The sequence below is a fragment of the Salmo salar genome, chromosome 19 (genome assembly GCF_965601325.2).
Source record: "Salmo salar chromosome 19, fSalSal1, whole genome shotgun sequence".
Lineage (NCBI taxonomy): Eukaryota > Metazoa > Chordata > Actinopteri > Salmoniformes > Salmonidae > Salmo > Salmo salar.
In genome coordinates this window covers 84,423,396-84,484,343 of record NC_138309.1, presented here as the reverse complement: position 1 = coordinate 84,484,343, position 60,948 = coordinate 84,423,396, and the positions used below count along the sequence as shown (strand labels likewise).

Sequence of the window (60,948 nt, the reverse complement as noted above, 5' to 3'; positions counted from 1 at the left end):
TGCTCCTTGGTGTCCTTGTCTTTTGTAGTGTCAGCTGTGTTCTTTGTGTCAGTTGCTCTGACTAGTTGTGTTAACAACAAAAAAAATGCACTTTGAGATTATTCTGTATAATGAAAAGCGCTTTATAAATGAAATCAATTATTATTATGTATTATTATAAATACTGTAGTAAAAGAAAACAGTAGTATATTCTATGGTGATTAATATAGTGTTTTTGCGGATTGTAATATACTGTAGAATTTACTGTAGTGTTATTGCAGATTGTAATATACTGTAGAATTTACTATAGTGTTTTTGCAGACATTACTGTATTATTTGCTGTAGTGTTTTTGCAGACATTACTGTATTATTTACTATTGAGTTTTTTGTTTTATAATCTTTGAAATAGTGTCTTTCTCCTTCAGGAAACCTACTGGAGAAATACAAAAAGAGCACATTTTCCATAACCTGTAGGTAGATAGGACTGTGGTCTGAACGGATAGGTCAGAGCTTCTGCTCTTTTCTATAACCTGTAGGGAACACAACATACTGCATACCCAATATATGCTCTATACTTGGCATGTAGATTTTTACTATAGTTAATAAATGTAGTGTTTTTGCTAACTGTAGTGTTTCTGTGGACATTACTGCAGTATTTACTACAGTGTAATTTCTGATAATTCTTTAGTGTTTACTATAGCATTCTACAGTATACTACAACATTCTATAGTAAGCACTGACCTTACTATTCTATAGTAAGCACTACACATGATCGAGGGAGTAGTATACAGTGTGTAGTATAGTATACTACAGTAGTAGTATACTATAGTTGGGCTTCCGAGTGGCACAGCGGTCTAAGGCAGTTCTAGAGGCATCACTACAGACCCTGGTTCGATTCCAGGCTGTATCACAACTGGCCGTGATTGGGAGTCACATAGGGCGGCGCACAATTGGCCCAGCGTCGTCCGGGTTAGGGTTTGGCCGGCATAGACCGTCATTGTAAATAAGAATTTAAAAGTAATCCTTGAAGTAATCATCTAGTTTTTCAAAAGTATCGATAATCTGACTACAATATTTTAGCTGGTAACATAACGGATTACAGTAACCGTTTTTTGTAATCTGTTACTCCTCAACCCTGGTTGTAAGGTATCCTTTGATGGTATTTATTTGTTCCACATTATTCATTGTTGTATCTTAGGACCTACAATAGATACATATATAAACAACCACAAGGGTGTACTAATGAGCAATGCAAGACAGTAAAAAATGTATCATATTAGAGGACTATTGAAATAATATTATTTCAGTGTAAATAAGGGAAGGGCAGGTTAAAATAAACACATGACAGCCGGACAACCCAGTGTATGAATCAGATGGATTTGCATATGAACGGAGTGGAAAGTAGCTGACTTCGTGATCTGTAAGGTAAGTAACTTTAATCTGTCAAGTTGATTACACTTTTTTTTTTGCCATTTCCAAAAACGTAGCAACGTTTAAGACATGGATTTCATGTTGTAATGTTAACAAGGTACCCAAAAGTAGTTTGAATTAATGTTATTAGCTAAACAAAACTTGTTTAAACAGCAAAATTGTTGCAAAAATCAGCCTTGTTTGCATAGCGATGATGAAAATAACGGAATTTGGGCTGTAATGATCTCCGAACTTCTAATCATTAGGGAGAGGAGGCCAAGATGGCGGCTTGAACAGATGCTTTTTACAGAGCAGCGCACCAAACTTCAGATAAATTGTGGGAAAAAAACAAGTTTCCAGTCATTCCTATTATTGTTTTTATTTGCTCAAGATATAAGAACTTTCCTGTGACTGAAACGATAAGTGGATCATTTATTTTGGCATGTCCATACGAAATGGTAACAAAAAAAAGAAAGGAAGAAGCTAGCAGTTCTATTGCTAATCAACAAGAGAGGAATGTGCTTATAGACAACTGAAATAACTACGCTTGCCCTGTGGATAATCTCACGCTTTCGACAGCTGTTGAAGATGACGAGTTGCCCTCTTTACCGGTTACTCCATGCAAACCTCCACCGTCCAAAAAACCCAATATGGACTTTGACATCGAGGCTACCTTCTCCTTACTCATCAACTCCAGGTCTGACGCCATTGAGAAAATGGTAAGCGCAAACACCATGGTTATCAAAGGCTTAAAATAGACTGTGGAGTTTGCATGTGGTCAAATCAAGGATGTGGAAATGAGAGTGGCTAAAGTTGAAAAGAGTGTGGAAAAGGTAGAACAGAATAACAATGTCTAGCATAGACGTCTCACTGATCTGGAGCAATACACAAGAAGATGAAACCTGAGACTCTACAGTGTGCCCGAGGTGTTGAATGAGGATGTTGTTCGTAACTTGTTTTGTACATAATGTTGCTGCTACCGTCTCTTATGACTGAAAAAGAGCTTCTGGACATCAGAACTGCCATTACTCATCTCAGATTAGACAAAGAGTTTTTCTTCAATGAGCGGGAGGGATATACTACAGATACCTGACCAGGCCCAGATCCCTGTCATTCGCTGGAGAAGGAAGCAGAGATTTCGCAGAAAAAGATTGGGGTGCCTTGTGAGGATCAGGCGACGAGTGGCTAATCTGCTTTTGCCTTCTGTCCTGCTTGCTAATGTTAAATCGCTGGAAAATAAATGGGACAAACTGAAAGCAAGGGGACATTAAAAATTGTAATATCATATGTTTCACTGAGTCATGTCTGAACAACGAAATTAAGAACATACAGCTGGAGGGTTATACACTATTGGCAGGATAGAACAGCAGCCTCTGGTAAGACACGGGGTGGGGGCCTATGCATATATGTAAACAACAGCTGGTGCACGATATCTAAGGAAGTCTCGAGGTTTTGCTCGCCTGAGGTAGAGTATCTCATGATAAGCTGTAGACCACACTATCTACCTAGAGAGTTTTCATCTGTATTTTTCGTAGCTGTCTACATACCACCACAGACCAATGTTGGCACTAAAACCGCACTCAATGAGCTGTATACCGCCATTAGCAAACAGGAAAACGCTCATCCAGAGGCACTGCTCCTAGTGGGCGGGGACTTTACTGCAGGGAAACTTAAATGTGCAATCAGAGGGAAACAAATTCTAGACCACCATTACTTCACACACAGAGATTGGAACAGAACTCTCCATTTGGTAAATCTGACCATAATTCTATCCTCCTGATTCCTGCTTACAAGCAAAAACTAAAGCAGGAAGCACCAGTGACTCGGTTTATAAAAAAGTGGAAAGATGACGCAGATGCTAAACTACAGGACTATTTTGCTAGCACAGACTGGAATATGTTCTGGGATTCTTCCGATGGCATTGAGGAGTACACCACATCAGTCACTGGCTTTACAGTGAGGGAAAAAAGTATTTGATCCCCTGCTGATTTTGTATGTTTGCCCACTGACGAAGAATTGATCAGTCTATAATTTTAATGGTAGGTTTATTTGAACAGTGAGAGACAGAATAACAACAAAAAAATCCAGAAAACAGATGTCAAAAATGTTACAAAATGATTTGCATTTTAATGAGGGAAATAAGTATTTGACCCCTCTGCAAAAAATGACTTAGTACTTGGTGGCAAAACCCTTGTTGGCAATCACAGAGGTCAGACGTTTCTTGTAGTTGGCCACCAGGTTTGCACACATCTCAGGAGGGATTTTGTCCCACTCCTCTTTGCAGATCTTCTCCAAGTCATTAAGGTTTCGAGGCTGACGTTTGGCAACTCGAACCTTCAGCTCCCTCCACAGATGTTCTATGGGATTAAGGTCTGGAGACTGGCTAGGCCACTCCAGGACCTTAATGTGCTTCTTCTTGAGCCACTCCTTTGTTGCCTTGGCCGTGTGTTTTGGGTCATTGTCATGCTGGAATACCCATCCACGACCCATTTTCAATGCCCTGGCTGAGGGAAGGAGGTTCTCACCTAAGATTTGATGGTACATGGCCCCGTCCATCGTCCCTTTGATTCGGTGAAGTTGTTCTGTCCCCTTAGCAGAAAAACACCCCCAAGCATAATGTTTCCACCTCCATGTTTGACAGTGGGGATGGTGTTCTTGGGGTCATAGGCAGCATTCCTCCTCCTCCAAACATGGCGAGTTGAGTTGATGCCAAAGAGCTCCATTTTGGTCTCATCTGACCACAACACTTTCACCCAGTTGTCCTCTGAATCATTCAGATGTTCATTGGCAAACTTCAGACGGGCATGTATATGTGCTTTCTTGAGCAGGGGGACCTTGCGGGCGCTGCAGGATTTCAGTCCTTCACGGCATAGTGTGTTACCAATTGTTTTCTTGGTGACTATGGTCCCAGCTGCCTTGAGATCATTGACAAGATCCTCCCGTGCAGTTCTGGGCTGATTCCTCACCGTTCTCATGATCATTGCAACTCCACGAGGTGAGATCTTGCATGGAGCCCCAGGCCGAGGGAGATTGACAGTTGTGTTTGTTTCTCCATTTACGAATAATCGCACCAACTGTTGTCACCTTCTCACCAAGCTGCTTGGCGATGGTCTTGTAGCCCATTCCAGCCTTGTGTAGGTCTACAATCTTGTCCCTGACATCCTTGGAGAACTCTTTGGTCTTGACCATGGTGGATAGTTTGGAATCTGATTGATTGATTGCTTCTGTGGACAGGTGTCTTTTATACAGTTAACAAACTGAGAACTAATCTCAGCTCGTTACCTGTATAAAAGATACCTGGGAGCCAGAAATCTTTCTGATTGAGAGGGGGTCAAATACTTATTTTCCTCATTAAAATGCAAATCAATTTATAACATTTTTGACATGTGTTTTTCTGGATTTTGTTGTTGTTATTCTGTCTCTCACTGTTCAAATACACTTACCATTAAAATGATAGACTGATCATTTCTTTGTCAGTGGGAAAACATACAAAATCAGCAGGGAATCAAATAGCTTTTTCCCTCACTGTATTAATAAGTGCATCGAGAACGTCGTCCCTACAGTGACTGTACGTACATACCCCAACCAGAAGCCATGGATTACAGGCAACATTCGCACTGAGCTAAAGGGTAGAGCTGCCGCTTTCAAGGAGTGGGACTCTAACACAGAAGCTTATAAGAAATCCCACTATGCCCTCGGATGAACCATCAAACAGGCAAAGCGTCAATACAGGACGAAGATCGAATCGTACTTCACCGGCTCCGACACTCGTCGGATGTGGCAGGGCTTGCAAACTATTACAGACTACAAAGGGAAGCACAGCTGAGAGCTGCCCAGTGACACAAGCCTACCAGACGAGCTAAATAACTTCTATGCTTGCTTCGAGGCAAGTTACACTGAAACATGCATGAGAGCATCAGTTGTTCTGGACGCTTTCCGCAGCCGATGTGAGTAAGACCTTTAACAAGTTAACATTCACAAGACCGCAGGGCCAGGCAGATTACCAGGACGTGTACTCCGAGCATGTGCTGACCAACTGAAGACACTTCACTGACATTTTAAACCTCTCCCTGTCTGAGTCTGTAATACTAACATGTTTCAAGGAGACCACCATAGTCCCTGTGCACAAGAACATAGTGCCCTCAAAGCACCATAGTGCCCTCAAAGCTCATCACTAAGCTAAGGAAACTGGAACTAAACACCTCCCTCTGCAACTGAATCCTGGACTTCTTGACGGGCTGCCCCCAGGTGGTAAGGGTAGGTAACAACACATCCGCCACGCTGATCCTCAACACGGGGGCCCTCAGGGGTGCGTGCTCAGTACTCTCCTGTACTCCCTGTTCACTCATGACTGCACGGCCAGACATGACTCCAACACCATCACTAAGTTTGCCGATGACACAACAGTGGTAGGCCTGATCACCGACAATGAGATCACTGACAACGAGGAGGTCAGAGACCTGACCGTGTGGTGCAAGGACAACAACCTCTCCCTCAACATGATCAAGACAAAGGAGATGATTGTGGACTACAGGAAAAGGAGGACCGAGCACGCCCCCATTCTCATCGACGGGGCTGTAGTGGAGCAGGTTGAGAGCTTCAAGTTCCTTGGTGTCCACATCACCAAACTAACATGGTCCAAGCACACCAAGACAGTCGTGAAGAGGGAACAACAAAACCTATTCCCCCTCGGGAGACTGAAAAGATTTGGCATGGGTCCTCAGATCCTCAAAAGTTTTACAGCTGCACCATGACTGGTTGCATCACTACCTGGTATGGCAACTGCTCAGCCTCCGACCGCAAGGCACTAAAGACAGAAGTGCGTACGGCCAAGTACATCACCGGGGCTAAGCTTCCTGCCATCCAGGACCTCTATATCAGGTGGTGTCAGAGGAAGGCCCTACAAATTGTCAAAGACTCCAGCCACCCTGGTCATAGACTGTTGTCTCTGCTACTGCACGGCAAGCGGTACTGGAGTGCCAAGTCTGGGTCCAAGAAGCTCCTAAGTAGCTTCTACCCCCAAGCCATAAGACACCTGAACAGCTAATCAAATGGCTACCCAGACTATTTGCATTCTCCCCCCATCCCCTCTTGAACGCTGCTGCTACTCTCTGTTATTATCTATGCATTGTCACCTTAATAACTCTACCTACATGTACATATTACCTCGACACAGGTGCCCCCTGTATAAAAAGCCCCGCTATTATTATTTACTGCTGCTCTTTAATTATTTGTTATTCTTATATCTACTTGTATTTTTTATTTGTTTAGGTATTTTCTTAAAACTGCATTGTTCATTAAGGGCTTGTAAGTAAGACTTTTACTGTAAGATTTACACCTGTACTATTCGGCGCATGTGACAAATACAATTAGATTGGCTTAGATTTTTTGCACTTAGGGAAGCCAAACAGTAAAACACCTGATCTCAGAATTGTTACGAGGAGTGGAACAGGGGAACCCAAGAGCAGACTTAGACGAGGAGACTGGGATGAAGTAACCAAGGTATTTATTGAAACACAGGGGGAAGATGGAGTGCAGGTCAGGGGAAGCTCGGGCGGGTTGCAGGAAACCAGGTGCGGAGGTTGAGGTTGAGGCTGGAGCGAGAGGGGTTGGGACAGGGTAAGCAGGTCTGGAGGGGAATCCAAGGGAGTAGTAGAGTGGGGAATCCAGGACAGAGTAGCAGGATGATGAGACGTGGGACTGGAGACAGGGACCAGAGTCAGAGTGGGCAGAACTGTAGCGGAGAGGAGAACAGCATCAGGCAAGGAAAACAGGCACAACAGGATAACATAATCTAAACAGTAACAAACGGCTGGAAACGTAGACTGACTGAGCAGAGATTACAATCTGATAGCATGGAAGAGGCAGGACTGAGTATATGTAGAGGCCTTGATTATGGAACAGGTTGCAGCTGGTGGGGATCTGCTCTGACTCCAGCACACCTGTCTCCACCCACACAATCACACACACACACAGAGAGAGAAGGAGAGGGAGAGAGCACTGGGGGAGTGGTGGCAGGTCAAGGAGACACAGGATGAGCACTAGAGGGCGTGGCATGAGCAGATGTAACAAGAATCACCTTTATTTGCCAAATACATTTGGATGTACAGGAATTTGACAATATGAAATGGTGCTGCTGTACCACATGGGGATGTGTTAAACTTAGTCCCCAGCCTGAAGTGTAGCCGAATTGCAAGATGCTTCGGGAGTTCGGTCACGTGTGCCCCATCTCCTAATCAACTGATCATACTTTTCAATTTGTAGAATGAGTTGTGTTACAGCTGGGCTTTAATGTTCTCATCAATTTGCTAAAGCTACTATGTAGCCTAATGATAATACAACACACAAACAGTGGTAGTATATCAACAGGTAGCCTAGTGGTTAGTGCGTTGGGCCAGTAACCAAAAGGTTGCTGGATCGAATCCCCGAGCTGACAAGGTAAACATCTGTTGTTCTTCCCCTGAGCAAGGCAGTTAACCCACTATTCCCTTCGTGCTGATGGCACGGATGTCAATTTTAAGGTAGCCCACCACACCACTCTGATTCAGAGGGGTTTGGTTCAATGCGGAAGACACATTTCAGTTGAGTGCATTCAGTTGTACAGCTGTGTTCAAATACCCATACTAACATACTACATACATAATGAGTACATACTATTAGCTAATTTTAGTATACTGTAAACAAACGGTATCGTTTCAGTTTAGTGTACTAGAGCCTCCTCTGTCTACCCGAAGTTGGTGCTGTTGCTATGCAACCTCTTGCTAGCTTGTTAGCATAACAAATGACTAGCTAAAGATTTTACGATTTCGGGTGTGTTCGTAAATTCAGTGCCAGAGGGGTCTGGTAGTTCGTAAATACAGAGCGTTGTCAAATTGTCCGTTGGTAAATTCAGAGCGTTTCGCTATCGGAGGGTTCAGAGCACACACTGGATGCTCTGGCCGAGGAGTAGATCCAGCATTCAACGGTTGTCAAGCACCCAAGCTAACTGGCTAACGTTGGCTAGTTAATGAGTAATGTATATGAAACATACTAACTAGGTATCCCCCTTTATCCTACTTAGCAGGTGATGCAAGACATTCACTGGTTGATGTTTGTGACTATCCAGCAGGGGTAGCTGCTGGTAAATGTTTTACCCACATAACGTGAAACTGCTGGTAAATGTTTTACCCACATAACGTGAAATCATTCAATATCATAATTAAAAACATTAAATTAAATACTGTATGTAGCTATGAAGGCTCTGTCCAATATCCTCCTGGAAAGCCTGTATGATTGACATCCTGAGTTGGATTTGGATTGGGCTGGAATGATTTGCTTCCACAATTTTTTCCCCAAAATGTCTTTATATCTAGGGGCTAGAATCCTCATGGCCTGCAGATACATGGAGAAAGCTGAGGGAGCCCTGAAATAAGTCATAGAAGGCTCTGGCAGGCAAAATCCTTCAGAGAGTTTGCTTATTAAGGCATACCTCAGATGGTCTTTAGGCAAACCTCAGATGGAAATTGTTACCAATTTTCAGTGTTCTGAGACTTATGTTGTACCTTGTCCCTGTCCAAAAAAAACGTAATTAAATTAGACTTGACTGTATCACGAGTCACGACTTCATTGGGACAATGGATTGATTCATTTGAAGTCCTGTCAACATTAAGACATTGTACATTTTTGAATACAATTTTTTTTGTTTTGTAGAAGAGAAGAAGAAACTCAACATCCTCATCAACAATGCTGGCTTCATGCTGTGTCCGTACGGAAAACAGGTGATGGATTTGAAATGCAGATTGGTGTCAACCACATGGGTAAGTGAACCTACATAGCACAAGGAAGAGAAACAAAGTTCCTCTTTGGCCAGGCCTCACATGATGCTAAAATCTAAAAGGGCACAGACATACCACATATTACTGAAAGTTGACAAATGTTTAACTTCCAATTGGCTCTACTAGTAACCATTCCTATAAGGAAGTGGTTATTTAGCTGCTTACATCCTCATGGACAGCTGGACATGAAGCTCAATGCTTCCCTTAGAGATTTGGTTATGTTATGACAGAAATACACTAAATTAATTGAAGACTCTGGCCTTACCCACTACTGACTAACCACATGGATGATTGCATGTGGCGCACATCCAAGGCAGAGGAGGAACGTTCCAGATCACACAAAACATTTAATTCAAGCAAGTCCTGACTTGTACGTAGCGTTCTTAATTGTTAATAATTTACTGGAGTTGTAATCTTTATGCAAATATCTATCCAGGAAGCGAAGCTACTGCAAGTTAAGGTACACTATATGGCCAAAAGTATATAAATACCTGCTTGTCGAACATTTCATTCCAAAATCATGGGCATTTGCTGCTATAAAAGCCTTCACTCTTCTGGGAAGGCTTTCCACTAGATGTTGGAACATTGCTGCTATAACAGCCTCCACTCTTCTGGGAAGGCTTTCCACTAGATGTTGGAACATTGCTGCTATAAAAGCCTTCACTCTTATGGGAAGGCTTTCCACTAGATGTTGGAACATTGCTGCTATAAAAGCCTTCACTCTTCTGGGAAGGCTTTCCACTAGATGTTGGAACATTGCTGCTATAACAGCCTCCACTCTTCTGGGAAGGCTTTCCACTAGATGTTGGAACATTGCTGCTATAAAAGCCTTCACTCTTCTGGGAAGGCTTTCCACTAGATGTTGGAACATTGCTGTTATAACAGCCTCCACTCTTCTGGGAAGGCTTTCCACTAGATGTTGGAACATTGCTGCTATAAAAGCCTTCACTCTTCTGGGAAGGCTTTCCACTAGATGTTGGAACATTGAGGCAGGGACTTCCATTCATCAACAAGAGCATTAGTGAGGTCGGGCATGAATTCATCCCAAAGGTGCTCGATGGGGTTGAGGTCAGGGCACTATGCAGGCCAGTCAAGTTCTTCCACATCGATCTCAACCAACCATTTCCAGTTGAAGTCACTTACTGATTGATTCCTTCAAATGAGTGGATTCAGCTATTTCAGCCACATCCGTTACTGACAGGTATATAAAATCGAGCACAGCCATGCAATCTCCATAGACAAACATTGACAGTAGAATGGCCCATACTGAAGAGCTCAGTGACTTTCAATGTGTCACCGTTATAGGATGCCACCTTTCCAACAAGCCAGTTTGTCAAATGTCTGCCCTGCTAGAGCTGCAACGGTCAACTGTAAGTGCTGTTATTGTGAAATGGAAATGTCTAGGAACAACAATGGCTCATCCACGAAGTGGTAAGCCACACAATCTCACAGAACGGGAATTGTCTGTCCTCGGTTGCAACACTCAATATAGAGTTCCAAACTTCCTCTGGAAGTAACGTCAGCAAGAAGTACTGTTCGTCGGGAGCTTCATGAAATGGGTTTCCATGGCCGAGCAGCCGCTCACAAGACTAAGATCACCATGCGCAATGCCAAGCGTGGGCTGGAGTGGTGTAAAGCTCATCACCATTGGACTCTGGATCTGTGGAAACACGTTCTCTGGAGTGATGAGTCACGCTTCACCATCTGGCAGTCAGACGGACTAATCAGGGTTTGGCGGATGCCAGGAGAACGCTACCTGCCTCAACGCATAGTGCCAACTGTTAAGTTTGGTGGAGGAGGAATAATTGTCTGGGGCTGTTTTTCATGGTTCGGGCTAGGCCTCTTAGTTCCGGTGAAGGGAAATCTTAACACTACAGCATACAATGACATTCTAGATGATGGTTGTAAAGAGAGGTCTGTCCGTAATAAAGAGATGCTCTGCTTTTTTGACACCACACACCACTAAGCAAGTCCTGCAGGCTCCAGTTTTATCTTATCTTGATTATTGTCCAGTCTTCTGGTCAAGTGTTGCAAAGAAAGCTGCAGCTGGTCCAAAACAGAGCGGCACGTCTTCTTCTTCGTTGTAATCACAGGGATAATATTAATACTATGCATGCCAGTATCTCTTGGCTAAGAGTTGAGGAAGACTGACTGTGTCACTTCTTGTTTTTATAAGAAACAATGTGTTGTAAATTCCAAATTGTTTGCATAGTCAACTTACACACAGCACTAACATACACACTTAACTCAACAGACATGCCACCAGGGGTCTTTTCACAGTTCCCAGAGGTCCAGAACAAATTCAAGGAAATGTACGGTATTATACAAAGCCATGAGTGCACGACACAACGCCTCTTCCCCATCTGACCTACTTGGTGTGTGTATGTACTGACATGTATGTGGAACTGATAGATGCACACTTACATTACATGTTCATGTTTTAAAATGTATATGAATTGTAAAGTATTTTGGCAGTAATGTATTTTTTGTTATACGTCTGACACCAATAAGACTAGTTGTTGCCGTTGTCGTCGACTAATGTGGATCCTAATAAATAAATAAAAATTAAGCTGACTGCAATGAATAAGCTTTAACAATTACATGTTGATTGAATAAGTCTCTACAATACAGCCAACATGTCATTTACTTCCTCATTATTATTCATCAGATCCAAAACATGTTCATCACCATGCTCAGATTCCTGGTTTGCACCCTCTTTCAGCATTGCTACCAAAATGTGCTGTCGGGGTCCAGTAATTTAATCAGGGGAGCATTCACACCCATGTCTTGAAAGAGAAGATTTCGGAAAGTCATAGCTAGTCAATGCCTAATGCAATGAGAGAAGAATCGTCATTCAGCTCATTATTCTCAACACTGCAAGCTTACATCTATGGCACCATACTGACTCTTAATGTTGCTTGTCTCCTGCTGTACGTCTGGCAAGGGACTTCTTCTGGAAAAGATGACGACATACCCCCTCCTCGCTGTGCAATACACTTTACTGTTTCAAACCCTAGTCCAGTTAGACCACCTGTAACAATGTACACAGTTATTTGGTTTAGGCAGCAACTGAATGTCGGACAGTGCCTTTGGAATCATCTTTACCCAGTGCCATAACAGACAGGGTCTTTGGAATCATCTTTACCCAGTGCCATAACAGACAGGGTCTTTGGAATCATCTTTACCCAGTGCCATAACAGACAGGGTCTTTGGAATCATCTTTACCCAGTGCCATAACAGACAGGGTCTTTGGAATCATCTTTACCCAGTGCCATAACAGACAGGGTCTTTGGAATCATCTTTACCCAGTGCCATAACAGACAGGGTCTTTGGAATCATCTTTACCCAGTGCCATAACAGACAGGGTCTTTGGAATCATCTTTACTCAGTGCCATAACAGACAGGGTCTTTGGAATCATCTTTACCCAGTGCCATAACAGACAGGGTCTTTGGAATCATCTTTACCCAGTGCCATAACAGACAGGGTCTTTGGAATCATCTTTACCCAGTGCCATAACAGACAGGGTCTTTGGAATCATCTTTACTCAGTGCCATAACAGACAGGGTCTTTGGAATCATCTTTACCCAGTGCCATAACAGACAGGGTCTTTGGAATCATCTTTACTCAGTGCCATAACAGACAGGGTCTTTGGAATCATCTTTACTCAGTGCCATAACAGACAGGGTCTTTGGAATCATCTTTACCCAGTGCCATAACAGACAGGGTCTTTGGAATCATCTTTACTCAGTGCCATAACAGACAGGGTCTTTGGAATCATCTTTACCCAGTGCCATAACAGACAGGGTCTTTGGAATCATCTTTACTCAGTGCCATAACAGACAGGGTCTTTGGAATCATCTTTACCCAGTGCCATAACAGACAGGGTCTTTGGAATCATCTTTACTCAGTGCCATAACAGACAGGGTCTTTGGAATCATCTTTACCCAGTGCCATAACAGACAGGGTCTTTGGAATCATCTTTACCCAGTGCCATAACAGACAGGGTCTTTGGAATCATCTTTACCCAGTGCCATAACAGACAGGGTCTTTGGAATCATCTTTACCCAGTGCCATAACAGACAGGGTCTTTGGAATCATCTTTACTCAGTGCCATAACAGACAGGGTCTTTGGAATCATCTTTACTCAGTGCCATAACAGACAGGGTCTTTGGAATCATCTTTACCCAGTGCCATAACAGACAGGGTCTTTGGAATCATCTTTACCCAGTGCCATAACAGACAGGGTCTTTGGAATCATCTTTACTCAGTGCCATAACAGACAGGGTCTTTGGAATCATCTTTACTCAGTGCCATAACAGACAGGGTCTTTGGAATCATCTTTACTCAGTGTCACAACAGACAGGGTCTTTGAGCTGAAGTATGACTCAGATTCCTCAACAGACAGGAAGTCAATGCTACCGGATGACATTGTCTGAAAGGTGTTGGTTTCAAAATCTAAAGACTTCTTGTCCAAATGCATTGATTTGAGCCAACGGTAAATGTGAGGCTTTTCTGCTCTGATAGATCCCTTTTCCAATATGCTAGACATCTGAACAGTCTGAATGCGAACATCATCATTGCCACAACTGAAGACATTTTGTGAAAAGGAGGATTGCCACTCATTTTCGCATACAGCAACAATGTGTCTCACACCGGAAACATTGCAAGCTCTTTCAAACTGAGATTTGTCAAATAACAAAGACAAATGCATCAAGCTTGTTCACATTGTGAAGCTGATCACTAAACTGAGGCAAGACGATGTTATACCATCCTGATTTGTTTGCAGTTTGGGCTAAGATCTTTGTCAAACCTGAGTCAGGAACAGATGAGATGATGCCCAACCTCCGCTGTTTGACTTTGGGTAATGCATGATGCAAGACTTCCCATGCAAGAACAAAGTAGGACACACAAGGAGCCTCCTTCAGAAATGTGAGCCTCTTTGTCTTGTAACATGCTGCTTCAGGAATTACAATCTTAGAAGATGCAGCAATGGGATAACATGATACTATATGGTCTCCCACTTTCAGTGTGTTCACATCTTTCCCTACAGCTGTGACAGTACCACTGAAGTCAAGAGCCAGAAGCTGGTGCTTCTGAGATGTATGATTGTTCCAGTATATTGTCTGACCATAGTTCAGATCAGAGACACTGACAGGATAGTAGTCTGAGGAATGAACACATATCTTACTGAGCTGAATCTCAACTGATTTCACTGGGATGTTTATATCATCAACATCACAGGGAACGGCAGACAAGCTAGTCATTCTGTACTGATCAGCAGTCTGAAGGATGAACTGCCCAGACAAGCTAGTCATTCTGTACGGATCAGCAGTCTGAAGGATGAACTGCCCAGACAAGCTAGTCATTCTGTACGGATCAGCAGTATGAAGGATGAACTGCCCAGACAAGCTAGTCATTCTGTACGGATCAGCAGTCTGAAGGATGAACTGCCCAGACAAGCTAGTCATTCTGTACGGATCAGTAGTCTGAAGGATGAACTGCCCAGACAAGCTAGTCATTCTGTACGGATCAGCAGTCTGAAGGATGAACTGCCCAGGCAAGCTAGTCATTCTGTATGGATCAGTAGTCTGAAGGATGAACTATATATTATTAGTTGGCTTGTAGTCATCAGAGACAACACTGAAGTCATTGTGGAAAAAGTACTCTTCAACTACACAAGATTGACTTCCAAGATACTTGAATATAACATGCTTCAGTTCAACCAACACCCGGCCTGCTTTGTCTGTGAAACAGCCAGATACTTCAAAATGGTCCACTGCAACATTTGCAGCTCTCAAATACAGAACCATTTCAGGCTGCAAGGGTTCGTGAACAGTCAAACTGCCAATTTCTGCAGGAAAGCCAGGCCTTGCCATGAATGCATTCGCTGTTGAGACTTGAGTCAGTTGGAGCATGTAGTCTAGCACTACAGGATGAATGCAGAAGTCATGCAACTGTGGCAGGAGCTCTTCAGGGACAGCCACAACAGAGATGGCTTCCATCAAGTCTTCACCATAATGCACATCTCCTCTGTTTATGAAAACAGAACCATACTGAAACCCTCCCTTACTTAGGTAATTGTAGAAATCGTCAGTACTCATAGTTGATGTGCATTGCTTGTAAACCGAGTCTATAGAGATGCACTGTTCTTCGGCCAACCTCCCTTGCTTGCATGATAGGCTGCTTGATGCATACGTTACTGTAGGAGATTGTATCTTAAACGTTGTCTCGTTTTCAATGTGATCCAGTTTGACACTCAACTCAGGAGAATTTGGTGAAATGACAAATGGACTCTGAAAACTGACACTGAGTTGCAGTGTGTTGAGTGGCACCCTTGGTTTGGCACTGGCCATGAAGGCAGCCAAACCCAACTCAACATAGAGGGCACCAGGGACAATTGCAACATCATTGTTTCTATGGTCCTGCAGTTAAGACCCTGAGGCTGAAGCCAGATCATTTTCCATCATTGCCTCTCTGAGTTAACACAGGATGACAGCCTAATGTACCTTGCTGTGCTGCCTCAAAGATGACACCGACGCTTACCCTAACCTTAACCCTTAATTACCCTTACCTAACCCTAACCTTAAACCTTACCTTAACCGTTTAAAATGTTGACTTCAATGGAGTGACATCAGAGTTCGACATCCCAAGGACGCCGTTTAGTACTTACCCATTTTGGGCCATTTTTTTATTTGAGGCCCCCATTCTTTGAGGCCCCCAGTCTACCTGGGGCGGCAGGTAGCCTAAAGGTAAGAGCATTGGGCCAGTAACCAAAAGGTTGTTGGATTGAATCCCCGAGCTGACAAGGTAAAAATCTGTTGTTCTTCCCCTGATCAAAGCAGTTGTTCCCCAGTAGGCTGTCATTGTAAATAAGAAATTGTTCTTAACTGACTTACCTAGTAAAGTAAAGGTTACATTTTAAAATTAACTCGGTGCAGGTTTGGTTTTTTGCCCCAGCTGGTAAAAAAATGGTTTTTACTAATCATCAAGCTTTGATCATTTGAATCTTAACTGACTAGTAAATTGTTCTTAACTGACTTGCCTAGTTAAATAAAGGTTAAATTAAATGTAAAAAGAATGAATTTGCCAGATAATGAGCATTTTGTCCAACCCCCCAAAAATGACTAGTTAGACAGGCCCACTGGGCACAAAACTGACCAGCCAATTTGAAATATGCCCGAAATGCCAGATGGTCAGTTCACAACGGGACCAGTATCTGTGACAAAGTTGTACTACATGGAACACGACAAGGAACTGTTGGGCTCCACCCTAAATTACTCTTGGTGAGTCATATAGGAAAAAGAGCTTGTCTATTGCACTCTAAGATAAATTGGTGATAAGGGATGGTAAATATACAGTGCCACATAATAGTAATATTCTCTAGAAGTTCTTTGACGAAATTAAAGTTTAAAAGTTCATTCAACGCATGAAATACTCCCAGAGACGTTGTATGGCCAGACTGGCTAAATGTTTGCCCAGTTTGAATATTGTACTGTGCAAACTGAAGAAAACGCTCACTTGTTTCAGTGGCTTCAGTAGAAGAACCCCACAACCCTCTCTGCCATAACCATCTGCTCTGCTGGATAAAGGTGAAATCAGGTGAAATCAGCTTTCCCTTGCTGAGATCGACAGTGGTTTGCAACTCTATTAAACAGCAGACACAGAGAGCCATCTCACAATCACCTGGTGAGACAAACACGTTTTAATATAATTGAGAGCGCCATCTCACAGTCACCTGGTTGAACAAACACGTTTTAATATAATTGCAGGTGGCACTCAAACAGCACCTGCTCATGCAGCTGAAAAGGCATTAATAGTCAAACATATGATTGTCTATTTGGCTTTATCTTTTTAGAAATTGCACTCTGGGCACAATTGGTAGGTTGACAGGGGTAGCCTGCATTAAATCCCCTAAGGTCTAAGGGCTGGCTCTCTACTAAGCTAACATATCGTTAAAATTGTTGCATGATGCATTTTTAGAAAACAATGAGTTAGTAAACTCGCTACAATAGTGCAATACAGTGTACAGTCAGAAAGCAGTTTATCAGTTACACTGGCGGGGCCCCGGTGGCAATAAATGAATAAAACCAAAAGCTTACCTTGACTTGGAAGAGTTCCAGTTCTGGATAACCATAGTCAGCAAGCTAACATAGCATCCCTCTCTGTTCGAGCTGGGTGTTTGAGTAGGCTAAACTAGCTACAAAAAACGCTTCAACTATTGTCTTTCTCTCTCTTTGAGTCAACTACTGACCACATGTTATACACAGCAGTGCTAGCTAGCTGTAGCTTATGCTTTCAGTACTAGATTCATTCTCTGATCCTTTGATTTGGTGGACAACATGTCAGTTCATGCTGCAAGAGCTCTGATAGGTTGGAGCACGTCCTCTGGAAGTTGTCATAATTACTGTGTAAGTCTATGAAAGGGGGTGAGAAAACTCCTAGGTTTTGTGTTGAATTTGATGTACCCAGAGGAGGACAGAAGCTAGCTGTGAGTAAGACCTTTAAACAGGTTTACATTCACACGACTGCAGAACCAGACGGATTCAGAGGACACGTACTCAGAGCATGCGGTGACAAGCTGGCAAGTGTCTTCACTGACATGTTCAACCTCTCCCTGTCTGAGTCTGTAACACCAACATGTTTCAAGCAGACCACCATAGTCCCTGTGCCCACGAATGCCAAGGTAACCTGTCTAAATGACTATTGCCCCATAGACCTCACATCTGTAGCCATGAAATGCTTTGAAAGGCTGGTCATGGCTCACATTAACACCATTATTCCAGACACTCTAGACCCACTCCAATTTGTATACCGCCCCAACAGATCCACAGATGATGCAATCTCTACTGCACTCCACACTGGCCTTTCCCACCTGGACAAAAGGAAAACCTACATGAGAATGCTGTTCATTGACTACAGCTCAGCATTCAACACCATAGTGTCCTCAAAGCTCATCACTAAGCTAAGGACCCTGGGACTAAACACCTCCCTCTGCAACTGTCTCTTGGACTTCCTGATGTGCCGCCCCCAGGTGGAGAGGGTAGGCAACAACATATGCCGCCACGCTGACCCTCAACACGGGGGCCCCTCAGAGGTGTGTGCTTAGTCCCCAAGCGGTGTCATGCTATGCTGACCTTCCAACACACACACACACACACACAGACACTACATATGCTCACACACACAAAACACACATACATATTCATATTGATGCCACACACACACACACACACACACACACACACACACACACACACACACACACACACACACACACACACACACATAGACACACTTTCACACCCTTTTACACTCTTCACATACACTGCTGCTACTCTGTTTATTATCTATCCTGATGGCCCTAGCTCACTTTTACCCCTACCTACATGTTACCAATTACATCCTGAGTGGCGTCACTACAGACCCTTGTTCGATCCCAGGCTGTATCACAACCGGCCATGATTGTAAATAAGAATTTGTTCTTAACTAACTTATCTAGTTAAATAAAGGTTCCATATTACTATTTCCTTTTCATTGTGCAATTTTGCTTACTTAATAACTATTTTTTATTTTTGGAAAAGGGCTCGTAATTAAGCATTTCATGGTAAAGTCTACACCTGTTGTATTTGGCACATAAAATGTGATTTTGATATATGTCCAACATGATAAAACCACTCTTTAAAGGCCACAGAAGGAGCAGCGACACTCCTCTGGGAGTACAATCTGTGGATTTGGAAAGTATGACTGCTCCTGACTTAAATGGACCACCGTTTTACTGCCACACAATGTACAGGGAATTGTGTACAGTCCAATATGCATGTCCAAAATGAAGAAAGAAAAAAAACGATTGGGTTTAAACTGATTAAATAACAATGGTATTTAAATGTTTTTCTAAAGTGGATAATTATAATACAATTATAGTAGTATTATAAATTATGTTTTGTTATTCGTACTACTGTTGTTCCCATAACATAATAACTATTTAGTGATCATTACTGTTAATGATGTTAACAATAATGTCAACGCTATTGTCACGATCGTGGTAAGAACTGGACCAAGGCGTAGCGTTGTACGTAGCGTTCCACATTTTTATTATAAAGTGAAACTTCAGCAAAATACAAAACAATAATCGAACAAACGAAACGTGAAGTAAATGAAGTGCTCACAGGCAACTACACAAAAACAAAACAAGATCCCACAAAACACAGTGGGGAAATGGCTGCCTAAATATGATCCCCAATCAGAGACAACGATAAACAGCTGCCTCTGATTGGGAACCATACCAGGCCAACATAGAAATAAACAACCTAGATTACCCATCCTAGTCACACCCCGACCTAACCAACATAGAGAATAAAAGGCTCTCTATGGTCAGCGAGTGACACCTATAATATTATTTGTGCTATGAAGACAATTAGCTATTAACATTTCCTCATAAACTATTACACATCTTTTTGCCATCTTCACTGTGGGACTTTTTTGAAGGGAAATCGCAGAGGTCACGGCCTTATTCCTAAACATTTGCATTATTGTGAAAGTTGTCGAGCTTTTCACTTTTGCTATTTGACTGGAGGTTTTGACGCAGTTGCGTCCGTCTGTTGTTGCTAGGTCTTGCTTATTCCTGGTAACGGAACAGAGGTGCTCCCAGCATTATACCTAAAGCGGACATTGCCATTGGCTGAACGGAGTCACATTAACAGGTCACCAATTTGACGGCTCCAACACAGTTCCACCTCCACCACTGCCAAAACATCCCCTATGCGGATGTCTGCTATTGCCGGTTAACACTTGATCTGATTGAATCTAGGCCTAAATCTAGGCTAGATATTAAAACAAGCAACAACCATCATCAATTAAGTTTACACTCTATAGAAATGACAGGCTACGTTTATTTGTTGTACAGTACACACTATTTACTCTATATAAACAAATGGTGAGAGTCAGGGAATCTTTGTACTAACCCATCAATGAGAGCAGCTTTGATAGTGTGAGACTTCCCAGGTTTGCTGTTGTCAGCATCATTAAGTACTGTTAAATCTCTTAGAGATGTGCCAGTTTTACCCTTCCAGAAGAAACTTCCAGAAATTGTTCAAACCCCTCACCTAGATAGGTTATGGTTAACATCAGAATAGGAAGAAAATAGGACTTGTTTTAACTAGCTAGGTAACCTAAATATATATATTTTTAACAGAAATATTTTATCATCACAATGTATATCGTTTTTGTAAACAATATGTAGCTTGTCTAGAAATAAAAACATTTAAAATTACAGGTACAGATGTTATAAAAGAAATTAGTCAGGTAACATTCCTTTAAAAGTATCATTAGATATATATATATTCCTGTTATTTAAATAATCAAAATCCAAGTTAGCTGATGTTTCATTATATTCATCTCTGTAGTCTGAGGTTTTACAATGCTGGGTTTTTTGTTATATTTAATTTCTCAACATAAAGCAGCTTCTTATGTTTTTATTAGACAGGAGAACTTTGCATGGCTGGATTTGCCTCCAGTTCCTTAGTCTCCTTAGTTCACCTGCATTGCCTTTATCGCGAAGGACTGATTGCAGTCCTCTAAGGAAATGCTGATTAATTTCCACAGAAAGCAATGCTCTCAATAAAGGCCCCGCCAGTTTTTTATTTTGTCAGACAGTATCTCCTTGGTCACAGTATCTACAGTCATCAAGGGGATTTCTATATGGTTATCCTCATTGTACTCGTAACCTTTCATTTTCTAAAACTTACTATGCAGCAAAATTGGTGCAAAAGAGCTTGTCTGAGATCTACTTTTTCCTTTGTCTGATACAGAATTTGTTAATTACATTTAAAAACCAATATATATTCTTCTCAAGTGTTTTATCTGTTAGTCTGCACCTTTTGAGGTGTTCATAGTCAAGAACCTTAAAAACAGAACAGTTTGTAAAAATGAGAGGAAACCAGAACGTCACTAATTATCAAATTAGTCATAGCAAATAAGTTGATGATATCATTTTCCACTAACCATTATACTTCAGTATTTTGTGACAATTTGCACATTTCTGTAATAATGTATGAACTAAAGAGAGAGAGAGAGATTTGCTGACAGCATGGAAAATTCAACTTGAGGTGATAGGAGAACATTCAATTGATGTCATTATTAATGATGTTTGCTAGCAGGATACTTCCCAGTACCTGACTTACTCCGTAACCAATTACAGTTTTAGCACTGTAATATAACTCATCAGAAGGTCAAAGTTTATTCCACTGTAGTTGTAAACTTTACAAGTGTAAAACAAACAAGCATTGTAACAGATCAGTAGGCAGATAACGTCAGACAAATTCTAGTGAAAAGAAGTTTCATGCTTAAGTATGACGAGCATCTGAAAGTGTGTAATATCTATTTGTAAGAATCCTTGATCAAATTGGTATGTACTGTACAATATAATACAGTGGTAAATGGAGCCTGCCTTTCCAACTGAGGACATGTACCAATAAAGCTGTTTTTTTACATAACTCAAATGGCATTCTATTTACATAACCATAGAACATAGTCTATTTCCTGGAAGAGGATAGCATGTAATATACAAGTATAGATAGATACCCAAACGGAAACATTCAAAAGATGATCAGGTTTTATACAGTTGGAACCTATTTCCATGTTGACGTGTTCCTCTCTCTTAATGTGTATTGTTGACGTGTTCCTCTCTCTTAATGTGTATTGTTGATGTGTTCCTCTCTCTTAATGTGTATTGTTGACGTGTTCCTCTCTCTTAATGTGTATTGTTGACGTGTTCCTCTCTCTTAATGTGTATTGTTGATGTGTTCCTCTCTCTTAATGTGTATTGTTGACGTGTTCCTCTCTCTTAATGTGTATTGTTGATGTGTTCCTCTCTCTTAATGTGTATTGTTGACGTGTTCCTCTCAATGTGTATTGTTGACGTGTTCCTCTCAATGTGTATTGTTGACGTGTGCCTCTCTCTTAATGTGTATTGTTGACGTGTTCCTCTCTCTCAATGTGTATTGTTGATGTGTTCCTCTCTCTTAATGTGTATTGTTGACGTGTTCCTCTCTCTCAATGTGTATTGTTGATGTGTTCCTCTCTCTTAATGTGTATTGTTGACGTGTTCCTCTCTCTTAATGTGTATTGTTGATGTGTTCCTCTCTCTTAATGTGTATTGTTGACGTGTTCCTCTCAATGTGTATTGTTGACGTGTTCCTCTCAATGTGTATTGTTGACGTGTTCCTCTCTCTTAATGTGTATTGTTGATGTGTTCATTTTGTTAATAACTTCTTACATCTTAACCAGTGACCATGGTTTCATGTCACACAGACTGCATTGAAAAACCGGTGTCACGATCTTGTTTCATAATCTTGGAGGTTTTGTTGGGGAGAAATGCATGGTGGTTTCCACTTGTCCCCTTGTTCATCTCTGAAGGTGTCACGACTTCTGCCGAAGTCGGCACCTCTCCTTGTTCGGGCTGCATTCAGCGGTCGACGTCACCGGTCTTCTAGCCATCGCCGCTCCATTTTTCATTGTTCCATTTGTTTTGTCTTGTTTCCCCACTGATAGGCACAGCTAGTGCAATTCAAAAAAGGTCAACTTTACCTTTCCTTATCATAATTCATCATCGAACACGGTAATTTTGGGGATAGAGCCTGGTGGTAGTAGGTGTAGGTGTTGTTTGGAATTCAGATATTTTTGTCAGCGCACTGACTGTTCGACTCTTCTACTTTCTCAGAGAAAACAACAAGGCAGGAAATGATGTGTGTTTTACTCAACTGTTTTCCAACTTGTCAGAAACTTAATTGAATAAGGTAAATACAGTTATATTTTATTAGATTCACAACTGTATAAGCATATTGCCAGGTTTGGTAAAATACTTCTGTCCATGTGCATACAAGTTCATACGTGGCTTAAGCATCTTTGGTAGCTTCGAAATCATAGCTCATATGTGGGTAGCTATAATGAAAATGAGGACCAATTCTATTCAGAGGATCAAATCAAATCAAATGTTATAGGTCAAATACATATTGTTAGCAGATGTTAATGCGAGTGTGGCGAAATGCTTGTGCTTCAGTTCCGACAGTGCAGTAATATCTAACAAATTCACAACGACTGCCTTAAACACGCAATGTAAAGGGATGGAATAATAATATGTACATTTAAATATTTGGACGCGTGATGACCATTCGGCATAGGCAAGATGCAATAGATGGTATAAAATACAGTTGAAGTCGGAAGTTTACATACACCCTAGTCAAATACATTTAAACTCAGTTTTTCACAATTCCTGACATTTAATCCTAGTAAAAATTCCCTGTCTTAGGTCAGTTAGGATCACCACTTTATTTTAAGAATGTGAAATGTCAGAATAATTTTACAGAGAATGATTTATTTCAGCTTTTATTTCATTCATCACAATTCCAGTGGGTCAGAAGTTTACATACACTCAATTAGTACTTGGTAGCATTGCCTTTAAATTGTTAAACTTGGGTCAAACATTTCGGGTAGCCTTCCACAAGCTTCCCACAATAAACTGGTTGAATTTTGGCCCATTCCTCCTGACACAGCTCGTGTAACTGAGTCAGGTTTGTAGGCCTCCTTGCTCGCACACTCTTTTTCAGTGGCCACCATTTTTCAGTGTTGGCCTCTCCAATACCTTGACTTTGTTGTCCTTAAGCCATTTTGCCACAGCTTTGGAAGTAGCTTGGGGTCATTGTCCATTTGGAAGACCCAGTTGCAACCAAGCCTTAACTTCCTGACTGATGTCTTGAGATGTTGCTTCAATATATCCACATAATTTTCCTACCTCTTGATGCCATCTATTTTGTTAGGTGCACCAGTCCCTCCTGCAGCAAAGCCCCCCCACAACATGATGCTGCCACCCCTGTGCTTTACGGTTGGGATGGGGTTATTTGGCTTGCAAGCCTCCCCCTTTCTCCTCCAAACATAACGATGGTCATTATGGCCAAACAGTTTGATTTTTTTTTCATCAGACCAGAGGACATTTCTCCAAAAAGTACAATCTTTGTCCGCATGTGCAGTTGCAAACCGTAGTCTGGCTTTTTTATGTCAGTTTTGGAACAGTGGCTTGCTGAGATGCCTTTCAGGTTATGTCGATATAGGATTAATTTGACTGTGGATATAGATACTTTTGTACCTGTTTCCTCTAGCATCTTCACAAGGTCATTTGCTGTTGTTCTGGGATTGATTTGCACTTTTTACACCAAATTACGTTCATTTCTATGAGACAGAATTGCGTCTCCTTCCTGAGCGGTATGACGGCTGCGTGGTCCCATGGTGTTTATACTTGCGTACTATTGTTTGTAGAGATGAACGTGGTACCTTCAGGCGTTTGGAAATCGCTCCCAAGGATGAACCAGACTTGTGGAGGTCTACAATTTTTTTCTGAGGTCTTTGCTGATTTCCTTTGATTTTCCCATGATGTCAAGCAAAGATGCACTGAGTTTGAAGGTAGGCATTGAAATACATCCACAGGTACACCGCCAATTGACTCAAATTATGTCAATTAACCTATCAGAAGCTTCTTAAGCCATGACATCATTTTCTGGATTTCCCAAGCTGTTTAAAGGCACAGTCAACTTAGTGTATGTAAACTTCTGACCCACTGGAATTGTGCTACAGTCAATTATAAGTGAAATAATCTGTCTGTAAACAATTGTTGGAAAAATGTCTTGTGTCATGCACAAAGTAGATGTCCTAACCGACTTGTCAAAACTATAGTTTGTTAACAAGAAATGTGTGGAGTGGTTGAAAAACGAGTTTTAATGACTCTAACCTAAGTGTATGTAAACTTCCGACTTCAACTGTACATATGAGACGAGTAATGTAGGACATGGAAACATTATTAAAGTGGCATTATTTAAAGTGACTAGTGATACCATTATTAAATCCATTCATTAAAGTGGGTTGGATATGCATCATCTGTGGACCTATTGGGGAGGTAAGCAAATTGGAGTTGGTCTAGGGTATCAGGTAGGGTGGAGGTGATATGATCCTTCACTAGTCTCTCAAAGCACTTCATGATGACAGAAGTGAGTGCTACGGGGCGATAGTAATTTAGTTCAGTTACCTTAGCTTTCTTGGGAACAGGAACAATGGTGGCCATCTTGAAGCATGTGGGGACAGCAGCCTGGGATAGGGATTGATTGAATATGTCCGTAAACACACCAGCCAGCTGGTCTGCGCATGCTCTGAGGACGCGGCTAGGGATGCTGTCAGGGCTTTGCGAGGGTTAACCTCTCTAGGGGGTGTGGGATGCTACCGTCCCACCTGGCCAACAGAACAAAATGTGGAATAAGTCAAGGGGCGTAAATGCTTTCTGAAGATAATGTATGTATCTAAATCTGTATCATACAGGGCCCAGTTTCGCTAAAGCATCTTAAGCCTTCGTACCAATGGTTCTAACGATGCACTTGGCCTTAAGAAACCAGGCCCAGGTCTGTAGAGGTAGTCAGGTATTGCTGACTAACTCAATTCCACAATTAACGATGGAGTTGAGCAGCGACAAGTGTGGGTGGATTTGGGCTCCGACTTTACATAAAATTAAGTTTTTATCAAAAACGACAGATTTCAGCACCCAAAGAACAGTATCAAACCTCAAACACAGACTTGATTGTATCGCAACTTCATTGACACAGTAATTGATTAATTGGCACTCCTGTCCACATTTTGACATTTTATATTATTTCTGTAGAAGAGACAAAACTCAATATCCTCATCAACAATGCTGGCTTCATGGTGTGTCTGTACGAGAAAACAGGTGATGGATTTGAAATGCAGATTGGTGTCAACCACATGGGTAAGTGAACCTACTTAGCACAAGAAAGAGAAACAAAGTTCCTCTTTGGCCAGGCCTCACATGATGCTAAAATCTAAAAGGGCACAGACATACCACATATTATTGAAAGTTGACAAATGTTTAACTTCCAATTGGCTCTACTAGTAACCATTCCTATAAGGAAGTGGTTATTTAGCTGCTTACATCCTCGTGGACAGCTGGACATGAAGCTCATTGCTTCCCTTAGAGATTTGGTTACGTGATGACAGAAATACACTAAATTAATTGAAGACTCTGGCCTTACCCACTACTGACTAACCACATGGATGATTGCATGTGGCGCACATCCAAGGGATAACAGGAAAGTTCCAGACCACACAACATTTCATTTAAGCAAGTCCTGACTTGTACATAATGTTCTCCATTGTCAAACATTCTTCCTAGAGTTTTAATCCTAACAGTGCTTTCCACGTACTGTAGGGCCATCTAGTTTCAGTCAACACTTTTTAAAGCTTTGTGGAGGAGATGTAGAGGAGAGTTATGTGAAAGGTCATTAATCTCAAGTGATGCTGACTAACCTCAAGTGATACTGACTAACCTCAAGTGATGCTAACTAACCTCAAGTGATGCTGACTAACCTCAAGTGATGCTAACTAACCTCAAGTGATGCTAACTAACCTCAAGTGATGCTAACTAACCTCAAGTGATGCTGACTAACCTCAAGTGATGCTGACTAACCTCAAGTGATGCTAACTAACCTCAAGTGATGCTAACTAACCTCAAGTGATGCTGACTAACCTCAAGTGATACTAACTAACCTCAAGTGATGCTAACTAACCATAAGTGGTGCTAACTAACCTCAAGTGATGCTAACTAACCTCAAGTGATGCTAACTAACCTCAAGTGATGCTAACTACCTCAAGTGATGCTAACTAACCTCAAGTGATGCTGACTAACCTCAAGTGATACTAACTAACCTCAAGTGATACTGACTAACCTCAAGTGATACTAAGCTCAAGTGATACTAACTAACCTCAAGTGATACTAACTAACCTCAAGTGATACTGACTAACCTCAAGTGATACTGACTAACCTCAAGTGATACTAACTAACCCACTGAATTGAACAAGACCATTACCAGAACATGATCTTTGCACAATCACAGTTCAAATGTATAAATCAAGTCCAACGAATCAACCTCAAATCTACCAATCAAAAGCTTACAAAGCCCCCTATCTCGTCTCTTAGGTCACTTCCTGTTGACCCACTTATTGATTGACCTGATCAAAAGGTCCATCAATGTATCCTCTTTGGCTCATTTCTGGGGTACCATTAACCTGGATGACATCAACAGTGAGAAGGGCTATGACAAGAAGAATGCGTACAGCCAGAGCAAGCTGGCTAACATCCTCTTCACCAGCTCCCTGGCCAAGAGTCTACAAGGTTTGTGTTTGTCCACTACTTCTGAGGCTTATACTGTATATGGTTATCTTGCCATTAGTGGAATCTCTGACATTTGTTGTATTTATGTCCTCATTTCTTCCCCTCTCTCCGGTACGGCTGTGACAGCGTACTCCCTCCACCCTGGCATAGTTCAGACTGATCTGCACCTGAACACACCTCAGGCATCTATCATGAAGATGATCAGTCCCTTCACCAAGACATCCGTCCAGGGAGCTCAGACCACTATCTACTGTGCTGTGGCCCCTGAACTGGAAACAGAGAGTGGTAGATATTACAGGTGAACAGATGTATTATATGCATAGGCATGATATTTAGCTATATATATATATATATATATATACTGCTCAAAAAAATAAAGGGAACACTTAAACAACACAATGTAACTCCAAGTCAATCACACTTCTATGAAATCAAACTGTCCACTTAGGAAGCAACACTGATTGACAATACATTTCACATGCTGTTGTGCAAATGGAATAGACAACAAGTGGAAATGATAGGCAATTAGCAAGACACCCCCAATAAAGGAGTGGTTCTGCAGGTGGTGACCACAGACCACTTCTCAGTTCCTATGCTTCCTGGCTGATGTTTTGGTCACTTTTTAATGCTGGCGGTGCTTTCACTCTAGTGGTAGCATGAGACGGAGTCTACAACCCACACAAGTGGCTCAGGTAGTGCAGCTCATCCAGGATGGCACATCAATGCGAGCTGTGGCAAGAAGGTTTGCTGTGTCTGTCAGCGTAGTGTCCAGAGCATGGAGGCGCTACCAGGAGACAGGCCAGTACATCAGGAGACGTGGAAGAGGCCGTAGGAGGGCAACAACCCAGCAGCAGGACCGCTACCGCTACCGCCTTTGTGCAAGGAGGAGCAGGAGGAGCACTGCCAGAGCCCTGCAAAATGACCTCCAGCAGGCCACAACTGTGCATGTGTCTGCTCAAACGGTCAGAAACAGACTCCATGAGGGTGGTATGAGGGCCCGACGTCCACAGGTGGGGGTTGTGCTAACAGCCCAACACTGTGCAGGACGTTTGGCATTTGCCAGAGAACACCAAGATTGGCAAATTCGCCACTGGCGCCCTGTGCTCTTCACAGATGAAAGCAGGTTCACACTGAGCACATGTGATAGATGTGACAGAGTCTGGAGACGCCGTGGAGAACGTTCTGCTGCCTGCAACATCCTCCAGCATGACCGGTTTGGTGGTGGGTCAGTCATGGTGTGGGGTGACATTTCTGTGGGGGGCCGCACAGCCCTCCATGTGCTCGCCAGAGGTAGCCTGACTGCCATTAGGTACCGAGATGAGATCCTCAGACCCCTTGTGAGACCATATGCTGGTGCAGTTGGCCCTGGGTTCCTCCTAATGCAAGACAATGCTAGACCTCATGTGGCTGGAGTGTGTCAGCAGTTCCTGCAAGAGGAGGGCATTGATGCTATGGACTGGCCCGCCCGTTCCCCAGACCTGAACCCAATTGAGCACATCTGGGACATAATGTCTCGCTCCATCCACCAACGCCACGTTGCACCACAGACTGTCCAGGAGTTGGCGGATGCTTTAGTCCAGGTCTGGGAGGAGATCCCTCAGGAGACCATCTGCCACCTCATCAGGAGCATGCCCAGGCATTGTAGGGAGGTCATACAGGCACGTGGAGGCCACACACACTACTGAGCCTCATTTTGACTTGTTTTAAGGACATTACATCAAAGTTGGATCAGCCTGTAGTGTGGTTTTCCACTTTAATTTTGAGTGTGACTCCAAATCCAGACCTCCATGGGTTGATAAATTGGATTTCCATTGATTATTTTTGTGTTATTTTGTTGTCAGCACATTCAACTATGTAAAGAAAAAAGTATTTAATAAGATTGTTTCATTCATTCAGATCTAGGATGTGTTATTTTAGTGTTCCCTTTATTTTTTGGAGCAGTGTATATATATGCAGTTGAAGTCGGAAGTTTACATACACCTTAGCCAAATACATTTAAACTCAGTTTTTCACAATTCCTGACATTTAATCCTAGTAAAAATTCCCTGTCTTTGGTCAGTTAGGATCACTTCATGCCCTCACCTGTTGTTATCCCCCCCAGTGCAGTTTTTCTTCATAGACGATGGTACTCCCTATCCTAAGTTGGTGTGGGTTTTTCATATAGTTTGTCTGTTCTCAGGCAAATCCAGTGGGAGTCCATTAAGACCTATTCTAAACCCCCCCCCCCCCCCCCCCCCCCAATATGCTTTTGATGGATTTTGGACATTTGTTTTTTTATGTTGACTGCTTTCTTACTCCAGAAACACTTGAGCGATCGGGACACATTTTTTAAATAGCATCCGTAGTCTTCAAGCAATATTTTCCAGGACTCTAGCTCGAACAGTATGTCCGATATTAGCCAATGAGCTTGCATGAATGGTTTTCCTGTCCAAACGCCCCATAAGGCCAAACAACCAAACTCTACAGGTTAGCTAGACTCACATCCCTGAGCATATGTGCTAAATTCCACGACTGCGTCAAACAGATCAAGAGAGATAAATATGTGCCTATTATAGCGCCAACTTGTGGTGGATCTGATTGTGCATATTTTGTGTTTGGATCATGTGTATAATGTTTTGTTTCAATGCAAATAACCGTGTCTGATTTATATGCATTTATGTGCCAGGTCACGCTCACGTGAATCCATGTTGTGTGAGATGCTAGCCTGGAAAAACATGCGTTAAGAGACCTTGGTCCATAGATGCCATGTATTAAATTTCGTGCAGATCGGTTATTTGGTGCCAGAGGAGTAGTGTTTTGTGTTAAAATTCAAAATGGCGGAAAATCCTTCATGGGTCCTTGAGGTAAATGTGTTCCTTGTGAGGAGAGGGACCTATGTACCAAACTTCAGGACTCTAGCTCAAACGGGCGGGGTGAGGGGGCGTGACCTTTCAAATTTTGCATTTACAATTGGTTGTTACAGCGCCACCATGTGGCCAATTGGCTTGGCATTGCATGAGAGGGTGTGACCCTTGGCCTTCTACCATCATGCAAGGTTGCAACCTCCAATGCCTGACCATCTCACGGGAATTTGCTATTTTTTTACCAAATCGTCAGAAGAAAGAAAATAATAATCAACGGCAAGAAATACAATAGGGTTTCACCCATCTTAGCTGCTTGAACCCATAATAAAACCAAGAACAATAATGTTAACTCATAAATTAATTAAAAGTTAAAAGTGACTTTAAACTGGTTCATTTGAAATCATTTTATTTAAAATTTTACAGAAGAAATTCATTACAGATTAGTACATGTTTTTAAGATTAATATAAGAATAAAGTAATATCCTAACAGATAAACATATTAAAAAGTGTAAAAACATCATTATTACAGAAATATATTTACACAAATATAGTTGCTTGGATCTTCTAAACATCAGGGAGAAATAGTATGGAGTCTTTGGTCCAAAACATCTTTCTTTACCTGTGGGATTACTGACTATAAACATACCTGGGCAGTCACTGCTACAGGTGGGAATACACCCAGACTTGGAAGGCATACTCTCTAGGTTCAGGATATGTCTCTACCGGCCACCTCTAACTATAAATGTTAAATTAAAATCTCTATAGTCTTGTGAACATGTCATCTGTCATTCCTCTTTCTGATCATCATTCTGAGATTCACCCTCAGTACTCTCCATCAGCATTGATACCAATGTAGACAGTGTCCCATTGGGGTCCAGCAATGTAACCAGAGGCACATTCACACCCCTATCCTGAAAGATGAGGTTCTGCAGGGTCATGGCTAGCATTGAGTCAATGCCTAAGGCAGAGAGAGGAGAATCGTAATCTAACTCATTCTTGTCAACACCAATTGTTTGACTGAGTACAGACCTGATGTATTCACTTGGGGAGGATGGCACAGAAGTATGTTCAGACTGTGACTTTTGGAATTTGAGTTTTTGCACTGCCTCATCCACTAATGCAGTCATACGCATGGTCAATGACACATTTTGAGAGAGGACATTGCTCATCATGTTCTTGACGTGAAACCTACATACAACCTGTTGGGGTTTGTTTAGCAAGAGGCATTGTTCCAAACTCTCATGAATCTCTGTAACATCCATCACCATCAATCCCCTTCTCTCCAGAAACCTGTGTAAATGATCCTTGTTAAGCAGGAGACCAAGGTTCAAAGCTCCCCAGTTGATGGATTGCCCAGATAGTCCAATATTCCGTCTATAGTGACAGAAGTAGTCCAGGAATGAATTTGCTGCTGCATAGTTTGTTTGTGAGGCATTGCCAAGGAAAGAAGAGATGGAAGAGTAGCACACAAAGTAGTCTAACTTGCAGTGTTTTGTGGCGTGGTGCAGATTCAGCGCTCCATTCACCTTGGGCTTTAGGACTTTCTCAAAGTGGGATTTGTCAAGGGTTTCAATCAACCCATCATGCAGGACGACTGCACTGTGAAACACCCCTTTGATTGGACAAGAGGGAAACTTCTGACCAATGAGACCAATCACTCTGAGCACATGCTCAGAAACAGAGACATCACATCCCATCCATACAATCTGGGCACTCCATTGTCTCTCCAGAAGAACTATCTCCTCCTGTATGTCTGGTGTGGGGCTACTTCTGGAGAGTATGACGATGTACTCTCCACCTTTCTGGGAAAGGAACTTCACTGTTTCAAACCCCAGCCCAGAGAGACCACCTGTGACAATGTACACAGACTTCTTCTGGAAAAGAGAGGTTGGTTTAGGCAGCAACTGAATGTTGGACAGTGTGCCTTTGGAATCATCTTTACTCAGTACCACACCAGACAGGGTCTTTGAGCTGAAGTACGACTCAGATTCCTCAACAGACAGGAAGTCAATGCTACCGGATGACATTTTCTGAAATGTAGAGGTCTCTAGAGAAAATGATATCCTGTCCAAATGCATGGATTTGAGCCAACGATAAATGTGTGGCCTCTTGGCAATGAGTGATCCCTTTTGTAAGATGCTGGACATCTGAAGAGTCTGTATGTGAACACTATCCTTAACATTCTGGAAAACACTCTGTTCAAGCAAGCATTGGGACTGGGATTCACAGACAATGACAACATGTCTGACATCAGGACAATTGCTGGCTTCTGCCAACAGAGATTTATCAAATGGTGGAAGGAGGAGAATTGCATCAACAAACATCCCATTGCACGGTGTCCCTACAATGGCATTCCATCCTGATTTGTTTGCTGTTTGGATTAGGACCTTCAGCAGACTAGAGTCAGGAACAGAGGAGATGATGCTCAACCTTCTATGTTTGACTCTAGGTAACAGTCTGTGCAGTATTTCCCATGCCAGAACAAAGTAGGACACACAAGGAGCCTCCTTCAGAAATGTGAGCCTCTTTGTCTTGTAGCATGCTGCTTCAGGAATCACAATCTTAGAAGATGCAGCAATGGGATAACATGATACTATATGGTCTCCCACTTTCAGTGTGTTCACATCTTTCCCTACAGCTGTGACAGTACCACTGAAGTCAAGAGCCAGAAGCTGGTGCTTCTGAGATGTGTGATTCTTCCAGTATATTGTCTGACCATAGTTCAGATCAGAGACACTGACAGGATAGTAGTCTGAGGAATGAACACATATCTTACTGAGCTGAATCTTGACTGATTGCTCATGGATGTTTGTATCATCAACATCACAGGGAATAGCAGACAAGCTAGTTATTCTGCAGGGGTCATTTGTCTGAAAGATGCATGGCTCAGACATTGAAGAGAAAATCCTTCCCTCAGTGCTCTCAATGCTTCCAATGGGAGTATGTACAATATCAGGTTTCCAAATCAGCCCACCTTTCACAACCAACTCTGGGTATCTTTTGCAAGGGTATGACTTTAAGACCTGAGACAGAGCTCTCATGTCCTCTGTAGAGACAGAGTTGATGTCAATCAGCTGGAAGGAAAGGTTTTCCATTTCTGCAGCACACGATCTAGTCATGCCTGATAGGACAAAGCCTGCGCTGATGTGGTCCACTGTGTTCTCTGCTGACCGGTAGGTTATTACTCTGATGGAATTTGCAAATTGCATGGCCCTCAGTGCCAGGACAATTTTCCTGAACATCTCACAGCAGCTTACCATATTCTCCAGAACATACTCAGTTTTCAGTGAAGTAACATCTTCCTGACTCCACACAAATAAGACCTCCTGGAAGTGTTTGTTGAGATCTGTGATATTAAGGTTTGCCAGGAGTGTAGGAAATCCATGGCTCAAGACCTCCTTAGATTGTGTGAAGGAGATGTATCTAGACTGTGAACTTAAGTGTGGTTGCATGGCTTTTGGAAGGCCTACCTGGTCAGAAAAGACCAAGGCCTTTGGTGCCTCACTGGCATTAGAGGAATTGATATCCTCACAGACAACATTGAAGTCATTGTGGAAGAAGTATTCTTCCACAACATGAGAGCGGCTCCCAAGATACGTGATCATCACATGCTTAAGCTCAACCAAAACTCTTCCCACTTTGTCTGTAATGCAACCACATAGTTCAAAGTGATCAAAGCCTTCATCAATTGCTTTCAGATACACAATCATTTCCTCTTGCAGGGGTTCAAACACTGTCAAGCTGCCTATTTTGACAGGAAACCCGGGCCTTGAAGAGGATCTATATGCTACTGTAACAGGAGCAAGTTGCATCAGGAAGTCTAACACTACAGGGTGAATGCAGTATTCATGCAACTGAGACAGCAATTCTTCTGGAACTGTGACAACTGAAAAAGCCTCCTTAAACTCTTCACCATAGTGTACATCCCCCTTGTTCTGGAAAACAGTGCCATACTGAAACCCACCCAGAGCAATTTTAGTGTAGAACTTTTCAGAACTCAACACTGAATTGCATCTTTTGTAGATAGAGCTTAGCGAAATGTTCTGCTCTTCAGCTAGCTGTCCTCGCTTGCACGTTATTGTGCCTGAAGCATGGTTTGTGGAGGGAGAATATATCTTAAAATGGGTCTCATCCACTGCTGGTTCAAGTTGCACTTTAATCTCTGGTGCATTCTGTGTGAAAACATAGGGACTCTGAAAACTGACACTGACTTGCAGTGTGTTGAGTGGAACTTTTGGTTTGGCACTGGCCATGAAGGCAGCCAAACCCAACTCAGTATAGAAGGCACCAGGGATTATGGCAACACCGTTGTGTTTATGCTCATGCAGGTAGGATACTGAATCAGAAGACAGATCACAACTGAAGGTATTGCTATCGCTAGCTGTAGGAGTTAGCACAGGATGATTACCTGATTTATGATGTACCTTTGATGCAGCAATGATAACATCTCTCTGAGTAGAATCAAACTGATACCTTGGGAAAGTTGTTGGTGAAGCCTCACGGCCTCTGTAGAACTGATCCCAGTCTACCTGAACCCCCAACTCAAACAGTTTGGACACAGTATTCAGCATTGTCTCATGATCTTTATCTGGCTGCACTGAGGACAGAACTATGGTGTCATTTCCCAGCGTCTCCTGGATGTTTCTTTGTAGTGCCCTTCTTGGGCCAATCTCCACAAAGACCACATTCTTTTTCACTTTTGATGCAGATCTCACTGCCTGTTCAAATGAAACTGGATCTCGAATGTTCCTGGCCCAGTATTCGCCTGTGCTGAAGTCTGGCTGCTCTACCTCCTTTCCTGTCACTGTGGAGAACAATTCTGTCTCAACATCATTGACTTGTAAAGAGCCAATACTGTCCTCTAGTTGAGACAGGATGGGATCCATCATCTGGCTGTGGTATGCAGCAGGGACATCCAGAACACGGAGGAACAGATTCTTCCTCTTGACGGAGCTGCTCAGCTTTTGATGGAGACTGTCAATAGCCTCTGCATCACCTGAGAGGGTGCAGGACTGTGGGCTGTTGAAGGCAGCCAAGGAAATCTTATTTGAGTAGGAGGGAAGGAGGTTCAAGACCTCTGATACGACCATGTTACTGACCACAAGCATTTTCCCTCCTGTGACTTTATTCTGCAGAGTACTGCGGAAGTAGATCACCTTCACTGCATCCTCAAGGGACAACAGCCCAGAGCAGTGGGCAGCAGCAACCTCTCCTACAGAGTGGCCAAGAATGGCATCAGGTTTGATGCCCCAGTGCTTGAAGAGACTGGCTATGCCAACCTGAATGGCAAAGAGTAGGGGCTGGACAACATCTGGTTTTGAAAGATCCTTACTCTCTGAATCACTCTCAAGTCTCTCTATGATACTCATGTTATTGAACTTTTGGAAAAGCATCTCAATTTGGCTGATCTTCTCTCTGAACACAGGCTCATGTTTCAGGAGCTGCTGGCACATGCCTTGATAGGTTACACCGTTCCCACAGAAGACAAATACTAGCCTGGGATCTGAGTAAGATGGTGTTGTTACCTTGTTCATGGCAGACTTGAGTTGGTCTTTTAGATCAGCCAGAGAGAGAGTTCTGAATGCTTTCCGATATCGATGTTTCAAGTGGCTTCTTCTACAAGCAGATGTGTATGCAAGAGCTTCTAGATCACCTTTGTTGTCTGTGTCTATCTGTTGAATTGTGTCCTCCATCATCATACTCATCGACTTTTCAGAACTGGCAGAGAGGACAAAACAATTGTGTGATTTCCTACCACTTTTTTGAGGAACATTTGACTGCTTGTGTTGTTTGACAATAGCATGTGCATTTGTTCCTCCAAAACCAAAATTGTTTATTCCTGCAACCCTTGCAATAGAATCTCTCCACTTTTCTGCTTTAGTAGGGATCTTTACATTTAAAGCTTTAGCATCTATACTGGCACTGTCCTCAGAGTAGAACAGTGAAGGGACAATGGTTTCATGTTTCATCATTAGGAGTACCTTGATTAGCCCTGCCACTCCAGCTGCAGATTCAGTGTGTCCAATGTTGCCTTTCACAGAGCCGATGCGGAGTATCTCTGAACCTGGAGGTCTGGCTTTGGCAATGACTTTGGAGATGCTGCCTGCTTCTATGGGATCCCCCACTGGAGTTCCAGTCCCATGAGCCTCTATGTACTGGACCGATAACAGGTCAGACTCTGAATAGATTCCGCGCAGCAGCTCCTCTTGCTGGACCATGGATGGCTTGGTGATTGGAGTGACTGTGTGGCCGTCTTGGTTTACAGCAGTGTTGCTTATGATGCCCCACACATGGTCATTCTCCTTGAGAGCCTGTATAAAATATAAATCAGTGTTGCTTATGATGCCCCATACATGGTCATTCTCCTTGAGAGCCTGTGTAAAATATAAATCAGTGTGTGGTCTAAGGTAAAAAAAAAAAAAAGAGCAATTTTGTGACAATGAAACAGAAAATAATTTACTTTTTTTAGTGGCTTCAGAAGAATAATCCCACAGCCTTCTCCTCTGCCATAGCCATCTGCTCTGCTGGAGAAAGGTTTGCTGGTGCCTTCAGGTGAAATCATCTTTGCTTTGCTGAGAGCGACAAAAACTTGTGGCTGTATGATACAATTGACGCCACCACAAAGAGCCATCTCGCAGTCACCTGAGAACCGAAAGCATACAGTATACAAATCTGTCAGATTATATTTTGTGATGAGAGCCACCATTGCTTTTGCTTCTGCTTTGCTCTTCAAGGCACTTTGACAGAGCTGCGTAAAAAGGGCTTTGTAAAATAAATCGTAGTGAATTGTTGTAGTGAATTCAGTCAGTGTGTAAGGTTACATTTTGACAGAATGTTGCATGCGTTGTAAAACGTAGGTAAATGTGATACATTACACACCTTGTCTTATGGCTTGACAAGCTAAATGAAGAGCAACAAGGGATGAAGAGCAGGCACAGTCAATGGAGAGTGAGGGTCCAGTGAAGTTGAAGACGTATGAGACTCTGTTGGCTGCTATACTCATAGAAAGTCCGGTGCCGGTGCAGTGGTTGATTACATTTGGGTTCATAAATGCAGCAGATTGTTCATAATCTCTGTTCATAAGACCTTGAATGAAAATAGGCACACATTATTGAAAATAATACACATTTGACATTTTATTGTGTGTGGGCTTTCTTTCAATGGAGGACCAATGCAGTCAAAATTAAATGGACAATAATACCGAAATTATTAAATAATAAATTGCCAATTCGCTTACGTTACAATGTCTTTATAACTATGTCATTATTCCTGTAAGTACAGTGTAACAAGTATTGTAATTACTAATTGCTACACTGTACACTACATACGGTATACTTACGATTAGGGTAAGGGCTAGGGTAAATGCTGTGAATACAGTATTAACAATGAGTAATGATAATAGTTGCTGCACTGTACTAACAGGAACAATTACACAGTAATAAGGGCACTGTAATGTTAGTGTTATTCTTCTGTTGTATATGCAATATAAAACCAGTTTTTATATTTAGTATCTAGGTTGTTTGTGATATTTTGAGGTATCTTTTTTTAGGTTGTTTCTGACGTGGCGTGGTAGTGATCATAAACATCTTGGAGGTGTACGTCATCTAACATATTGTATGTTGGCATGATGCTCTGGTCATAAACTCCCACTAATTATTACCTGTGTGGTCTGTATCCAATCCCAATCAAGTATCATTACCCATGTGTCGTCACAATAACAAAGCAGTGTCTTAGGGACCTGTTCAATAATTACTGGGAGGGGACTCACTATTAGGAAGGTTGGAACACCCTGTCCCCCAGTGCAGAGTGTACAACACATTAAGAACACCTTCCTAGTATTGAGCTGCACCCCCTTTTCCCTAGGAACAGTCAAACGTTCCCTTTACCTATTTCCGTTGCCAGAGCCTTACCCCCTGCTTTACTAGACACCTAACATTTGCAGAGTGTCAGATGCTCCTAATAATTTCAATAAAACCTTGGTGAAAGCAGTGCTGCTCCTCTTAAAGATGCACTATGCGGAAATCGCTCTGCCGGTTTCCTGGTTGCTAACATTCTAATTCGCCTCATTTCAGTTTTTGACAAAGCCAGCAAGTATAGGGTAGATAATCATTGTACCATCTAAACCACTTTAAAGCAGCAATATGTCACTTTTTTGGGACCATCAAATTCACATAGTAATGTGAGTTAAAGATCTGTCATTCTAATTGAAAGCAAGTCTAAGAAACGGTAGATCTGTTCAATGTGTGCTATTTCTATGCTTCCTGTTATGAAGTTTTGTTTTTGCATCTTTTACTTTTTGGTTTTATACACCAGCTTCAAAACAGCTGAAAATATAATATTTTTGGTTATTGAAAAGATATGTCACAGCGGGTTAGATTGTACAATGATTCTCTACACTACACTTGTCACATAAACTTAAATTAGGCGAACTATTCGAATTTTAGCAACCAGGAAATGGCGGAGCGATATCAGCATAGTGCATCTTTAAGAGATTTAAGCTGCTCAGCATATAAATTATGCTCTGTCGATTCCATTTTCTAAATTTCAACAAATAGTTTATGCCCAAGAACACTTCATAAACCGGCTTGTGCTCACGCTGGCTAAAAGTTATGCTGTAGCAAATAAAAAACCTAGCTCCCTACTATAGAACGCGCCGTGCAGGGCTGTAGTCATGGACATTCAGGAGCCAGGTTACAGCGGAACGAAAGGGGGTGCAGGACCTCCTATGACTGCACACCATTTTCTTATAATAATACTAAAGACATGTCATTTAAGTTTATCTGTAAACATTTTTGTCTATTACCTTTTAATGTGATATTAAAACAACCAGGCATGATGTTTTTATCTGATTGTTAAACAAATCACTTAAAAAAGTAGGCTCCCTGCACATGTTTAATACAGTTTCTAAACAGTGCATTGTGCACCGGCCATTCATCTTAAAACACCAAAAGGGTTATGACATTTGACGATTGTCATTAGGCATAGTGTAGACTGAATTGATTCATGCTTCCATTGCTGTTACAGTCCCGGGGGTCATCTCTGTCTACTCAGGCTACTTCCACCCCTATTTTAGAAAATGTTCTGCCTACAACTTCAGACATTTTATAGGCTGTTTGTTAGCCAACTTGCAGCTTCTCTTCTGTCATTAGGCCGACTTGTTGCCCTAGTAGGATTACCAGAAGAATGTCATAAATAAATAGAATGAATGCATCAATAATAAGTCTAATCTATTTGACATCGGCAAAGGTTTTCCCTTCCATTTCTGATTGGGCAAAAGTTTTCTCTTCCATTTCTGATTGGGCAAAGGTTCTCTCTTCCATTTCTGCTCTCAGAGCAAGGACTTGTAGGGACCGGGGAGAAAATAGCAATAACACTAAAACAGTGGATTTTTCCTGCAAAATGTCCAAAGAACATCAGTTTGACCAGTTTCAAGGAAACGGAAAGCTGTGAAAAAAGGTCCAACATGAATTGGATTTTTGAGTTCGTCTCTGATGCATATTTTATATGGTTGAAATAGCCTACTGTCAGCTTTCATGTTGCTGACAAAGACAGCATGTTTGCACAGTCCCTAACCGTGCATTCCCATTCTCTCAAGATGCTGAAAGAAATCATATATGAGACTAAATTCATATTTCATGTATAATTCTACTACAAGACATACTATTATATTAGGCCACATGTGTGAGTTATAGTCCTACAGCAAGTGTCCATGTTTCAGTTACTACTACTAGGCAAAAACGTGATGTATTATTAGTTCAGAGTAGCGGGGCAGCACTTCCGCCCTCTTTGCCAAAAGCTGTATTTTAAAGAAAAGGAGACCAAAGGGCCACTACGATGGAGAATCGATTGCATATATTTGATTAAGGCATTTTATTTTATAAAATTAGATATAACTTGTTGAAGGATAGACAAATCTTGTGGCAATAGAGAGAGTTTCTGGTATTCAGGGGTCGTTCGGGGTTGCTTAGAGTATCTGTTTGGGGTAGTTGGGGGTAATTTGTGCATGGTTTTCGTAATTATTTGGGCCCAACATTTCTGTGGTCCAAATCATCTTTGCATTCACATTGCCGTCTTTTTAGCGAGAAACCAGGATAATTTGACAAAATTGAAAAATCAGTGAACGCACTTCTGAACAAGCCCTACCATAAGATCCTTTTATGGGACACTGGCTGTGAAAACACCCTAAAATAACACATTATTATCCACTTTACCTATAAACACTCCTGTCTTGGTCCCACTGGCCTTCTCCATTGGCATCCCAGCATTCTCCAGAGCCCTGTATGCACACTGAAGAAGGAGTTTCTGCTGGGGGTCCATTTGTTCCACTTCAGTTTCAGTGATGCCAAAGAACTTGTGATCAAACTCATTAAACCTGCAAAATGATAAATAATTCAAAGGGGAACTCCAAGAAATAAAACTGTCAGCAATGTTGTACCTCACGCTCTTAGAAAAAAAGGTTCCAAAAGGGTTCTTCAACTGTCCCCATAGGAGGGCCCTTTTAGGTTCCATATAAAATGAAACCATTTGTGGAAAAGGGTTCTACATGGAACCCAAAATAATCGTTCAAGGGGTTCTCATATGGGTACAGCTGAAGAACCGTTTAAGGTTCTAGATGGCACCTTTTTCTCTAGGAGTGAACCTGAGGTATTGTGTATTTCAGTAAACAGAGGACACATCTGTTGGGTTCTGAGAATATGAAATATACTTATTCATGTCACTGAGGGAGAGAGGGTAATGTATAACGTTTACATTATATCAGGTAGTAATACTCTGAGATTTAGAACATAACAAAGATTAACAGTCAGACTGAAAATGACCTTTTCTTAAATCTGTGTGATCGCAAAGCAACGACAATTTTGCACCAATTTGTTTTTGTTGTTGATAGATTAAAATCAAGTTGTGAATTTCTAGATTTTCCTCAGCCTAAGGATTGATGAGGTATGCACCTTCAGTCATCAATATTCATGCATTTGTGGTTGACTCCTGTCTACAGCTGTTGCTACTGTAGCTAAATTACTAGTTGAGTACGGAAAGATGACTAGTGAAAAGTGCCCTCTGTGAGAGAAATATCAAATATATCTTGTTATCATGTGTAGAATCAGAGAGCAGTATAACTGTCAGTATGCTGCAAATACTGAGTCCAAAATATATATATTTTTACTTCAGTATAACTATAGTACAACTGCAGTTATGCAATTACTGCATCCAAAATACCACATTCCACTGCAGTTACTGTACTTTTACTGCCGTTTCAAAACCTCTTTTTTTGTAAGGGCGAAGCTAGGTAGTAGGCTGACCGTTATTGACAGCATGCATTTAGACCAATTTGCGATCTGGGATCTGATAATCTGTTCGATGCTCATTTAAATTCTTGATTTTTGAAGAATATGAGGTATAAATGCCTCACCCTATTATAAACCACACAGTTTTTTTACTGAATTGCTTACAAACAAGAACATAAAATAAACAATTTATTGTACTGCATCTATTTTCAAATATTATTTTTCAATGATTTTATAGCCGTTTACATTCATACCCGTATACAGGTTGAAAATGGCAGATTTGAACGCTGGTAATCGCCTAAATTGGAACGCAGTGTCAGTACAGTAGCCTCTGCTGGGTCGTTAATAACAGGACGTTCCAGTTTTAGGAGAAATGGAAGAGAGAGCCTGTGATGTGACTTCCGCTTTCAGAAGTTGACATGGTGACACTCCATCTTAACTCCTCCTCCACATTTACTGGATTGGTTGAACAGTGCAGAAGAGAAACTCCCGACAGTTTGTTTTATTCTCGTTAAGTGCAGAATGTGGGTGATCTAGTTCCAGGCGTTTCGTTATGTCTGCTACGTTAGTTTACTGTACAGTAACATGCTAGACATGACGTCAGAGCTCTGGCTCTGCTCTTCACAGGTCTCTATGGGTTTTGACTGACAGCCGTTCTGAAGTTTAGCATCACACTCGACAAGAAGTGCCCCCATCCCTTCCGCTAATTGGGCAACTTTTGCAACTTGAGCGAGGGAAATCCTGTAAACTACGAGGACCCAATGTATTTTTAAAAAGACTGAGGACTATAATAAATTCCTCGTTGTCATGCAAGCAAGTCAAACACCCGTGAGTCCAAATGTGCATTTCCATATCATGAAACTGTAATATACAGAGTCAACGTTTATGATCACTATGTTTGATGAAGTTACAAGATGACATGGCATTATACCCTGGGTTGTCCTGAACAGAATGAGCCTATGTTTGTTGTATTGTGAAGAAAAGTTGAGCGGATCAGGCATCTGAACAGCTTCATGACTCCATTCTATTCGCATCAAAATTACAATCTGCATCTCTGAATTACCTTGTGAAAGCAAAACACTGTAAGATGGTTGAAAAAGAGGTGTGAAACCGGGGGATCGTAGCCTCTGCTGGGCTGGAGAGTTTCTCTCTAAAGTTTGTGCCTCTGTCTCAGAACCAGAGAGAGGGTTTGAGAGATTTTCAAGTATCATATTTTATAATTTAGCTAATCATGTTGGCAATAGAACAAGCTTTCAAATTATGACCACCTGACCCAGATTGCGATTGATAATGGACCTTTTTTGGATTGCGTAAAACAAGAACAGTAATCGTGTAAAGGCGGGGATGCAGGGCAGTGTTCCAAACAAAACAACTTCAAGTGTACTTACTCTAGTTCCTCAGCGGCACAAAAAAATCACCTGGTAGTTGAAGACTCTTTGAGTCATAAAAGTGCATTGAAATGACTTAGGAACTGTGTACACGTTGGAGAGGTGCATGGCCACTTGGAAACACTAGTTAGACCTTTCACTCAAGCCCTTGTAAAACATGTTTTGTCTTACAGTGCCTTCAGCAAGTAGTCACAACTCTTGAGTTTTTTCATATTTTGTTGTGATGTATCCTGAATTTAAAATGAATTAAATTTAGATTTTGTGTCACTGGTCTACACCAGAGGAGGCTGTAGGGAAGAGCTATAGGAGGACTGTATCAAACATATGGAAACCACATGTTTGACTCTGTTCCATTTATACCATTCCAGCCAATACAATGAGCCTGTTCTCCTATAGCTCCTCCCATCAGCCTTCTCTGGTACACACACAATACCCCATAATATCAAAATGGAATTATGTTTAGAAATGTCTTGAGTCAATAAGTATTCAACTACTTTGTCACGGCAAGCCGAAATAGGTTCAGGAGTAAAAATGTGCCTAATTCACATAATAAGTTGCATAGACTGCAATAATAGTGTTTAACATGATTTTTTACTGACTACCTCATCTCTGTACCCCACACATACAGATAATTGTAAGGTCCCTCAGTCAAGCAGGGAATTTCAAACACAAAGACCAGGGAGGTTTTCCAATGCCTCGCAAAGAAGGGCACCTATTTGTAAATGGGTAAAAAAAAATCTGACATTGAATACGTCACACCCTGATCTGTTTCACCTCTATTGTGCTTGTCTCCATCTTCACCAGGTGTCTCCCATTTTTCGCCTGTGTATTTTTACCTGAGTCTTCTGTTTGTCTGTTGTCAGTTCGTCTTGTCTTGTCAGGTCGTACCAGCGTGTTTCACGGTTTTCCATTAAAAAAGTGACCAAAAGCGGCTGAACATCTGGGCTGAGGACGAACATCTGGGCTGAGGGTATGCTGACTTCTTCCTCTTGCTCAGGGAAGAGCGGGGGCTGATATCCCAAGGAAGACTCAAAAGGCGAGAGACCAGTGGCCGAGCAGGGAAGGGTGTTGCGGGTGTATTCCACCCACACGAGTTGCTGGCTCCAAGTGGCAGGGTTGGCGGAGACTAGCTTAGGGGTCTTTTTGGATATTTATTATTTATTTCCTTGGGTCCAGCTCAGCCCCTTTTTCCCACACCCCATTACCGTGTGTTTGAAATAAACCTTAAGTGTTTGACTGTGGATTTAGGTTGTCTGTTGTTATTAGTTCTCACTGTTCCTTTTCACTATTATGATTTGCATGAGATATGTTACGGGTCTCGTTTCCATCCTCCCTTAGACTGCAGGGCCAAAAGGGTTCGACCACGAGAAACAAGATTCTCTGAAACCAAGACTGAACTCTTTGGCCTGAATGCCAAGTGTCACGTCTGGAGGAAATGGGAATGTTTTTCAGCGGCCGGGACTGGGAGACTAGTCAGGATCGAGGGAAAGATGAACAGAGCAAAATAAAGAGATCCTTGATGAAAACCTGCTCCAGAGAGCTCAGGACATCAGACTAGAGGTCGACCGATTATGATTTTTCAACACCGATACCGATTAATCGGACGATTTTTATATATATTTGTAATAATGACATTTACAACAATACTGAATGAACACTTATTTTAACTTAATACAATACATCAATAAATCAATTTAGTCTCAAATAAATAATGAAAGATGTTCAATTTGGTTAAAATAATGTAAAAACAGTGTTGGAGAAGAAAGTAAAAGTGCAATATGTGCCATGTAAAAAAAGCTAACGTTTTAGTTCCTTGCTCAGAACATGAGAACATATGAAGGCTGGTGGTTCCTTTTAACACGAGTCTTCAATATTCCCAGGTAAGAAGTTTTAGGATGTAGTTATTATAGGACTATTTTTCTCTATGTCATTTGTATTTCATATACCTTTGACTATTGGATGTTTTAATAGGTACTTTAGTATTGCCAGCCTAATCTCGGGAGTTGATAGGCTTGAAGTCATAAACAGCGCAATGCTTTAAGCACAGCGAAGTGCTGCTGGTAAATGGAGGAAAGTGCTGTTTGAATTAATGTTTACGAGCCTGCTGCTGCCTACCACCGCTCAGTCAGACTGCTCTGTCAAATATCAAATCATAGACTTAATTATAATATAACAAACACACAGAAATACGAGCCTTTGGTCATTAATATGGTCAAATCTGGAAACTATCATTTTGAAAACAAAACGTTTATTCTTTCAGTGAAATACGGAACCGTTCTATATTTTATCTAACGGGTGGCATCCCTAAGTCTAAATATTGCTGTTTCATTGCACAACCATCAATGTTATGTCATAATTATGTACAATTCTGGCAAATTAATTACGGTCTTTGTTAGGAAGAAATGGTCTTCACAGTTCGCAACGAGCCAGGCGTCCCAAACTGCTGCATATACCCTGACTCTGCTTGCACAGAATGCAAGAGAAGTGACACAATTTCCCTAGTTAAAACCTCTTGGGGCTAGGGGGCAGTATTGAGAATTTTGAAAAAAATATGTGCCCATTTTTAACTGCCTCCTACACCAACTCAGAAGCTAGAATATGCATATTATTGTTCAGGTTTGGATAGAAAACACTCTGAATTTTCTAAAATTGTTTGAATGGTGTCTGTAAGTATAACAGAACTCATATGGCAGTCAAAACCCTGAGACAAATTCTGACAGGAAGTGGATACCTGACGTGTTGAATTACCTTTAAGCCTATGCCATTGAAACACACATGGGCTTATTAATTGTTGAGCACTTCCTATGGCTTCCACTAGATGTCACCAGTCTTTAGAAAGTGGTTTGAGTCTTATACTGTGAGATCTGACCGAACAAGAGCCGTGGAACGGTGGTGGCCGATTAGACTCTGGCGCGCGAGTTCATGTTGGGTATTCTCGTTCCAATACGTTTTAAAAGAGAATGCAAACGTCTGCCTTGAATATTATTCATGTTCTGGTTAAAAAAGACACTAATGATTTATGCTATACAACGTTTGACATGTTTGAACGAACGTAAATATTTTTTCCCCCCTCGTTTATGAAGACAAGTCCGGCTTTTTGGACATAAATTATGAGCTTTTTCGAACAAAACTACATTTGTTATGGACCTGGGATTCCTGGAAGTGACATCTGATGAAGAGAATCAAAGGTAATGGATTATTTACATAGTATTTTCGATTTTAGATCTCTCCAACATGGCGGTTAGTCTGTATCGCAAAGCGTATTTTTCTGGGCGCAGTGCTCAGATTATTGCAAAGTGTGATTTCCCAGTAAGGTTATTTTTAAATCTGGCAATCCGGTTGCGTTCAAGAGATGTAAATCTATAATTCTTTGAATGACAATATAATATTTTACCAATGTTTTCGAATAGTAATTATTTAATTTGTTGTGCTGCTTGACTGGCGGTTATTGGAGGGAAACGATTTCCTCAACATCAACGCCATAGTAAAACGCTGTTTTTGGATATAAATATGAACTTGATAGAACAAAAAATGCATGCATTGTCTAACATAATGTCCTAGGAGTGTCATCTGATGGAGATTGTCAAAGGTTAGTGCATCATTTTAGCTGGTTTTCTGCTTTTGGTGACGCCTGTCTTTGAATCGACAAAACATTACACACAGCTATTGTCAATGTACTCTCCTAACATAATCTAACTTTATGCTTTTGCCGTAAAGCCTTTTTGAAATTGGACAACGTGGTTAGATTAAGGAGATGTTTATCTTTCAAAGGGTGTAAGATAGTTGTATGTTTGAGAAATTTGAATTATGACATTTAATTGTTTTCAAATTTGGCGCTCTTGATATTTCACCTGTTGTTGATAGGGTGTACCAGGGGTGGGACATAGCCCATAGAGTTTAAAAGAAATTCATTCTAGCAGGAAATATTAACTAAATATGCAGGTTTAAAAATATATACTTGTGTATTGATTTTAAGAAAGGCATTGATGTTTATGGTTAGGTACACATTGGTGCAACGACAGTGCTTTTTTCGCGAATGTGCTTGTTAAATCACCCGTTTGGCGAAGTAGGCTGTGTTTCAATGATAAATTAACAGGCAATTATATGCAACAAAGGACAAGCTAGATAAACTAGTAATATCATCACCCATATGTAGTTAACTATTGATTATGTTAAGATTGATTGTTTTTAATAAGATAAGTTTAATAATAGCTAGCACCTTACCTTGGCTCCTTGCTGCACTCACATAACAGGTAGTCAGCCTGCCAGTCTCCTCATGGAGTGCAATGTAATCGGCCATAATCGCTGTCCAAAAATGGCGTTTACCGATTGTTATGAAAACTTGAAATCGGCCCTAATTAATCGTCCATTCCGATTAATCGGTCGACCTCTACCTCAGACTGGGGCGAAGGTTCACCTTCTAACAGGACAACGACCCTAAGCACACAGCCAAGACAATGCAGGAGTTGCTCCGGGACAAGTCTCTGAATATACTTGAGTGGCCCAGCCAGAGCCCGGACTTGAACCCGATCAAATATTCCCCATATATTTATTTGTGTGCTAATATGGCTGCCATAGAATGTTGTAGTGACAATGCATAATAATGCTAAAACTTCAATGCCCCAACTCTTTAAACACATGGCTTTGGATAGAGCACGTTTTGGTAATGACACAAGTGTATCAGATATCTAGTTTAGCAAAAAAATAAAATAAAAAAAATAAGTCAATGTTTTAAAAGTATGAGAACAGCCATAATTAATACAGAAAGCAGACATTCATTTCAGGTAAAAAAAATATTGTGTTTTGGAATCAAACCCTTGAAATTCTTTAATTGAATAACAGTAGCAGTGGTAAAAAAAGAAATGGTCAGTGAATCTTCGTACTAACCCATCTATGAGAGCAGCTTTGATAGTGTGAGACTTCCCAGGTTTTCTGTTGTCAGCATCATACCAGTAAGTACTGTTGAACCTCTCATCAGGGATTGGAACTGCACAGTTCTTCCCTTCCAGAAGAACCTTCCAGAAATTGTCAAGCCCCTCACCTGGAATTGAATATTGGTTGAATCAGAATAGGAAAATGAATCTAAATTGTTTCAACATTAATAAGTAATCAACATATTAGTTTTACATCAAAGTATTATTTTTCTTACCAATTGTTTATTTTTTAACAAAATGTAGCTTGTCTGTAAATAAGCCCTTGCTTTAAAAGCATATTTGGATCAGATATTTACATCATACCTAAGTTAGTAGATGTTTCATAATAGTTGTCGCAGTATAATAACCTCTGTAGTCTGAGGTTTTACATTGCTGGCATTGTAATGATTTAATTAATCAACATGAATTGAGCAGCTTCTTATGGTTCTATACGAGGTGAAAACATTCCATGACTGCATATAGCAATAACCAGTGATTTGCCTGGTGATTCTAGACCTTTCTTTACTCATACATCTCTACAGTAGTTATTTTGCTTTCCGGTCATCTCAAATTGCTTTAAAGTGAGTGAAAAGATATACTGAAATGAATTACAATTCTTAAAGAGAACTAGCTACATCACAAAATTAGATAAACTGTCAAACCTCCAGGGAAGCTGCATCCAATGCCAACAACTGCAATGGCTCCCTCTTCGTCCTCCATCCTGGCTCCCTCTTCCTCCTCCATCCTGGCTGTCTGTGACACACACACCAGCTGGACACTGCAATGCGTGCACTTATTTCTAAACCTCTAGTATAACCTAAACTCAGATAGAAGGTGCTGAATTTACCTCCAGTTTCTTTGGCTCATTAGCAGTAGTAGTAGTAGTAGGTTGGTCTTTGAAGGATAGCTCAGAGTGTCTGCTCTTTTCTATCCAATTTCTCTTGCTTGGATTGGTCACCGTTTTGGGGCAGGAGTGAAGTGGGCAGGGCATTTGTGTGGAGTAAGAAAAGTCATGAAAGATATGCATAAAGGGTTTTAATAATGCTAATATGTGAGAACAACATTTTTTGTGAAGAAATATTTAATTTAGTTGTTATAATAAGTTTGGAAGCGACATGTAAAAATCGTTGTCAAAATCTGTACTCAAGTCAATTATAAAACCCACAATGCAATGTTCTCTCTCTGGGCAGGCTGGATAACAAGTGGAAAACTCTGAAAATACTACTTGTAAACTGGGAGCAACGAGTTGTGTGCGTTTACGGGCTTTGAACTCGTTAAGAATGCCGATTAGGTAATGGCAAATAAGCTGCGTCAACCATAAACATACAGCTATCATGCTCGCAAACAAATTTTAGTTTTCAAAAACCATATTAATAGGTTGTTTTTCATAAATAATGTTTTGTTGTTGCATTTAAATGCCGAAAATGCTTTTATCAAGGTAATTTCCTTAATATGTGATATCAGAGTTCAGCATGTGGGAGAAGTCAGAGCTCAGAGATGATACACTAGTTTCCCACTAGTAATTACACGTTGGGGGGTGTTCAAGTGGATTTTCAGTCATATTCTGGTATATACGAATTTATGAGATGTTATGAACACAGCACAATTCCAACTGGGAAATCTCAGGCTTCCGTGCATTCAAGCTGTCAGCTCTGGAAAAACATGGACACCCGCAAGAAACTGTTGTTTGTTTGGCTTCTTGCAGAGCGTCCAAAATACCTGGGAACCCATGTATAAACTAAATATCACAAAATATCTGCATACGCCATATTTGTTTTTTTATGAATGCGTACATCTAAAAATATTACGATTTACTAACTTGGCGTACGCCATAAACATGCATATTTTCCATTGTAAATCAGACCCATCCTTCAACTGTACACATCGTCAACGAGCATTCTAGGTCTGTCTGGAAAACGGCCACCATTCACCATTGATGGTGACAAAATTATCTGCTGTATAATTTGGATCTGTTGGAATTAGACCACAGTAGTTTCTAAAAGAAAGAGCAAATTTGATCATAGTTTTTTGGAGGTGTTGCCAGAATGTTTTAATCTTGTTGCAGTGACTTTTGCTGTACAATATTTGGCAAACGACTGTGACTCTTCCTGAGTGAAAAGAACTTTGACAAATTATTGTGGACCTGTTAGCAAATCATTTTCTTAGACTTTTCACCCAAGGACAGTTTTAGTCAACAACTGTGTTACCGAATGGTTTGTGCCAGGCATGACTAGTAACATATCAGTCATTCTGGATACAATATTAAACATGTGCCCCTTCACTTAAATGCACTTGGTATCCTGTGACAGTGCAGCAGCATCAGGTAACACATTTATCATTTCCAAGTTTTCATCTCTTGCAAAAATACAGCTTTCTCTTTGACATAGGGTTGCTAACTAGTCTATAGCTATTGTAGGGTCACTAGCTGACCTATTGTAAGGTCACTAGCTAGCCTATTGTAGAGTTGCTAGTTAGCCTATTGTAGGGTCACTAGCTATCCTATTGTAAAGTTGCTAGTGTATTGTAAAGTGGCTAGCTATCCTATTGTAGGGTCGCTAGTTAGCCGATTGTAGGGTCGCTAGTTAGCCGATTGTAGGGTCGCTAGTTAGCCGATTGTAGGGTCACTAGTTAGCCTATTGTAGGGTTGCTAGCTAACCTATTGTATGGTCACTAGTTAGACTCTTGTAGAGTCACTAGTTAGCCTATTGTAGGGTCACTAGCTAGCCTATTGTAGGGTCACTAGTTAGCCTATTGTAGGGTCACTAGCTATCCGATTGTAAGGCCTTGTAGGCTGGACTGTAGGTCAAGATGTTGTTAACAAGAAACGGTATAGGACTTCAAAGAAGTCACATGGTACCACAAGTAGAGTGTCAGGGGGATTCCTACTTATTTTCCTGACACAGCTCCTCCACTTCTCACGTCATTACGTCATACTTCCTATTTTGGTCTTTCACTTCCCTCTCTCTTTAATGTTTTGTAGAATTTGCAGATGCAGCAAATGTAAAAATAGTATAGTATATTACTGTATGAATACTATAGTATTCACGGAAAGGATTCAAGGCCCTTCTATCCAAATGTTGTTACCTTACAGCCTTATTCTAACATGGATTAAATAAAACATGTTCCTCATTATTGCTGTGTCGATCACAAAATATTCGACAAATTATTGTGGACCTGTTAGCAAATAATTTTCTTAGACTTTTCACCCAAGGACGGTTTTAGTCAACAACTGTGTTACCGAATGGTCTGTGCCAGGCATGACTAGTAACATAGCAGTCATTCTGGATACAATGTTAAACATGTGCCCCTTCACTTAAATGCACTTGGTATCCTGTGACAGTGCATCTGCATCAGGTAACACATTTATCATTTCCAAGTTTTCATCTCTTGCAAAAATACAGCTTTCTCTTTGACATAGGGTTGCTAACTAGCCTATAGCTATTGTAGGGTCACTAGCCAGCCTATTGTAGAGTTGCTAGTGTAATGTAAAGTGGCTACCTATCCTATTGTAGGGTCGCTAGTTAGCCGATTGTAGGGTCACAAATGTTCCAAATGCAACTATGCATGTAACTGCTTTTATTATAAAGATGCATTTTTTTATGGTGAAAATAATCTTCCCCAAACTTGAAACTCACACACTGCTTATGTATGTAGTTAGGATCTGCAGATTAATGTGCTTCATTCTAAGAAGTTATTTGGCCACTTTAGTTGTGATATAAACCTTATTAAAACCTATAGGCCTATGGGCTAGGCTACATGGGGTGTGATACTAACCTTATTAAAACATATAGGCCGATGGGCTACGCTACATGAGGTGTGATACTAACCTTATTAAAACATATAGGACTATGGGCTAGGCTACATGAGGTGTGATACTAACCTTATTAAAACATATAGGCCTGTGGGCTAGGCTACATGAGGTGTGATACTAACCTTATTAAAACATATAGGCCTATGGGCTAGGCTACATGAGGTGTGATACTAACCTTATTAAAACCTATAGGCCTATGGGCTAGGCTACATGAGGTGTGATACTAACCTTATTAAAACATATAGGCCTATGGGCTAGGCTACATGAGGTGTGATATAAACCTTATCAAAACATATAGGCCTATGGGCTAGGCTACATGAGGTGTGATGCTAACCTTATTAAAACATCTTGGACTATGGGCTAGGCTACATGAGGTGTGATATAAACCTTATCAAAACATATAGGCCTATGGGCTAGGCTACATGAGGTGTGATGCTAACCTTATTAAAACATCTTGGACTATGGGTTAGGCTACATGAGGTGTGCGACTATGACTGAACAAGTCACAAAAAAAAGGCAGTTTCTTATGCTGGGCATCATTCACAAGCAATAATATATAATTCACAAGTGATAGGCTGATATTGTCACCCATCAGACGATCCTTGATTTAGTCTTGTCTTTACATATACTAAATAATATATGTATGACATTTGTTTTAATTTAGAATGGACCATTATCATGCACCTGTATCGAAACAGAGACAGCGGGAAAAAATACATGTCATCTATGTACTTAAATAGCGAATGGAGGTTACTTTTCCCCATGGTTTATTTTCATGCCAGCCAGGTAGGCTATACTCCTGTTGTAAATATATGCAATGTGCTTAATATTAGGAAAGTTGAGAAATAAATATAGTAGGCCAAACATATAGAACGCCGATGGGATCCTCATCTTTTTATTAGCGGCCATCACTCTGTTTTCTCAGGCAATTGCGTAGAGCCTATAGAAATGTTGCTCAACATGAGCTCATGGGCTCTCATGAAGTGTTTTATTTGATTTTTGAACACATTTGCATTGATTTCAGATTGATTAGAGGAAGAATAGAGTGCTGAGTACCAGGCAGTTAGCAAGTCTGGTAGTCTACTAATGACCATCAGTAGCATCAGAGCTTGGAGAAGCCTAGTTACCGTGACTAAACGGTCATGTGGAATTTGACTGCCTTCATGACTTGTGACCGCCGGTGTGGCGGTAATACAGTCACTGCAACAGCCCTATTCCTCATCAATCTACACACAATACCCCATAATGACAAAGCGGAAACAGGTTTTTAGACATTTTTGCACATTTATTAAAAATAAAAACATAAGTATTCGGACCCTTTGCCATGAGACTCAAAATTGAGCTCAGGTGCATCCTGTTTCCATTGATCATCCTTGAGATGTTTCTACAACTTGATTGGAGTCCACCTGTGGTAAATTCAATTGATTGGACAAGATTTGGTAAGGGACACACCTGTCTATGTAAGGTCCCACAGTTGACACTGCATGTCAGAGCAAAAACCAATCCATGAGGTCGAAGTACTGATGAAACAAAGATTGAAGCATGGTGGTGGCAGCATCATGCTTTAGGGATGTTTTTCAGCAGCAAGGACTGGGAGACTAGTCAGGATCGAGGGAAAGATGAATGGAGCAAAGTACAGAGAGATCCTTGATGAAAACCTGCTCAAGACCTCAGACTGGGGCGAAGGTTCACCTTCCAACAGGACAACGACCCTGAGCATACAGCCACGACAACGCAGGAATGGCTTCTGGACAAGTCTCTGAATGTCCTTGAGTGGCCCAGCCAGAGCCCGGACTTGAACCCGATCAAACATCTCTAGAGAGAACTGAAAATAGCTGTGTAGCGATGCTCCCCATCCAACTTGACAGAACTTGAGAGGATCTGCAGAGAAGAATGGGAGAAACTTTCCAAATACACGTGTGCCAAGCTTGTAGAAGACTCAAGGCTATAATCGCTGCCAAATGCGCTTCAGCAAAGTACTGAGTAAATGGTCTGAAATCTTACGTAAATGTGATATTTCAGTTTTAATACATTTGCAAAAAATTCTAAAAACCTGTTTTTGCTTTGTCATTACGGGGTATTATGTGTAAATTGATGAGGGGGAAAAAAACAATTTAATACATTTTAGAATAAGGCTGTAACTTAAGATTTTGAAAAATTCAAGGTGTCTGAATACTTTCCGAAGGCTCTGTAAATAAGGTATTGCTGTTTTTTTTTATTTTTAATACATTTGAAAACCTGTTTTCGAATTTTAATTATGGGGTATTGTGTGTAGATTTGAGGCTTTTTATTTATTTAATCCCTTTTAGAATAAAGCTGTAACGTAACAAAATGTGGAAAAAGGGAAGGTGTCTGAATACTTCCCGAATGCATTGTAGGTAGTGACCTGGTAGGACTAACCAATACCTATCTACTGCCCCACAACACCCTAAGGTATAAAAGCTTAGTACAACAATCTTACCATATCATAACTCAAAATATAAAGTTGTTTTACTCGATTTTTTTGGCAATGTATAGCTTCTATGCTGAAAATGATCATGTCAGTCTCGTTGATGGTCAGGTCTTGCTATCTGTCTATCAGTTTTAGAGTGCTTGCATTTTCCCATCCCTCAACTCCTCCCCCAAACCAAGTGGTGGAGATGTCGTTGGGCTGCAACATAAAGTCTGGAATTTGGCTTTAATGTGTTATCAATCAGGCAGTATGGGGCTCCCGAGTGGCGCAGCGGTCTAAGGCCCTGCATGTCAATGCTAGAGGCGTCACTACAGACACCATGGTTTGAATCCAGGCTGTATCACAACCGGCCATGATTGGGAGTCCCATAGGGCGGCTCACATTGGCCCAGCGTCGTCCGGGTTTGGCCGGTGTAGGCCGTCATTGTAAATAAGAATTTGTTCATAACTGACTTGCATAGTTAAATCAAGGGACTATATATATATATTTGGTGAGAGGACACCCATAACAGTATATTTAATCTACTATATACTCACATATTTTCCTTTTTGTTATATCAGAAGCAGTCTCTATAAACTTCTGCAGCCACAGTGTGGTTGTTATTAAGAAGTAAAAAAGTCTAATTGTGTTTCCAATTTGTGATCCCGTTTTAAATGTCACACACCATCTATTTAATTGGATAAGTAGTACTGTAGATGTTGTGGGAAGATCATTAGGTTTTTTTCATAATGTCAGATACTGAATATGACTTGCACACACCATTTTTTTTAACACAAATGTTTGTGCAATTGAATTTACCAACTGTGCTATTTTTCACTTTGTCATTCATTGCAGCAATTTCTTTAAAAGCAGAAACTGTGAGGACATTTTCTGCAACAATTAAAATAGATGTAAAAGTCCCTTCAGTCACAAACTAGAAAAGTCCCCATCATCATATTATAGTAATTAAATTGCCCAATTTTCAAGTCCCACCCTCCGTAGTTAGTCCAAGCTCATTCTGTTGTGAGCTTGGACACTTTTTGAAGTGCTTTACCACATTAAAATGAATTGAAAGACCTGTCAGTTTTAGGTTAAAATTCTAATAAGCTGACATATGGAGTTGTTTTAAGATGGGTCATTTAGCTATTTGATTTTGAATTTTAGGAACTCTCTACTTATCAAAAATATATAAATTGTGGATAAAATATTGAATTTGGCCTTGAAATCCCATAGAAATGCTTTGAATGATACATTCATAAATGGCAAAAAAGCCAGTCAAAAAAAATTATCATAAGGTCAGATAAAATAAAATACAATTTTATTAGTCACATGTGCTGAATACAACATGTGTAGTTACAGTGAAATGCTTACTTACAAGGGGAGTAACTAACCAACAATGCAGTTAAAAAAAATGCAGATAAGAATAAGAGATAAAACGTAACAAGTAATTAAAGAGCAGCAGTAAAATAACAATAGTGAGACTATATACAGGGGTACCCGGCACAGACTTAATGTAGGTAGAGTTATTAAAGTGACTATACATAGATGATCGCAACAGAGAGTAGCAGCGGGGGTAGGCAATGCAAATAGTCCGGGTAGCCATTTGATTAGATGTTCAGGATCTTATGGCTTGGAGGTAGAAGCTGTTTAGAAGCCTCTTGGACCTAGACTTGGCACTCTGGTACCGCTTGCCGTGCGGGAGCAGAGAGAACAGTCTGACTAGGGTGGCTGGAGTCCTTGACAATTTTTAGGGCCTTCCTCTGACACCACCTGGTATAGAGGTCCTGGATGGCAGGAAGCTTGGCCCCAGTGATGTACTGGGCCGCTCGCATTACCCTCTGTAGTGCCTTGCGGTCGGAGGCCGAGCAGTTGCCATACCAGGCAGTGATGCAACCAGTCAGGATGCTCTCGATGGTGCAGCTGTAGAACCTTTTGAGGATCTGAGGACCCATGCCAAGGCTTTTCAGTCTCCTGAGGGGGAATGGGTTTTGTCGTGCCCTCTTCACGACTGTCTTGGTGTGCTTGGACCATGTTAGTTTGTTGGTGATGTGGACACCAAGGAACTTGAAGCTCTCAACCTGCTCCACTGCAGCCCCGTCGTTGAGAATGGGGGCGTGCTCTGTCCGCTTTTTCCCGTAGTCCACAATCATCTTCTTTTTCTTGATCACGTTGAGGGAGAGGTTGTTGTCCTTGCACCACACGGCCAGGTCTCTGACCTCCTCCCTATAGGCTGTCTTGTCATTGTCGGTGATCAGGCCTACCACTGTTGTGTCATCGGCAAATTTAATGGTGTTGGAGTCGTGCCTGGCCATGCAGTCATGAGTGAACAGGAAGTACAGGAGGGGACTGAGCAAGCACCCGTGAGGGGCCCCTGTGTTGAGGATCAGCGTGGTGGATGTGTTGTTACCTACCCTTACCACCTGGGGGCGTCCCGTCAGGAAGTCCAGGATCCAGTTGCAGAGGGAGGTGTTTAGTCCAGGGTCCTTAGCTTATTGATGAGTTTTGAGGGCACTATGGTGTTGAATGATGAGCTGTAGTCAATGAATAGCATTCTCACTTAGGTGTTCCTTTTGTCCAGGTGGGAAAGGGCAGTGTGGAGTGCAATAGAGATTGCATCATCTGTGGATCTGTTAGGGCGGTATAACAATTGGAGTGGGTCTAGGGTTTCTGGGATGATGGTGTTGATGTGAGCCATGGCCAGCCTTTCAAAGCACTTCATGGCTACAGACGTGAGTGCTACGGGTCGGTAGTCATTTAGGCAGGTTACCTTAGTGTTCTTGGGCACAGGCATTATGGTGGTCATGTTGGTATTACTGACTCGGACAGGGAGAGGTTGAAAATGTCAGTGAAGACACTTGCCAGCTGGTCAGCGCATGATCGCAGTACACGTCCTGGTAATCCGTCTGGCCCTGCGGCCTTGTGAATGTTGACCTGTTTAAAGGTCTTACTCACATCGGCTGTGGAGAGAGTGATCACAGTCTTCCAGAGCAGCTGGTGCTCTCCTGCAAGTTTCAGTGTTATTTGCCTCGAAGCAGGCATAGAAGTAGTTTAGCTCGTCTGGTAGGCTCGTGTCACTGGGCAGCTCTCGGCTGTGCTTCCCTTTGTAGTCTGTAATGGTTTGCAAGCCCTGCCACATCCGACGAGCGTCAGAGCCGGTGTAGTACGATTCGATCTTAGTCCTTTATTGATGCTTTGCTTGTTTGATGGTTCATTGGAGGGCATAGTGGGATATCTTATAATCTTCAGGGTTAGAGTACCGCTCTTTGAAAGTGGCAGCTCTGGTCTTTAGCTCAGTGCTGATGCTGCCTGTGAAACCATGGCTTCTGGTTGCGGTATGTATGTACAGTCACTGTGGGCATGCACTTATTGATGAAGCCAATGACTGATGCGGTGTACTCCTCAATGCCATCGGAGGAATCCCGGAACATATTCCAGTCTGTGCTAGCAAAACAGTCCTGTAGCTTAGCATCTGCTTCATCTGACCACTTTTTATTATTGATCTAGTCACTGGTACTTCCTGCTTTAGTTTTTGCTTGTAAGCAGGAATCAGGAAGATTGAATTATGGTCAGATTTGCCAAATGGAGGGTGAGGGAGAGCTTTGTACCAATCTCTGTGTGTGGACTATAGGTGGTCCAGAGTTTATTTTCCTCTGGTTGGACATTTAACATGTTGATAGAAATTTGGTAAAACGGATTGAAGTTTCCCTGCATTAAAGTCCCAGCTACTAGGAGCGCCGCCTCTGGGTGAGCATTTTCTTGTTTGCTTATGGCAGAATACAGCTCATTCAATGCTGTCTTAGTGCCAGCCACTGACTGTGGTGGTATGTAAACAGCTATGAAAAATACAGATGAAATCTCTAGGTAGATAGTTGGGTCTACAGCTTATCATGAGATACTCAGGCCTCAGGCGAGCAATAGCTCAAGACTTTCTTAGATATTGTGCACCAGCTGTTGTTTACAAAAATACATAGTCTGCTGCCCCTTGTCTTACCAGACGCCGCTGTTCTGTCCTGCTGGTACAGCGTATAACCAGCCAGCTGAATGTTGACAGTGCCGTCATTCAGCCACGACTCCGTGAAGCATAAGATATTACAGTCTTTAATGTCCCGTTGGTAGGTTAATCTTCCGCGTAGCTCGTTGATTTTATTCTCCAAAGATTGCACGTTTGCTAGCGGAATGGAGGGAAGTGGGGGTTTATTCGATCGCTGACAAATTCTCAGAAGGCAGCTCGCCCTTTGGCCCCTTTTTCTCTGCCTCCTCTTCACGCAAATAGGGAAAAAAAGGATTCTGCTAGCCCGTGGTGAGTAATTGCAGTCCTTATGTCTAGAAGTTTTCGGTCATAAGAGACGATAGCGGCAATATTATGTAGAAAATGTTAAGGCGGTGGGGTTATGGTATGGGCAGGCATAAGCTACGGACAACGAACACAATTACATTTTATCAATGGCAATTTGAATGCACAGTGGTAACTTGACGAGATCCTGAGGCCCATTGTCGTGTCATTCATCCACCACCACCTCATGTTTCAGTATGATAATGCACGGCCCCACATCTCAAGGATCTGTACACAATTCCTGGAAGCTGAAAATGTCCCAGTTCTTCCATGGCCTGCATACTCACCAGACATGTCACCCATTGAACATGTTTGGGATATCCAGCAACTTTGCACAGCCATTGAAGAGGAGTGGAACAACATTCCACAGGCCACAGTCAACAACCGGATCAACTCTATGAGAAGGAGATGTGTCATGCTACATATGCAAATGGTGGTCACAGTAGATACTGACTGGTTTCTGATCCATGTCCCTACTTTTTTTTTTTTAAAGATATCTGTAACCAACATACACTAAATTACTAAAAGTATGTTGACACCTACTCGTCGAACATCTCATTCCAAAATCATGGGAATTCATAAGGAGTTGGTTCCCCCTTTGCTGCTATAAGATGTTGGAACGTTGCTGCAGGGACTTGCTTTCATTCAGCCACAAGAGCATTAGTTAGGTCGGCACTGATGTTGGGCGATTAGGCTTGGTTCGCAGTCGGCGTTACAATTAATCTAAAAGCTGTTCGATGGGGTTGAGGTCAAGGCTCTGTGCAGGCCAGTCAAGTTCTTCCACACTGATCTCGACAAACAATTTCTGTATGAACCTCACTTTGTGCACGGGGACATTGTCATGCTGAAACAGGAAAGGGCCTTCCCCAAACTGTTGCCACAAAGTTGGAAGCACAGAATTGTCTAGAATGTCATTGCATGTTTTACCATTATGATTTCCCTTCACTGGAACTAAGGGGCCAAGTCTGAACCATGAAAAACAGCCCCAGACCATTATTCCTCCTCCACCAAACTTTACAGTTGGCACTACGCATTGGAGCAGGTAGCGTTCTCCTGGCAATCCGCCAAACCCAGATTAGTCCGTTGGACTGCTAGATGGTGGAGCGTGATTCATCACTCCAGAGCATGCGTTTACACTGCTCCAGAGTCCAATGGCTGCGAGCTTTACACCACTTCAGCCATTGCGCATGGTGATCTTTGCCTTGGGTGCGGCTGCTCAGCCATGGAAATCCATTTCATGAAGCTCCTGACCAACAGTTCCTGTGCTGACGTTGCTTCCAGAGGCAGTTTGGAACTCGGTAGTGAGTGATGCAACTGAGGACAGACAATTTTTACTTGTGACGCGCTTCAGCACTCGGCGGTCCCGTTCTGTGAGCTTGTGTGGCCTACCACTTTGAAGCTGAGCCATTGTTGCTCCTAGACATTTCCATTTCACAATAATAGCACTTACAGTTGACCGTGGTAGCTCTAGCAGGGCAGAAACTGGACTTGTTGGAAAGGTGGCATGCTGTGATGGTGCCACGTTGAAAGTCACTGAGGCCATTCTAATGCCAATGTTTGTCTATGGAGATTGCATGACTGTGTGCTCGATTTTATACACCTTTTAGAAACGGGTGTGGCTTAAATAGACGAATCCACTAATATATGTATGTGTAAAAAAGATTAAGCACACCTACCTAATATTGAACTCCCCCCCTCCCCTTTGCCCTCAGAACAGCCTCAATTCATCATGGCATGGAGTTGTGTCATGTTGGCTGGATGTCCTTTGGGTGATGGACCATACTTAATGCACACGGGAAACTGTTGAGCGTGAAAAACCCAGTAGCGTTGCAGTTCTTGACACAACTTGTATATATATATACACCTCACAGAACATTAAGGGCACCTGCTCTTTTCATGACATAGACTGACAAGGTGAAAGCTATGATCCCTTATTGATGTCACCTGTTAAACCCATTTTAATCAGTTAAGATGAAATAATCACAAAGGTGTTAAATATGTGTAAAAAAAAAAAAGGCTACCTCTGGCGAGCACATGGAGGGCTGTGCGGCCCCCCAAAGAAATGCCACCCAGTCCCTGTGTGAAGGAGTGGTAAAATTCCAGGAGAGTCTCTGGCCACATGGCCCATAGAGAGACACAGGAAATTCTTCCAACTCACAGAATTGGGGAACCGAGTGACATTTGTGTTCTGGAGAAGGTATGGAAGATTGGTGAAGAATCCAGCTACGAACTGGTCCGCTTGGTACAATTTTGTGATACTCAGAAGAGACAATATAGCCATATTACCATAAAACGGTTTATATAATAACCTCAGCTATGAGACTTGCATCCACATGGTTGTATAAAATGTATTAATAAGGATAAAGCTATTTGTAATACATTGAGATGCTATGTACTGATGTTAATGTGATAGAATTGTATTTCTGTACCAAGCTTAACTCAGTCATCGGCACGCCCCCAGGGACACAGACAGGACCAGGCGTCATGTGACAAGCCTGTTCTATGTTCACTATAAAACCA

General features: G+C 41.6%; 2 protein-coding genes across 2 annotated transcripts; one reads left to right on the top strand and one right to left on the bottom strand.

Moving 5' to 3' along the window:
• The first annotated feature begins 2,039 nt into the window (after positions 1-2,039).
• On the top strand, positions 2,040-27,729 carry LOC106579697 (retinol dehydrogenase 12-like). Its single transcript, XM_082965544.1, has 4 exons — positions 2,040-2,108; positions 25,894-26,005; positions 27,233-27,430; positions 27,542-27,729. The coding sequence occupies exons 1-4, from the start codon at positions 2,040-2,042 to the stop codon at positions 27,727-27,729; spliced, it is 567 nt and encodes a 188-aa protein (XP_082821670.1).
• Positions 27,730-30,667: 2,938 nt separating this feature from the next.
• Positions 30,668-48,742, bottom strand: LOC106597323 (phthioceranic/hydroxyphthioceranic acid synthase-like). The gene is made up of 6 exons (XM_045702791.2): positions 48,516-48,742; positions 47,828-47,981; positions 40,482-40,642; positions 37,150-37,356; positions 36,731-36,912; positions 30,668-36,581 (listed from the first exon to the last, which is right to left on the bottom strand). The coding sequence occupies exons 1-6, from the start codon at positions 48,595-48,597 to the stop codon at positions 31,056-31,058; spliced, it is 6,312 nt and encodes a 2,103-aa protein (XP_045558747.2). The 5' UTR covers positions 48,598-48,742; the 3' UTR covers positions 30,668-31,055.
• Positions 48,743-60,948: the final 12,206 nt, after the last annotated feature.

Bases quoted from the DNA above. Each gene is read 5' to 3' on its own strand.
- LOC106579697 (XM_082965544.1), top strand. From the start codon at position 2,040: ATGGACTTTGACATCGAGGCTACCTTCTCCTTACTCATCAACTCCAGG. The intron at 2,109-25,893 runs GTAAGCGCAAAC...TTTTATATTATT, and splicing joins CTGACGCCATTGAGAAAATG to TCTGTAGAAGAGACAAAACT. The intron at 27,431-27,541 runs TGTGTTTGTCCA...CTCTCTCCGGTA, and splicing joins GGCCAAGAGTCTACAAGGTT to CGGCTGTGACAGCGTACTCC.
- LOC106597323 (XM_045702791.2), bottom strand. From the start codon at position 48,597: ATGGAGGAGGAAGAGGGAGCCAGGATGGAGGACGAAGAGGGAGCCATT. The intron at 36,913-37,149 runs GTGTGTAATGTA...TTCGGTTCTCAG, and splicing joins TTGTCAAGCCATAAGACAAG to GTGACTGCGAGATGGCTCTT. The intron at 36,582-36,730 runs GTAAATTATTTT...TATTTTATACAG, and splicing joins TTCTGAAGCCACTAAAAAAA to GCTCTCAAGGAGAATGACCA.